The sequence below is a fragment of the Mesitornis unicolor genome, unplaced genomic scaffold (genome assembly GCF_000695765.1).
Source record: "Mesitornis unicolor isolate BGI_N332 unplaced genomic scaffold, ASM69576v1 scaffold8502, whole genome shotgun sequence".
In the NCBI taxonomy this organism is placed as follows: Eukaryota; Metazoa; Chordata; class Aves; order Mesitornithiformes; family Mesitornithidae; genus Mesitornis; species Mesitornis unicolor.
In genome coordinates this window covers 23,889-86,418 of record NW_010167110.1, presented here as the reverse complement: position 1 = coordinate 86,418, position 62,530 = coordinate 23,889, and the positions used below count along the sequence as shown (strand labels likewise).

General features: G+C 38.3%; 1 protein-coding gene across 1 annotated transcript; it reads left to right on the top strand.

The window, feature by feature from the left end:
* Positions 1 to 1,869: 1,869 nt before the first annotated feature.
* On the top strand, positions 1,870 to 44,514 carry LOC104536050 (putative interleukin-17 receptor E-like). Its single transcript, XM_010178571.1, has 16 exons — positions 1,870 to 1,971; positions 20,225 to 20,252; positions 25,847 to 25,996; positions 26,764 to 26,873; positions 28,376 to 28,490; positions 30,121 to 30,165; positions 30,983 to 31,122; positions 31,286 to 31,357; positions 33,627 to 33,681; positions 34,987 to 35,150; positions 37,448 to 37,492; positions 38,138 to 38,195; positions 38,530 to 38,675; positions 41,643 to 41,700; positions 43,482 to 43,536; positions 44,487 to 44,514. Exons 1-16 carry the CDS (start codon positions 1,870 to 1,872, stop codon positions 44,512 to 44,514), a joined length of 1,371 nt encoding a protein of 456 aa, XP_010176873.1.
* Positions 44,515 to 62,530: the final 18,016 nt, after the last annotated feature.

Genomic DNA, 62,530 nt, shown 5'->3' with positions numbered 1-62,530 from the left:
AGGGAAAACTCAGAACAGTACATGTATAAGATGTCCCCCAAAATACCACCTATAAGAAAACATATTTTTGCAGCTACCAACACAGTATTTTTAAGAAAGGTCAATACCATCCTTTTTAAACAAAGCTGAGAAGGAAGCCTCCTAAAAAATCTATGGAGCTGACTAGTAATGGAGATATGAAAGGACGCTTTTTGCTCAGTGTACGTAATAACACAGTAAAAAAATGAAGTGCTTGCTTACTTGCAGTGGAGTTCATTACAGGGGAACTTACTAAAGGGTGAGTTGGAGGAATTGTCTCAGATCTAAGTTTAAAACAAAAAATGCAAAAGAATAAGACCAGTATCTGAAACAGTAATCAAACAGTGTTCTACAGGGTTGCATAAACTGAAACTGAAATTGCGAAACTGCTTACTGTGGTGTGTGCTGAACTGGTTTACTTGCAGTAGACATACTGGTCAATGATAAACTGAGAAGAGTCAAAATGGCTTTTTGGTAGAGGGACATCATGCTTCCTATGATTCAGTCAACATCACTGTGCTATTGTGTAAATGATCCTTGATCTACTCACTGAATATTTTGTGGAGAACCCCCTATCTTACAAAAGGGTATAGTGAAAGTGATGAGGTAGATTCTTATCTTAGAAAAAATAGGGTAGATATGCTAGAAATTAGTAACATTGTAATTTTGGCAAAGGTGAGATGAGAATGGATATTCTCTATTTTTTTCTAAAGCAAGATAAAGGGGGGAACCCAATTGAACTATTTGAAAGCAGTTTTAAAATAAAGTAAATAAACGTAGTTTAATTGTGTAGTAGATACATTGGCAGAGCAGACATTGTCTTTTACCTGTTTATTTAAAAAAATATTGGTAAAGCCAGATCCTAGCAGATGGTGTTAATTGTGTGTTTCCTATTTTAACTGATGTTAAAACTGAAAGGTTTTGTAAGAGCACTGAGGGCTTGTGTTCCAGCACTGTCCTACTGAAAGATACCTCTCCTAGTTGTGAGTAATCCCTCTTTATGAAGGAAAAACTCCGTATTTCACCTATGGGAATGACACACATAGCCTTCATATGAAGCTGAGAGAGTGCTTTTTGGAATGCTTGTTCCTGGTGATGGGTAGTGGGACTACGCAATGTAGCACCAGAAATGCACTTCTGAGCATTTTGTTATGCTAACAGGTGTTGAGGGGTGGTGACTGACTCATGCCCTGCATTCAGAGCTGGTGGTGATCAGCTTTGGCAAAGCACGCGTGCTTCCCAGTGTGGTGAAAATCCCCAGACTGGAGATAGGCTACAGAACAAGAGGCTTCTCTTGATACAGTTAAATAATAAGTGCAATAAGTTCAAGGCACAGGTTTCTAGGGTAAAAGAATCTGGGTTTTCTGCTGATGAAAAAAAAAAGAAACCAGTCTTCCAAGAGTACCTACCCACCTCAGAAAAGCTCTTTTTTTAAAAATGCATTAGAAAACCAGAAAAATTAGTAGATGTAAGAATGCATTTGGATTTTGCTGAACCTGATTGGTACATCGCTCTAGAAACAAAAATCCTGTTTATGCATAGAATTTACAGAAAAGAAATTTGCTAAAACTGATCTAAAGCTGACATTATGAAATCCAGGAAGAAAAGGCTTCTACTGTGATTGTCAGGAATTTGTGTTTTCCATTTTTCACTACAGAACATAAGAAATGAGCTGAACATGTCTGATATTTCCCACAACTAGCAATTTTCTGTCTTTGGAAAGTTTTAGAGGGAGGAGCTCAGAGGTGCTGTGGGAGGGACTAAAATTCATATTAAAGTTTTGACATGAGAGGGAGAATTGTCAGAGTAGAAGGTTTCTTCTGAGGTTTTGTTTTTAATTTTCAGTCTAGGATGATATGTATTCATGTTCAGATTCTTCTAATAATTCTGCTTTGGAATTGTGATTGTCAGATTATTCCCAGGATTGAAGAATGTGGACTTACATGTTCTCAGGTAATCTCTTACTTGTTCCTGTTTGCTGTCTAGTAGTATAGTACTTGTATTCTGCCAAAATAAGTGTAAGAAAAGCAAGAATGTAAAAATGGAAAAATACTTCAGCTGTCATGAACATTCACTTTATATTCCTGTCATGAACGGGGGGGTGGGGGGTGGGGGTTCAGAAATTGCTAATTATGTTTGGAATATATGAAACACTGGCTTTCCTGTTAATAAATTAATTAAGTCTGAGAAAGAGTAAAACCTGCTTTTCATTTTGTGAAATGAATGTAACTGCAATATTAAATTTAATGACTTATGTATGTGCATAAAAATGGAGTGTGAACCATACCATCTCTTCATTAGCTTTGAATTTTGTATGTTTCCAAATATCCCCACAAGGGGGCGGTATGGAGATATTATGCTTTTGTCGGTATTCTGAAACTAAGAATAGGGTAAATTGAAAGATAAATTTTAAAATGGATAAAATAACAAGGAATCCGACTTTCAGTAAGGCATGATAACTGCACTTGCTACAGAGAAGTGGAATGGATGGCATGAAAGAATTTGACTGTCTGAACAGACTTCTGCTTGAACATGTCAGTGTTTAGGACAGGCAATGAGACATACTAAAGATTGTCTAAATGTGGTGGTATTGCCCAAATATTAAGTTAGTACGTGTTAAAGTAATTTATTATATATTTCATACATATATCCTAGAAAATATCAGGAATAAAGATGCTTATAAAATACTAGATTGAGGGAAAAACCTACCTCTATATTTAAAGTTGTTTAGTATTCCTGAGTTCAAATTCTGTAGTCTCTATCCACTTAGATAATGTTTTTAGAATAATACAATATAATCCTAAAATATTCATCTCTAGATGTACCTGAGCACTTTTCAATACTTTTAATGTACTTATTTTTATGAATGCAAAACCACACGCATTTTAAGTAATTTATTCTCCTTGGTCTGTTGCAATGAGAGTTTAAAATAGAAATTATTTACAGTTCTAATTTATCCCTCCACAGAGTGTGTGAGTGTCAGACTCAGCATGTAACAGAAATAGCAACCTTTTTTGATGGGATTCAGTCTAGGGGATGGGATTTTCTTCTGAGGACCTTAAAGGGTATCTTTCTCTGTCATATCTTAGACACGTGTGTTAGGATGACTGATTCACTGGATGCCTAAGATACAGACACAACCCTGAAGTTTGGTAGACTGGATCCCTTTCTTTGCCTTTAAGAGTTTGTTTTGGAACTTTTACAGTACTGAATAACTGATAACTGAGAAAGGTGTATTTTTCTTAAATTACAGGGGAAATGAATTGTTTCCAGTATAATGGAGTCAATCAATCATTTGTGATGTTAAAGATAGGATTTGGTTCACATTCTCTACATAATGTTTCTGCTAGTTATATTCAGTAGAATCTTGAATTCATTAATGACTTTTTGAGACAAAGATGTTTTCTCACTGGGAACAATAATGATCTCAACAGGATAAATTACTGCCAGCATAGCATTTTCAATATAGTGCAAAGCATTTTAGCTACATGAATTTTAGTCTCATGATGAGCTTGTTAGAGAAAACTCCTTCCTTTTCCTTTGGAAGTAATTTCAGTTTTCATACATAACCGACCACAGTTTGTGGCCTCAATCCCATTCCTACCTGAGTTACTTTAAAAGGGAGCAGTTTGTTCTCCATAATTTATAACTCAATGATCTTCATAGGGATGCTAGCCGGGGGTTACAATTTGTCTTTGTCTATGCGCATTGCATAAATGCTGTCTTCTGCTATAGCACATCAGGTCACAGAGGAAAGAATCATTTCCTTTTTTCTAGCAATTTGCTTAATGTGATAATGAGATATTGTAATTTTAAAACATTAGAAGTTTTCTGTAGCAGCTATTGCTACAAGTGAGAATTAAATTTTTTTTAATGAAGTTTTCCCATAGATTTGTATAGTGGATTTCTTTTGTGCAGAGTCAACCATGAGGTTGTGTGGTTCTTCACAAAGCAATAGAGGAATGAAAAGTAATTAATCTACATTTTCCTCCATTTTTCAAGCTATGGGTATTATCAGAACATTTTGAGAAGATTTAATAACTGAAACTGTTGAGTTTGACCAGCAGACTAGATTTTAAGGTGGCTATGCCCTTTGAATATTTGTAAGCAGTTTAGACCTTCTTGGGTACTCCTTATCAGAGTAAAGCATTGGTTTAATTAAGAGGGAAATAGTGAAATAACTGTTTTGAAGTTTGTGACCTACAAACCATTCACACTGAACTGTTTTGATTTCGGCTCTTATTAAAACTTTTGAATCGTAGCGTGAGTATTCAGCAAGACATCCTTGCATTGCCTTGTATAATGCAATATCCAGGGTATGTAGTGAGATAGAATGAGACATAATGGTTTTAAACTGGAAGAGGATAGATTTAGATTAGATATTAGGAAGAAATTCTTTACTGTGAGGGTGGTGAGACACTGAACAGGTTGCCCAGGGACGTTGTGGATGCCCCCTCCCTGCAAGTGTTCAAGGCCAGGTTGAATGGGGCTTTGGGGAACCTGGTCTAGTGGGAGGTGTCCCTGCCCATGGCAGGGGGGTTGGAACATATGATCTTTAAGGTCCTTTCCAACCCAAACCATTCTGTGAGTTTATGGTTCATTACTATACCACAAACTGTTCTTCTGTTCAGTACAGGAAAGGAAAAACTAAAAGAACATTGGATGTTTATGCAAGTATTACATGAAAATTTAAACAGCATGAAAATATACAATTGTGGGTTGAATGATGGCAAAGGAACAAACTTTTATTATGTATTATGATTTATTTCTCCTTCGTTACTTTAATGGCTTGGCTTTAGACCTCACATGATATTCTGGTATTCAAAGGTTAAATACAATGGTTTCCTTCTCCATGCCTTGCCCAATAGCAAACACAGTTATCAACCAAATTTCCCTGTAAAAGCATAGGGGAATCCCAGCCTGCAATTGAAATTGGGTTTGTGCCCTGCTCATTTTACAATCCACATTGTTTGCAGGCTGTACATAAAGAAACAGGCTTATGCCAAATTTGACTGTACAGCTGGTAAAGATCAAGAGCACTACATTAAAAAAAAAACTTTTCAGAAAAATATGAAATAGTATTTGTATTGTTTGCCATTAAATGTAGTAACGCTTCCAAAGTCCATGGATAAAGAAGGAAACCCTAAACTGATTGTGGGATTTCCCTTCAATTATAAAGGTTATTAGCAGCAAATTCTCAATATAGCTGCTGCCTGTTCATGCTATTCATAGTCAAATTATGTAGTGTTTATTTACTGGATACTTATGCTATGGATCAGACCATTCTGGCTGAATACTACACACTGCAAAACCAGTGATATCATACAGCCCATAGGCCACTATCTCAGCTGATGTGAATTGCCATTCTTTGTTCACTATTAAGGTAAGCAATTAGTATTTTAGAAGTGATCCCAAGCCTCTAAAAAAAGGGACATGATAATCTAGGTGACATAATTCAGTTGTTTAATCTGTAAAATCTGTTTGAAAAAACTAGTTTTAGACATGGTAAATGTCTAATGAGACTGATCAGAGACCTGGCTTCCTCAGAGTGAGTGAGGGAGAGAGATACAGTGTGAAGTCCCAACATAGGAAGATGATTCGCCACAGACTGTTTTGTGTATGCATCGATATAGTTGATGACTGGAGGAGATGCATAAAAATAGAAAACCTGTCCTCTGCTAATATTTGCAGAGATGTGGTACAATCCATGAGAGGATGCCCTAGCTAGAAAGCCTGGGTTTTGCATCCCTGCCTGCCGTTGACCCACTTGTGTGGCCCTATTTGAGTAATTTCCTTTCTCCAGTTTTCACAAGTACAAAATAATGCTGATCTTCCTGTGTGATATGTCTTAATTATGTGTTTTAATTAAGTGCTTTGAACACTATAATTAAGAGTTAAGTACTCATTAGTCAAAGCAGTCATACTTAAGGGGCTCAATCATGTTAAGTCACTGTATTAGATTGATATTAACCCATTTGCTTAGATATTGCTGCTTGCCTTCTCTGTTGGTAGTCAGGAGAGCTGCAGTTTAGCAAGTTCAGGTGACTTATCTCTTGAATACTATTTTACATTTGCATTTAGGATCAAAAGTAGCTTGGCAATGACACGAGACACTTGGCTTCCATGTTTCCTACTGTGTTCTATGCCAATGTTTTGGTGCCAACCCATTTCTTCACCCGCTGAGAAGAAAACAGCCAGTGACAGGTATGAGCAGGGACTTAGAAAACTCGCCAATGTTCCTCACTATTAGAGCATCTACCACCGCTTCTTTCAAGAGAGTTGGAAATGGAGAAAACTCTGCAATTCAGAACTTGCAAAAAATGCACTGGTAGCTCTTGTATTTTTTGTTTTGATTTTTTTTTTTTTTTAAATTTCTCACTTCTACCTTTTTCAAGAACTCTGCAAAAAAGGTGCAAGGTCTGGAAAGAGGTAAGCCACTGGAGTAGGAAGAGCAGAGGCTCTACAGACAGTCATGAAAACTGGGAACACAAAATAAACAGATGTTGGAACTGGACCTGACAAGGTGTCCTGAAACAGAAACACAAGGCACTGTATTTCACACAAGGCAGAGAGCTCAATATAAGTATGTGCAATCAATACCCATAGTAGCAGGTAGATACATATATACATATATATATAGTTTTGGGGTTTTTTTTTAGGGGATATATAAGCAAGCTCAGCAGAAGATGGGAGCAGCTGACCTTCATTATTGGCAGTGAATTTTAGCTCATAAATATCTCTCAGCCCTGGCCTTAGAGACGGAAAATATCTTTCTGTTCAATTTGGACCCGAAGCTCAGTGGTGAATATTGAGATTTGGGAGTACCTGCTTTCCACAGCTGCAGAATATTGCTGTCTGACTGACTGCTTTGCAGTTGGAAAGCTACTTGTAGTTTGATCAAATATAATTTTAATGAGACCATGTGGTGTGAGCTAGCTGGGTTTCTTGCAGTAAGGACTAGGATTAACTTAATTTGTATATTTGCTTTGTCATGTTTGTTTATACTGTCCCGTTCTTCCTCTCTTGCCAGAATGGCTGGGCATGGGAGAGAACCAGGGATGATAAAAAATGAGAAGGGCCAAAAAGAGGTTTTAAAAGACTTCTTTCTAAGGATAGCTTTGGATACTCCCCTGGCTTTTTGGGTCAGCATTGAGAAGCTAGGCCTCACTCCCAGATAGGTCAGTAATTTGAATCTAAGAAAGGAGTTTCCTCCTATCCTTGACTGAAAAATGTATAATTTCTGGGAGCCATGAATTCCTGTGCACCATGCTGTGGCTACCAGGCTATTCAAACCAGGAACCCACATTTGAAGTTCTTTGTGTTGCATTACCATCATCCCCACAAGAGATCCCTAACTTTTATGTATCAACGCGGGCATAGATGTTTTCATAGTAGTTTTCATACTCTCAGGAAAATATATTTCCTTGTAAAACATATTTTAAATTCTTTTGTTAACATTCAATGGCTGTTTTTTGAAAACCAGGAAATTATGTACCATCTTAGAAACACAAACCAGAAAATATGGCCTAAACAGCGCTGCATTTCTGAGGAAATTCCAGACCAGCTCTGAGCTGCTTGGCTAGCAATGATCACAGAACTGGTAAATTCATGTATACTCAGAAATGATACGGACACACCACAGCCCTGCCTTCACAAGTGGGCCAGAATTTTCTGAAGTCATGGATAAGCTGGAAAGTCATATTAACTAATGATGCTGAGCACTGGAATAGATGGCCTATGGAGCTTATAGAGATCTCTACACATGATAAGCAAATATCTGTCAGATATGTCTCAGATAATGATAATTCTTCCTAAGGCAGAAATGTAAAGCAGATGGTATCTTGAGTTCTTTTCTAACCCTAATATCTCTGCTTTCATGCATTGTTTTCTCTTTTGTGGGATCTGAAGATGTTTTGTCAAATTATATTTAGCTTCTTCCTTTGGAACAGTCAACAGAGGCAAAGACATATCTTGCTGTATCCATATCCTGCCTTTTCAGCACTCAAAATACGGGACTCACGATGAAAACTGTATGGAGCATACAATCTCATTCAGGAAGTGTCTGTGGAAAAATGAAGAGAGTTTTAGTTTTACTTTGCAAATTATCTATGGCTTTTTCCTCTAGCAAGAAAATGTTTCAAATTAGTTCCTTTAAATGTGTGAGGTAAATTTCAATAATTTCTGGAAAACTGAGTTTAGAGTTGCCTCCACTTGCCTGCATATTTTCAGAAAGTATGAATCATATAAACAACATTGTACAGTACTAGATATGCATTGATTGTCTTTTCTTGGAAAAACTTTGAGGAAATAGAATTTATTGTAGTTAATACATTTCAGTGTCTCTAGTTTTATTTTTCCCTTTCACCCCTACATACGCAAACTTCCTTGATCTTTTTCCCACTTCCTCATCTCCTTGGCCTGCCGTTCTTCCTTCCATGACTGCAATGACAAATTTCTCCATTAATTTTCAAATTTTTTTATCTTTGTATTAAAATTTTTCCCCATTTGTAGTTTTTTATTTTAAATTAATTTTTGAAATTCTCATTATAATATTGGGCTTCATTCTTAGTTTTGATCAGTAGTATGTGTTCTTTTCCTTTTTTTCCCTGATTTTCAATATATGTATATATGATATAATAGTATAATTTTTAGAGCATGCTCACATCTGCATTACCATTCAGTTGGCCTTTATAGCTTATTTTCTCTTCCACTTGGGGGGAAAAAAACACATACACTTTTTAGGCGACTGTGTGGCATAGGTGGTTTTCAGTGAGTAAAGGCTATCATTAAAAATGAGACATAGGGTGAAGCAACATATGAAGGTACTGAACACTGCTGGGTTTATTAAGCTGAGGCCATGCCCAGGATTTATTGCTGCCTCTAGGGACAACAGTGTCATCAGGAGTGTCAGGTGAAACAATGCTGCTGTTGTAAGGTTGGTGGGATCCTGCCTTTTCGGAAGCCCTTCTTTTGGACCTCTGCCTCCTTTAATTGGACGGTGCTAACTTTAGCAACTGCAGTATGTGGAATATGCACAAGATGAAGCCAAAATATATGCTTATTCCATAGATGTTTTTCTTTTCTCTCCACAAAAAACAACCCCAGAAAATTGAGTTAACAGTAAAAAGACAAGTAGGCTATGTAATGACTTTTCAAGTAATAATTTTTTATTTTTATTTTATATAATTTAGTTTTCTTTAGCATTTACAAGTTTATTCATAACTAGCTTCTATATCAGTTAACTCAAACTGTAAGTGTTTCAGCTTAAATGCACAGTATAGATGTTTTCAGGATGGCTTTTCTACATGGCAAATTTTGAATTATTTTTAATTTTTCATGACCTCACACTGCTAGCTCTTTCAGGGAAAGGTCATTTTGGCTTTTGTTGTTCTTGATAGGAGAGGAAAAGCATGTATGCAGGGATTCTCGGATAAGGTTTCTGATGTAGGATTAAGACTTCCAGATGCCACAATAATACAAATATTAATAGGAAATGAGCTTCTATCTTCCAAATTTTCAAGTTTACAGCTACAAAGAAAGCTTTTCACCCACGTGTACTAAGAATATTTTCCTTGTTTTGCTGTGGCTAGAGTGTTTCTGTAACTCAAGCAAACACAATTAAGGCTAGTCAGCCCTGACATGTGGCCTCCAGTCTTGAAACTGTTACAAAAAATTATTGCCAAGTGAGCTTTGTTGTTCTAAATATTAGTCTGACTTTGTGATCCATGCTGGCAGGGTTGGGATTAGCAAGTTCGTTTTTGTTTTTAAGCCCCTCTGCCCCTAGCATTTCAGGATAGAATCTGAACAATATTGACCCATTCTATGACCCACTTTTTTCCTATGGTTCCAGGTTATTAAATACAGATTAAATGGAGATCGTGAGAAAGTATTAGTGACTTGTCAAGGCAGTATGGGAAACCTGCATATTCAGCGTGGTGCTGCCTTGAGTTACACAAGGGAAAAAGTCAAACACCGGGTTAGACTGAATTCCACTCTCTAGAGCCTAGGCACCTGAGTTATGATTTTGATGTTCTCTCTTCAGTGTAGCTGAGACACAATTTTCCAAAGTTTTAGGTTTTTGGTTTTTTTTATGACTTCTTAAAATAAAATATAGATTGCCACTGAAGTAGGAAACAGATGTCCCATTTGAATATTGAAAACACTCAACTTTAAAAATTATGCTACATCTTACCTGTCCTTCCTTCAGACCATCATTCTTTCAGTTCCTCTCTGTACGGTATCAATGCTTTGACAGAAGGCCTGGGAAGCCCTCTGACTTACTGGACAGCATGGCAAGCAGACAACTTTGGGTTAGAACAGCTTCAGATTAAGGTTGTTAGTGTGATGTCTGTTACTATTAAATATCCTCCAGCCACCTGCTATGCTGGGGGACATGAGTGTCTCACAGGTGAGTGTGTGCTATCCCAGAAAGCTTTAGCAGGAGCCAGATGTCATTTCAGCTTCGTTCTAACACCAAACTACATGCATCCAGGGAGCTTTCAGACCAGAAGGGTGGTGCCTAATAAGCTTAGGTGCCTCCAGTGTTAGGTGACAATTAGTAGGGTATTATGGACCATGGTGTTTGGCTGAGATTATCACGGTTTCCTTAAATCATGTTTTAGGTACCTAAATCCTCTTTTAGATTTGACTGACTTAATCTTATTTTGTAAATTACTGAAGCCAAAATTAATGAAGCCAAACTTTGGCTTCATTTCACTACCAGTGGTAATGCAAAATCTGCACAGAGAAATTGCCTTACTTGGAAATGATGTGACACTTGTCTTATGGGGAAAGCTGAAGTTTGTATAGGCAAAAAGTTTTTCACCACTTGGATCTGATTCAAATTCATTCAAATTAGTGGAAAGACTGTAGTCCTCCACAATTTGTGAATGTGAGCAGGTTGGCATTTATCATTTATAAAAGCCACATCATACAGCGAAGCACTGTTCTGCTCCTGGGACTTACTCTAAACATAAGCAAAATGAGTGGTTGCTTACAGAAAAATGATGAGGGCTTTGCTGTGTATGCCAGAGTGCTGGAAAGCCAGGCCTGCAATGTATTCCTTTTTTTGCTGAGCAATAGTGTTAGGATGTGTGAGAAGACAGTAACTGGAATAGAAAAAGATCTTCAGGCCAAAAGAAAAATAAGAATTTTCAAAAGAAATTACTACTGCCTCCAGCAGCAGCAGGAGGAATAATTCTGTCCTGGAGGGTCTTTTTGCATAAGCTTTACTTCAATTCTTGCCTTTTTTTTTTTCTCTTTTTCTTTTTCTGTGTCTATCTCACTGCCCACTGGTTCCAGTCACCTCTGAGGCTGCAAGTCTCGGTGCTGTCTGTGCTGCTAAGGGATCTTGACTTAAGTTTTCTTGTAGCCTTTTCTGTGTACAGAGATACAGAGAACATTAGACCATCCTAACCTCAAAGCACAGGATATCCTTGGTTGTCTGGAGAGCTTATGGAATCTATGTCCTCCAGTCTGCCAAGAAATGGCCAACGTAATGACTTAATTGATCTGGTGTTGGTGATGGTACTGCTTCTAGCAGGAGGCTGGACTTGGTGACCTACAGAGACCCCTCCCATCCTAAATTTCTTTGATTCCATTTGATCATCCTCCATATGAGATCTTCAGTCAGTCATTGAATTAAGCATTAATGCTGTGTTAGAGAGACATCTCTGTCTCTTTGTTAGAGTAGAAGTGCTGATTTGGTAGATTAGTTGTCCTTTCAAGTAGCTGAGTGGTCTGAAATTTTTGACACTGGTGCTGGGATGGTGCTGATTTATACCAGCTAAGGATATGGTATTCAAAGTGCATTTTAATTTTACTTTGTCTATTGTATGCAATTCTGTTTTGTTAACAACTTGTATTGATGTTTCAGGAAACTTGACATCCAAATGATTGACAATTTTGGTTTTTTTATTTCTAAAAAAAAGAAAAAAAGCTAGAGCATACTGTTGTGTCAAGCAAATTCTGCTTCTTGTCCTGGAGCTGAAGCATACAATAGAACAGGCAGCTTTTATTTCAGACTGTCATAGCTCCCTTTGGTCCAATAAATTTAAAAACTGGTGGTTTCTGTGCAAGCTCTTTTTTAATCACAGCATTATTTTTACATACAATTCCCTTAAAAAAAATACAAAGGGGAAGTATTATTCCCAGTGAGAAGACTTCAAAGCAATATTGTTTTGACTGGACATTCACTTATAGGATAAATGCATATCACAGCAAAGATTTCCCGGAAGTATTATTACTGTGCTGCCAACTCTTCACTTGTTCTGCTCTGTAAAAGCAAGGATACAGCCATAAAGCCACAGTAATGGTTCAATGATGTTACATGCCACATGAAGTCCAGCTAAAATAAAGGACAGAACAGTTAACGTATGGGAACAGGATTCCTCTGCATCAATACAGTGCAGGAGGAAGTACATACTGACTTGAAGACATAAACCTCTATTATACCTGAATAGTAGCAGGTAATGAGAAGGACAAAAATTTAAGGGGCCTGAGGGTCTTGTGTTAGTTGTGTGCTCCTGCATTACTGAAGTACTGCTGGGCTGCAATGGAAGTGTTGGTCTTGCAACAAACAGCAGCTTGTGGAGGACGGGGTCCATACATTTGCACATAAATGTGAAATGGCAAATGGTGCTGGAAATCAAGACTGGTAAAAGGCCACTTTAGACCACTGTGAAGCCTTACTGAAGATTGTCCAGTAATCTTCAGTAAACCAAATAATCTCTTCTCTGTTTGTTCATTGTAAGGTCACTGTTTAGTTCAGAGCACATCAGCATGGCTTAACACAGGCAGTCGTTAGTGGCTCTCATCCAGGAAGTGCATGGCCTCATTAGCATTGTACTGAGCCTGAGCTTGGTATCCCACTTTGCAGTAGGACTCATCTTCTTGGGTTCAGCTCTGCACTAATGTGATGTGATCGCTTTTGTTCAGCTGGGAATGCACACAGAGAGGCTTGGAGCTGGATAATGCATAGGCATGACTCAGATGCTTAGTTTTTAGCATTCTGTAGAAAAATCCAGCAACATCCAGGCGATCTTGTAGGGGCAGTAGTTTAAAGTAATCCAAAATAATGCTTTACCAGAAGTTCATGTGGCTATTTCTTTTCTGAATGGATAACAGTACAAATACTTCCTTCTATGATTACTTAGCTGATCACATTGCACACTATTCACATGTATCTGATTACCACATAGTCAGTAAAAGTTGAAGAACAACCTTGAGGTGTGCCAAGAATTAAAAAGGATAATCAGTAAGATAGTTTTACCTTGACAATGAAAGTAATTACAAATGATGTCAAAACAAATACAGATGCTCCTTTTGAGAAAAGGTCTTTTGGGGACACTCAGTGTCTCAGCAGTGCTACCTACAAATTTTTAATAGTTCTAAATTTTCATATTATGTGTATTAATCATTATAATTCCTCTGGCTCTAAGTAAATATATAACCACAATTTTATTCAGTTGCCAAGTGTGTTCTGTAGGCCTATTATTTTTCCTCTTCACTGATTTCTAATAACATGCTTTTTTGAATAAATACTTGACCTTGATATTGTTAAGACTTTTTTTTGGTGGATCAGGAATAATTTTATCATGTTATCGTATTATCTCTGTGCTTTGTCTTACTGTAAATAATTCTGTTTCCTTACATTTGGTAAGATAAATACAGGAGTTACCTTTATAAGAATAGAATGACAAAAGTCCTGTGAGGTTCCAATCCCCACCAGCATTAATGACATGTAAAGTGCAAAGCCATTATCTCCTTTACCTATGAAAATAACTCTGGAAAATGCTAAAGTATACTCAGTTGTTTCCATTTGTAAAGTTCTCCCCAGATAGTTTCTGGGGATGAATGTCTCTATAAAAGAAATTACAGTCATTTGTTGATAGTCTGAGGAGCTTATGATGCAGGTCTGAATCCTCTCTGTTTCCATCCAAACTTCTTAAATTGTATAGATCCACAGCACTTTGACTGTGGCTTGTCCACTGCTTAAAGACCTTTTTCTTTATAGAGGTGATTAAAATCACATTAGCACTGCCAGGTTTTTAACTAGAGGCCTTGAGAACTCAGTTAGGACTTTTATGGCCAGCATCTGTAGAGTTTTCCCTCCATGAACTGTATGGGGTGAGCAGATGGACAAAAGAATGCTCCTGGTAGATTGCCCATATAAAAAGGGGCAAGTAGCTCCCTCTCTGTATTAGAGGATAACTACTTATTTGACATGGTTGTGATGCTTCCAATTGAGACAAAGAATATTACCACATTACAGAGAACCAAATAAACCCTAGTGGGAAACTGTCTTCAGAACCGACCATGGTTCTGGTCACCCTGTTTGGTAAGATGCATTAAAGTAGAAATAGCTGCTGAGAAGGTTGATGGTATGAAGGAAAACCTGTTTTATTAGACAGGTATAAAAGACCTTGGCTTTTATAGTCTCACAAAAAAGCTGAAAAACAGTGTATTTTTGGCTGTAGAGAAATGGAAAGTAAATTCCATTTTTTGAAAAAGTTTTTGAAAGGGATTCGGTGATGTGGCACCTGTGGTTGTCAGGGGACTAGACCCAGTGATCTGGAAGATCCTTTCTAATTGTGCACAGAATAAGATGGATTTGTGCAACACATCCCCTTTCAACTGGAAATCAAAAAGAGCATGACTAGATTAATCATAGTTATCAGCCTTTTGGCTGCAATTTGCATATTGGTTGTTGCAAGACCACACTGTATTAAGACAACACTTTTCCTGTGTTGTAAGACTATGTACAGTCTAATGCTTGCTTTTAATGGTGGTCAAAGAACAGAAATTACTGGAATAGAGGGAAACAACCTCTGCCCTCTTTGACAGCTGAACTTAAAGTAGAAATGTAGGTAGTAACTTTGCCACTGAGGATCTCTCAAAAAGGGGAAAAACTGACAACTGTACATTCACTGACTTTAACGGAGGTATCTTAATAAACAAATGTTAAGTGTCTAACAACCTGGTCTCAATTAAAGAACACATTTTAAGGCATTTTCAGGCATATTACTGTTCCTTATGTAACTGTGGAAGAGCTGCCACCAACTCTTCGATGAACGAGGTACAACAGAGCTAACAGGTAGACTGGGAATCCAAATTTGCCTGAGATTCTTTCCTCATGACAGAACTTTCAGGGAAGAATTTCCACACTTCTGCATTTGATCCAGTGCCTGGAGATATGAGAGGAAATGGGAAGCAGGCCTAATCTTCGTTTCTTTTCCTTGGCTATTTTAATTCATGACAATACTCTCTGTGTCCCCAAATCCAAGCCTTCCTCTGCTGATACCACTTTCTTCTCTACAGTTGTTAAGCAAAACAATGTGATATTACAATTGGCTTAGACTGAGGAGAAGTTGCTCTGTTAGCTAAAAAGTTGGCACCACACCTTCTATTCAGAATGCTTCATGTTGGTGGTGTCTGTTCAGATAACCTCTGGCTACAGTTGTGAAATACCACAAGTGGGGAAAACCCTAGAGAAATAGGAAAATCCCTAACTATTTGTGCATTGTGTAAGTCTATTTTGCTTAGGCTCTTTGCCAAAGCAGATATGAATCAAAGATGCTCTATGTATAGGAGTAAAATGTACTATCATGTTCAGGATCTTATTTTTGCAGTAAAAGGCACCCTCAGCATTTGTAAAAGGGGAAGAAAATTTCCATTCTGGTTTTAGTGTGTTATGTTTTTTTATTGCATTCATCACTGAAAATTCCTGAAAACAAAAGATAACAGCAAGTGGGAGAGGAACTTGATTAATTTATTTGAGTTCTTCTTTGAAACAAATGGTCTCTTTTGACTATTTTGCAAAATGCTTATAAAATAAAATAAAATACTACCCTCAGTCCTCCCTTGGTATTGTACAATAAAAAGAATCACTTATGAAAAAAAGGGAATTAAGCTGTGATGAAATGTTCGCTGTAACTGGCAAGTGTTTGTGCAAATGTTTGAATATTTATGTAAACCTTCCCAACAACTCTTCATCCAGAACGAAACCAAGTGCCCCTGAACGACAAAACATCTCTTTCTACCAGAACAAAAATCACTGACGGGTACCACATGCTTCTTTTTTTTCTCATGGAGAAGATGAGAAAATAAATGCAAGATGGTACTGGAAAGTACTCAGATGGTAGGGTTCATCTGAGCAATAGTGAAAAACAAGATTTAATTAGGATAGACTATAAGGTATAGGAGGATTTCTGCATTGTCCCACAGCCCCACAGAAGTGGATGGGCATTTTTTCATGTTTGTAACTTAAGAAAATTTATTTATGTATGAGTTGCATTTTTTCAGATGTTGTAACAAGGGTTACAAAGCACTTCTGGCCTTCTTCAAGTTCAAGGCTGAATCCTCTGAGTTTTGTGAGATGTTTGTTGTTTACTTCAATAGTATCTTAATTTTTTTCTAATGTATTTTTGCACCATCTGTAACCAGAAAGAACAGTTAGAGAAGCTAGTTTAAAGATGATTTTCTAAGAGATTTTGACTGACAATTGGGAACTCTCTCAAGCCACCTAATGAAAATATTTTCAATAGTCTGGCTGAAAAATGGGAAGTTAAAAATACAGAAGTAATTTATTAAATTATCAACCTCATAAGAGATTAGTTTTTTCCAATAAGCAGTGGCTCAGCAATTAGTTAATCCAACAGTTAGGTTTTCTCACCCAGAAACCTATCTCCCTAACTAGCCCACTCAATTTTTTGTAGTCATTTTGTATATTTATCTATTCCACTCCCTCAGGCCATGGAGAACCTCAAAGAGACTGAATTGAAATTGTCCTTCTTCATACTCCTGCAGGGTTTGATTAGAAATAATTCAAAATTAGGGTTTTGAAACAGTGGGCTTTAAAATTCCAGTGGAGTTTTATGTGAGCTGGCATGTTCTACTTTTATTGGTTTAGTGTTGCACTGAATTATTCGGAAAGCTGTAGTCTTCCTTCTATTGAGTGTGTATTGGGAGAGTCAGCTAACTACTAATGAAGCTTTTTTGGGGGAGGCAGAAATAATAAATGACAAATATTTCTGTGAACATGTTACAGCAGAAGTGAGTTCGAATCAGTTACAGTTTTCAATCCTTCAGGGGGATTTGAGGAATTTATGAAACCATTGAAATTTATGTACTCCAGTTTTAGAACAGTTATGTAAAGAAGTTTGATTTCCTTTATAGAATCATGAAACGTTTTGGGTTGGAAGGCACCTTTAAAGGTCATCTCGTCCAACCCTCATGCAATGAACAGGGACATCTTCAACCAGATTGGGTGGTTCAAAGCTCTGTCTAACCTGGCCTTGAATATTTCCATGGATGGGGCATTTACCACCTCTCTGGGTAACCTGTTCCAGTGTTTCATCACTCTTATCATAAAAAATGTGTTCCCATCTACAGACCTGTCTGTCCAATCTAAATCTACTTTCTTTTAGTTTAAAACCATTACCCCTTGTCTTATCACAACAGGCCCTACTTATTTGAGTGTTGATGTAGTATTGTGAAGCAGCCAAGGTAGTATCTTTAACAATGCCACAAGTAAATTTTATAATCTTCAATCTATGAAAGTCTATGGTCATCTCTGCCTTATTTTACAAAGTGGTTTAAAATACCACCTTTTCTGCATCTGAACTTGCATGAGTCGCAGTGACAGTTGTAAAAGATGACAACTTACCTCCAGAAGTGCTTATTAGAAAAAAAGGTGCCAAAAAGACAAAGAAATGAGAACTAATACAGTTTAGATACTGGTCACTGTTTTTCTAAAGACTGTATTGGGTTTTCTGTGCGGGGTTTTTGGTTGTGTCTTTGGTAACGGGGGAAGGGATGTGGAGATGGCCCTTTAAGAAGCTACCTGAAAAGCTCCCCGTTTTCTTTTGTCAGACCCACCTCTGACCAGGGCCAAGCCAATCAGTGCCCCTCCTAATTCATGTATTTAAGGAGGGTGCAGGGCATGCCTCTCTCTCTCTCTGGCACTGGCCCTGACCAGCGCGGCCCCGGGTGCGAGTGACGCAGCCCCAGCCTTGCCTGGCTGGGCTTGGCTGTCCCCGACCACAACTTAAGCTTAAGCCCCACTGCAGCTTCATCCTCCCCCCAAAAAAGAGAGAGAGCTGGGATCTCCAGAACCATCAGAAGAGACCTGCAGCAGAGAAAGGAGTGGGGCCCAAGGAGAACAACTTTGAAGAACACCAAGGTCAGTTTGAAGGAAAGAAAAGAGGAGGAGGACGCAGAACTCAGGTTTCCCCTTTGCAACCCGTGGCGAGAGTCGGGTCGACTGGTTGTGTGCGAGGGAACTGTGACCATGGGCAGACCTAGATTGGAGTTTGGTGGACTTGGGCTGAAGCAGTTTTGTGTGTGAGGGAAACTGCAGCTGTGGGCAGACCCATATTGGACTTTTGAGGACTTTTTTCCCCTGTGGAAAGGGGGCCACGTGGAAGCAGAGAGAGAGACATTGGGCTGAGTTGTTTTTTTTTCCCTGCTCTTGAGAAGCACGTGATGTGGTGGGAAGACCAACTGCAAACCCCCATTCTCATCCCCCTGCACCTCAAGGCAAAGGGGGAGGGGGAAGGTGAACGAACCGGGAACAAAAGCTGAGCCCGGGAAGAAGGGAGGAGTGGGGGGAAGGTGTTTTGATTTTAAGATCTGGTTGTATATCCCATTGTTTTACTCTGATGTTGGTAACAAAATTATTTATTTATTTTTTTATTCCTTATGATGAGTCTGTCTTTTGCCTGTGACCTGTTTAAGTGGTGAGAAGCCCTCCCAGTTCTTATTTTGACTAGCCCTTTTTTGGGGAATCGTGGTGCTCAGTTATGCACTGGGCCTAAACCACGACAAGGCCTTCTTTAATAACAAGCTTATCTAGCTAAATACTTAAAAACAGTGACAAAAGACAGAAACACACGTGTCAGGTACTGTAGGCAGCTGCTGTGGGGTAGCTGACATGATGTCATTTCTGACCTGCAGCAATAGCATGATTTGGCTCTACAGCTGTGTTTATGAGGAGGATGGATTTACCTGTGGACAAAATCCTCATGGAAGACCAAGCAATAGTTATTTTATGGTCTGCTAATGCTCACCCAGGCTGCAGCTTGTGTTCATCTACAACTTGAAAACTTTCCAGTGTCCACTGAGGGACTTCTGCTAGCTCTAAATCTTGATTAGAGTTTAGAATTGCCAACAGATTGTTGGCTTATTGACAAGATCTTAAAATGTTTTAAAAGGACTGAGAGCTGCCAGTCTGTTGGAGACCAGAAGGGACAAGGTGGTGCCTGCTCCTTTTGTGGGTGTGACAAAAATGTCTCTGTGAATGAGACACTGATTTTAAAGAAAAACAGAGAGGAACATATATGCTGTATAAAAGAAATACTGGTGTAATTGCTATGTCAGAAACTTGAATGCTAGAACAGCAGAAAACAGTATTTCCTGGCTAAGTAATAGGCTTTCTTTAGAATGTCATGCATAGTATTCAGAATAAGATTTGTTATTTTCATACTCTTCAGAATGTTAGTGTGTGGTTAAGTGTTTATTTTACTGGGAAAATGGATGTAGTCTGTCTGAAAGATAGCTGGAAACTTATTGAAATCTCAGTGACAGGTTCACTTCTCCTCTTACAGAAACACTTTCCCACTTCAACACGGTAAGTACTGTGCCTGAGTAATTTCATTTTCAGGATTCTGAGGCAGATAGTTCTCACAAAGAGAAAGACAAGTCTTGTTTCTAAATGTCATTTGCAACTACTGTAATACTGCCTTCCATTGGCTTAGTGGGATCTTCTAAAATCATATAATATTCAGAAGTGTTCTAGATATCTTCCATTAAAAAATCGCTTGGTTTGTCTGCCCTGGTGTGAAGCCATCCATTGTAACAAACTATAAATAAGCTATTGGCTGGTGTGAGTGGCAGTAGCTTGTAAAATGATGGGAGTATTTGATGGAAGTTTTATACTGGATACTTGTTATAACAATTACACCTCAGTAGAAATATATGAAAATAAGGATAATGCTTATCTTGTGTCCCCATACATATCAGGCTGTCATATGCACTGATACGCATTTTCACAGTATTTGGAAATATTTTTTTATCTTGAAGGTGATTTCTGTGGTGGATTGTGAATATGTTTACTTGTTTAAGGCTTTTCTATTTGTGTTCAATGATTAAGTAATATTTATTTTATTGTTTCCTTCATCTTTTATAATATTTTTGTTTCTGTTTGCAGGGAATTCATTGTAAAAGCAAACCTTCCAGTGAGTATCCATCATTCACATTTTTACTACATTTGTTTTTGGAAGATAAAGCTAATTTATCGCAGATAATAAATCCACTTTCCTGATGACATCAAGTCACTGTCACAACAGGGTATTTACCACCAGTTGTACAAAACACTGAAAATTGGTAGGCTCTGATAAATAATAGGCTAATAATGGTTGCGGATTGTTGCTTTATAATTTTCCTTACCATAGATGGTCATTGGGAGAATTTGCTTAGTAATTTTGCCTGTTTTTATTGCTTCTACTTATTATTATTTCCCACAGTAATAATACAGGCTCTTCAACTACCTGAACTCTGAAGCCTCCATCAATCACTCCTCCAGAGCACACAGACACTTGTCAGGGAAGTAGGAGGCAGCTGCTCTGCAGGTGGTCCCCTCTTAGAGGACAGGCCTAGTTGGAGGCCCAGCTTGGAGCTGTGCTCGCCGTCATGGTGCCTTTCCTGGATCCATGTGGCAGAGTCCACAGGCAGGGAAAAGCTGCAGCACTGAGCTGCAAGCATGTGAGATGTTAATGCTATGGCATAGGGCATGAGCATGGCATTTACGGGACAAGTGTTGAGGTGGAGAGAAAGAACACGTCTGTGGAAGGGATGTAGTTAGAAGTCCCACTGGCGAGCAGAGTGAACCATTGGTGGCTGGCTCAAGGACTGCAAATGAATCTTTTTAGGATTAGACAGCTGAGCTGCTAGTTACCCAAACTGGATGGAAGTAGCTGTAGAAGAGGAGAGAAACAGGGGCACTGACCTTTGCTCCACCTAGCTGAAGCATGTCTTCATGCCCTCAGGCAACACAGGCTGGGGAAACCAAAGCTTTCAACCCTGGTCTCAAAGGGAAGGGTACCTGCAATACTGTTGGTTATGAGTTAAAATCTGTACTGGGTATTGCACAAATGCAGATCTAGCTAGCGGAGACTCACTACAGGTATCACGAGGCGGTGATTCATTCCACTCGTCTTAGGACAAGGTGATTCATATGCAGGGAGGGAGGCAAGAGGGGTTCTTCCTCCCTGTTGACTGCCAGAGGTACATAGATGATGCACATAAGCTTAAACTATAGATGTTTAGCTCTTAGCTAGGTACAAACTTTGAGCACTGAAGAGTTTGTAAACTAAATATCCTTGTCTTTCAGGATGATGTACATGAAACAGAGCTGGTTGTAATTTTTCAGTGCTGCCTGAAAATGACTTATCAGCTATCTTTAATGCAAGTAACATGTAGGATGATTCAGCTTTATAGGGGTGATGAAAAAACATTGTTTTTAGTCTTCAGCCTAATTGACTTGTGCAACAGTGGGTGTATACTGATTTCCATACTTACTTTTCTATAGTCAATTTTTAAAATTATTTTTTATTTGAGGTAAAATTACCTTCAAAGACCTTAACTGTATAATAGAGCATCTTTGCAGTAGTCATTCCTTTCAGCTGCAACAAAAAGCTGACTTTATTTCCTAGAATTTGCAGCTCTTAGCTCAGTAGTATTTGGCAATGTAGCTTTGACTTTGCCCTTCTCTCTCCTGCTCTTCTAGACTATTTCTAGTACATGAAGACTACTATTTGAAATTCGCTGTAATATATCCACACATTGATATAGAATCATAGAATGGTTTCGGTTGGAAAAGACCTTTAAGATCATTGAGTCCAACCATTGATCCAGCTCTACTAAGTCTGCCGCTACAACATGTCTCTAAGCATGAAATCTACTCATCTTTTAAACATTTCCAGGATTGGTGACTCCTTCTTCTCCCTGAGCAGCCTGTTCCAGTGCTTGACAACTCTTTCAGTAAAGAAATTCTTCATAATATCCAACCTAAATCTCCCCTGGTGCAACTTGAGACCATTACCCCTTGTCCTATCACTCGCTATGAGGGAGAAGAGACCAACCAACCCCTTACTACAACCTCTTTTCAAGTAGTTGTAGAGAGCAATAAGGTGTCCCCTCAGCTTCCTTTTCTCCAGACTAGACAACCCCAGCTCTCTCAGCTGCTTCTCATAAGATTTGTGCTCTAAACCCTTCACCAACTTTGTTGCACTTCTCTGGACACCTCCAGCATCTCAATGTCCTTTTTGTAGTGAGGGGCCCAAAACTGATGCGGCCTCAGCAGTGCTGAGTACAGGGGCACAATCACTTCTCTGCTCCTGCTGGCCACACTATTGCTGATGCAGGCCAGGATGCCATCGGCCTTCTTGGCCCCCTGTGCACGCTGCTGGCTCCTTTTCAGCTGGTTGTCAATCAAAACCCCCAGGCCCTTCTCCTCCAGGCAGCTTTCCAGCCACACCTCCCCAAGCCTGTAGCGTTGCATGAGGTTGTTGAGTATATCAATATATCAATGACTTTAAAAAAGCCTTACATTCTCAGAAAATGTATTTGGCAGAGTATATCACTGTGTTGTCCATTATCCTTGAAAGTTTGAAATACTTTTTGAATATACAGCTATGAAACTCTTCTAACTTACTGTGCATTGAAATCTGTTGTGAAAAAGAGGCTGCTAGCCTGAAATTTAATCAATTTCATAATTGGTACAAGTACTTAGAAGTAGCAAATTTGGTATTTATTAACTGAAGTGGTTATCTTAGGAAAGCATATCTAGTTTGTTTATGAAGTTTGTTGAATCATCCTAATGCACAGATGCAGTAGATACTGTGGTAAATCATATGCAAATATGTTTGAAATGTTACTGTAATTTCTACTCAAGGAAGCATGCTCCAGTGAAGCAACTGTAGTGTGGTTTAGATATTCTCACAGATTTAGCATTATCAGTATCCTAAGTACTTAGATTCTTACAATTCATGTAGGGAAGAAATATCAGGCAAAAAAAAGCCAGTTAAGATTTTCTATTGGGTGTTGGTCTGGGCCTGTTATTAATGGATTTTCTCTGCATCTTTTTTTTTTTTAATTGTCCTCCAATTTCATCTTCTTGCCTGAGGCTTCATATTATCCATCTAATAATTTCTATTGTGTATTCATTGCTTACCTCTGGCTTCTATTATCCAGGTGTACATAAGGTATGTTTTGCTGTTGTGACAGTTCTAGATTGATTGCTGCATCATCAGATAAGAAAATAATCTGCTGTGGTTGGGCTGATGGCAAAAGTACAAGGAAAGTGTCTACATGCTGAATAATAAGCCTTGGCTTCTTTATGGCTGAGCTTATATGTGTCCATAATCAAGGAAGCTTTTATTACAGCAACAATCCCTCTCTCATGTAGGGGTAATTACAGTTATAATTAATAAACCTAAAATTTAGGCAAGATTTACTCAGCAGATGGTTTGTGTAGCAAGATGTATCTTTGTGTCTTCTGGGGTGTAGATCAAACTACTTGTGAGAAAAGGAAAAGTGTGTGTTCCAGAGGAAACTTAAGAGGGGGGATTAAAAGATGATAAGGTAACAGTTTACTGGAGAATTAGTCAGAAATGAGTCTTATATTGTGATGATTTATAGAATGAAAATTATTTTCTGTCAGCTCTTCCTTGTATCATATATTTATTGTGATCCAAAACTAATATCCTCATGCATGATGCCAATTTAAATTATTATTAATGGGTTTTGCAGCATCTTTTGCAATTCTCAAAATGTATTATAAAATTAATGGAAAAAATCCAAAAAGGAAGAGTAATTTAATTTTATCTAGTGTATTACTTATTTGTTCGCAGCTTGAAGGTAGAAACTGTGTTTAAGGTAGACAATGTCCCTTCTTATGGACAGATGGTAATCCCTAAAACTGTCTGTGCCTTAGTCTGATACTGACCTAATGACAGTGATGCACCTAGGTATGGCTTAGGATTCTCCTGAGATAGTTCCAAGCCTGTGACATCTGATACCATGCCTCATTCAATTGAGTTGCAACAATCTTTCCTAAAAATAAGTAGGGTCAAATAATATGGTTAAATTCATCCAGATAGAATACTTTGTGAAGAACAGTCAACATTGATAATGTATATAATATATATAATCATTTCTACACAGACATGGGAATAGACAAGATTAGACCTGGGTCAAGAAATTTACACCAAACACCAAGTAATTAAGGGGAAACAGTATCTCCTGGATACCATTTGGTATCCACAACTGCATGTCATATGGTTCAGTCAAGAAAATATCTTTTTGAGCAAAGAGACAGAGCTAAAACTAATCATCACTTATCACATTATTAGTAATAATTATCAGGTAGTGCTGCAATGTAATAATCTCCCAATTAGCTGTGAGTGGATTGATTGGATGTTGTACAATAACTCTCCATCCAGAGATACTTTCAGGATTACTGCACCACCCAATCTTGGAACATGGAATATAGTGTTCACATCTGGCTGCTGTGCACTGTACTTCTCATGGCTGCCCCTCCTCTGTGGAAACATTTTTACAAATTCTTCATAAGTCAATGTACTTGAAGCCTGATTTGTGTACTTGGAACAATCTGTGGTTTTCCTTTGGTTTGCACAAATTGTCTTCTCTCATTGTTAATATTATCTTGGATAATTGAGAGTTAACTCTACTATCAGTTGAGGTGAAATGCCCTTGTTTCTTCATTCTTCTCCATTTAATTAATATCAGCATATCCTATTGCTTCCAAAAGATACTTAATGTCACAAAACCAGGATAATGGTGTGGAGATTCAGGTGTGAAGCATTTGTCTTTTCTGACTTGTGATTTGTATCATGCAAGACTTATTTCTCCTGATACCAAGTGTGAGGGCACCTTAAAGCCTGACAGATTCAAGGCAGGGTACTGTACCAACATGAATTCATAAATAAATAACTTATTTCCGTGCAGGGCAGTCTCAGAAGTAGAAAGAGATTAAATACAGCTAACTGATGAGATTTAGGGCCTTAAGACTGTTTCTTTCTTTTGCATTAGCCTATAGAAAGCAGCTGTGCAAAATGATGTCCAAAGGGTGTGGTAAGACTAAATTTGCATAAGAAAATAAGATGAGACATAGTAGCTGTGTTCCATGCCTACTCTTTACACCTTGAAGAAGGCCTGGATAATATTTATTCTGGTTTTGCCTTTCTAGTCTAAAGGAAAAGGAAAAAGAAAATCCTGTAGGGGTGAAGGATTTTTCCATGACTAGGAATGCAATGGTGCCCTCTTGTGTGAAAATGAGATTTTTAACAGCAGTTGAGACCATCAGCCAATCCTAAAATTAAAATACTACCTATAAGAGTGCTCACAATATACAGCTAATGGTCTGAAAAGAAGTTTAAATAAACTATCAGTCTAGCCACGATCTAGCAGGTCTGATTATTAAAAACACTATTAGTGTAGGTGTGCTCTGCTAGCCTTAACTGTTAAAAGTGTGATTCCTTTGTCTTGTGGGTTAACACTTCCCTAAGCCAGGAAATTCATTATTAAAGCCCATCTGTAATGTGCATCTTTCCAACCCTCCTGCATTGCTAGTGAGCCAACTAGCTATGCTGGCCATGTGAAAGTCTTAGGTATAGTCCTTGCTTTGCTGAAGTCAATGGTGACTTTCTACTTATTTCAGTAGATCTGGAGCTTCATCTTTGATGCATTTTCTTCCCCAGATATCCTCTGCTCAATGAGATTTCTCTGTCTTTGTATTTTGCATTTGTAGGTGACATTTTTAACAGCTTCTGCCATGATGCTCCTGCATCTTTATCTTCTATGGTACTGAAAGGCATGAAGATCTCAACAGTGATGATGTGTGTCCAAGGAAGCCCATGCTCCCTTCATTTAAACATTAAAGGCACTGTGAGTCTCGATGGTAGGAAGCAGATTTGCTACTGAATAATTTCTGTTTACTTTTTGTTTTTACCTGTTCAACCGCATTTTTTTCCATATTGCAATGTTTGTGTCCAAGCTGTTTTCATGTAGTTGTATCAGAAAGACATTTTTTTTTTGTGAAACCATTTTACTACAAACCAGGATAAAGCCCTTGCCTTTCTCAAGGGAGTGAGAGCTAAGATAATGAATTCCAGACAAGTGAATTTTTACTTACAATGTAATACACTTAACTTGTCCCCTCCCAGTGCCCCAAGCATACTTGCTCTGACATGTGTGCATGCACACAAACACACTGATTCTGTCTGCCTGGGTATCTCAGAGATGAGCGACTGCCCCAACAAAAGGAGAAATAATTGATGTGCCCGAAGTTACAATTCTGCATGAAAATAAAATGAAAGAACTCAAACTTTTGGGCATAGTCTGTTTTTACTTACACTCTGCCATTCATGTGCTTATTGTGTTACCATTTAGATTTTTCCTGGTGTGCTCCACTCAGAGTTTATGTTAAAAGTTTCCATAAGAATTTGCATAATTAAAGCTTTAATTTATAGCAATCTGTATTAAATCCTTGCCCGTATCCCCATGTGTGTATTATATATAATGCCAAAATTTTTAAAACAAAGATAAAATACATGTACCTTTCACTTAGAAGGGAAACTTACAATATGGTATATTTTAATTTATTTTTTTGTTTTTCTTAAAGATACTTGAATTATATTTTTGAAATCTATTCCTAACTAATTTCAGAAAATATCCGTGGGCTGGAAATATGTTCTCTTTCACTGGACACACAGCAATCTCAGTGCACGAATGTGAGATTTGCTAGGAAAAAAAGCAAGATGCTTACTGGAAAAAAGGTAGACTCCTTTTTTTGGGTTGTTTTTCATTTAAATGTTTATGAATCTTTGGAAAATGTATTTCATATCTTCCTTGTTTTCTTCTCTTACTGATTTATTGAAAACTGCAATGAAATGTATGCTTCAGCATTGTCAAATGAAGCTCCATAACAAAATGTCCTTTTATAAACTGTAAATTAAATTCTCCACCATTTTCGTACTTCTTCCACTTGCCTTTTTGGATGAGAAGCTGCCTCTGCAAAGCCTACTTTCCATGTCAATCTTTCTAGCTTTTTTTCTGTGCCCATCAAATTGTGGGGAAGCTTTTGTAACCACAGTTGCTAGAAAACAGAATGCCACAGGGATTTTAAGTGCATATATATGGTTTATTTAAGTCCAACCATGCCAATGGAATTTACACATCTAGAAGACAACCAAGTGCCTAAGCAATTGTGCACATCTGTCCTAAACTCATGGTAATAACTGCAACAGCAGAGTACGATTTTTTCTAACCTACACCCAGAAGTATTTGTTATTGAAATTTTCAACTGAGAAAAAAAAAAAAAGAACCATTCTTGACGAACTGTTTAAAAGAGATTATTTATTGCTTTCAATCTGTGGTGGATAACTATACAAAATACCATACAAAATGTGTTACTTCATGGTGCTTTGTAAATGTTTTATTGATTGCACATGTGAAACAAAGTTCTTCTCCCAAACTGCAATTGCCATTTACACTCTGTTTCACTTGGTAATCAAACGTCCCTGTGGGCAATGCAAGGCTAGCAATGGACAAGTGGTAGCTTTTAGAGTAAGGTAAGTTTTATGGGGAAGACTCAACAAATGTATTTATTGACATTTTCTTAGTTTCAGCTCAGTAACTAGAATGGTGACATAAGATGCCTTTTACCCTCCAAATGCCTTGTACCATACAGAAGTATATCCAACATGAAAACGTATACGGAATTTAATAGTTACTGATATCAGTGAGGGAATGACCTGCTATAATTGGACCTCAACCCCAGCCCTAAACCATGACAGTCTCATAAAGTACTTTCTCCCTCTCACACTTACTGAAATGAATAAATTTGCTGAAGTTTCCATTAAATGTTTAAACAAACATTTTTTCATATTCTGCAAGTGTTTGTGCTTGTAAAATGCCAACAAACTGGGACTTTCGGTAGTATGAAAGACATTTTGCCTTTGAAGTTAAATAAGCGGTGGGTACCTGTATTTCTATGCTTTTAGGTGTATTTGATAGCTTTTAGATACTTGAATTTCTGAAAGTGAAAAAGATAGTAACATCCTGGATTAGAAATAATGATACTGTCTGAAATCCTTTCATTAAGAAGTATCTGCTTATTTTACATTCTTAATGCTACACTGTCTGAGACTGCTTAATGCTCCTTGTAAATATAAACAAATCTAAACAAAGAATATTGCTTGCTTAACTCTGATAACTGGTGGTTTTCATGTATTCTGAAAGTCATGCACAAACTTAATTTTATAAATGTTTTAAACAGGTACAGGTACAATTCAATTGCATTGAAGTCAATGTAGCACAACACATCTATGTGACCATGAAAACAGTACCAAATTACTGTGAAGTCAAGCTGAGTCAGGAATACTATGTTGAAGGTAGGAAAACATCTTAAACCAGATGTTTTTCAAGAAATATATTTTCAAAGTAAGAACAACAACAAAACCAATAAAAAAACCCCAACAACAAACCCAAATGCAAAGCCCGATCACATTCTGGAATACACAGATCTAACTGCTGGTAGATCACGTGTGCCAGGACCAGTCTTACTCTACGTTTTGATGATTCATTTTGTGCATATAAATGTCTGACTTGCTATAAAAAATCAGGGACCAGAGTTTTTATCTAAAAGTACATGGAAAACTGCATTACACTATGCATTTGTCCTAATTGGCCTTCTTGTGATTGACATGTGCTCTTTCTCTGCCCGTGGGTTTAGTCCTGTGTGCTCTCTGTGTGTAAGGTGGAGCCTCTGCTTCTCTTCACAGTTAGACCACAGGTGGTTTCAGGGATTGAGGAAAGGTTTATAAGAAAGTGTAAAGAAATGTCTTTTTACTTTCATTGACTAGCTGCTCTATTGCCTGGTTTCATGTAATTGAATAAGATAAGGTGAGGTTTTTCCATGTATTTGGGGTAAAGTGCCTACCATATGCATATAAAAATAGATTCACCACTGTGATCCAGCCAGGATATAGTGTGGACAGTGGAGACAAATGCATCAAATGGTGGTGAAAAAAATGAGAAGAGATCCCTTCTTTAGTCCGATTCCCAGGCTTGTCCTGCCTTCCCAGCTCCAGAGCCTCTAGGAGGGCAGCTCTTACCCTTGCCCCGTAGTATGGCATCATCCCTTGCATGCAGTGTCGGACACGTTGTGGCTGTTTCACACTTTTGTAGGAGTAAAGCCTTTTTTGTAGTTAAAATGCCTTTCATTTTCTTGATAAATCCCAATTCACTATTGAAGTAGATATGTACTTTGTGAATAAAGAAGGGGGAAAATAAGGTTTTATGAAGTCCAGTTTTAAAACAGTTTACAAAAGTGAGTAAACAAATGAAAATAGGAAATACTGCTCTGGGGAAAAGAACTGTACGGGGAAATGAGAGCAAAGTGCTGCTTTAATACTGAGTTAAGCAAGGAGAGATGAAAACAGTAGGCAGCATATTACAAGCTGATTTAGTGTTCTTAAGATTTAAGTTTTGGAGATACAAATATTAGATATTAGTTCTGAAAGTGTTGCCTGGCCTCTAATTCTGGTAAGCTCCGTGGGAGCTAAATAGGGTGTTTCATTGTAAGCCTAGTGTAGAGTCGGAGTAGCAAAAAATACACAGTTTACCAGGAATAAGCCTGATAAACAACAGGAGTAGCTTCCAAGGAAAAAAATAACTGAAATTATTATTATTATTTTTATTATTGTTACTTAAATTATTGTTTGGTACTAGGTAAAGAAGTGCAGTCTCACATCGTGGAGTGTCACCTTAAACTGCTGATGAGGTTTTCCAGTAGAAAACCCACAGTGGTGAGATAGCTCCTTAGGGCAAGTTGTGATGGAATCTCTGTGTGCAGTAAGGGTACCTTTTTGGCTGTTTATCTAGAAGTGGATATAAGTCTGCCTTTAAAAGGTGTATTAGAGGCAGGTTTCCTGTTGGGAAGCTATTGGATAATTTGGCAGATTATTTATACATTTACATAAAAAAGCAGCACTAAAGAAAACTCTGGATTCTATTTTGCAGATTGCAGAAACAGTGATGTGGGAAAATATATTCCTGTTTGTTCAGGTGAGCTGATCTACTATATAACTTAAAGCTGTGAAATATTTCTGGTGACATATACAGTGATATGTTTTTATAGCTGAATAGCAGGGGAAAAAAAAAGATGATTTAGAGCTACCACTACTTATAATTAATTACCATTCAGTTGATAGATAACGTCCTGGAAAATGTGTTTCTTTATATTGACTTGGAAATGCTAGATAGCAGATAAAGATATTGACAAAGCATTTAATCCTAAACTTTTGGAAATAGGTTTGTGTCCTTTTCATGCACTTTGGATTGCTGGTTTTATTTTTTTTCTATAGACAGACATCATAAATAGATTGAAATTAATTTGCCAAACTGCTATCCTGATTTTGGCATACCCATGAGTATAAAAACATACTATATTTGTCTAAAATAGTTGCACATATTCCTAAGTAATGAAATTGCAACTATAGGATGATCAGCTTTTGTAGCAGTATGTGTGTATATTTCAAGTATCTGTAAAAGAACTACATAAGATTTCAAGTAGTAAGGTTGAGGTAGAATCAGTAGGTGTCCTGGCCTCTCAGTACTGTCAGTGCTAGCTTAAACTGAACAATATTGAAATTTATTCAATGAAAATTATTGTATCTCATAAAATAAGAATACCTTCAGGAATATAGGGATATAAAAAGAATGAATTCAAACATCCCAGGTAAGAATCTACAGATGTTGAATTTCATGTCCATCAAGTTATGAAATACATTCTGTACATTATATAAAGAAATAACAAAATCGGAAATTTAAAAGTAATGAAGAAGCAGATGTGAAAATGTCATGCTTGAATTTTCTTTTTCAGCTGGAAAGTTTGATTATACTGTAGACAGGGCAAGGAAAATTATATCAGTGAATGTATCCAGCTTTCGCCATGATCAAGATTATTACGTTCGCCTGTGTCACAAATGGTTTACCTGTGAAGATGTAGGGGCATTTGCTGTGGTGAGTTAAAGCTCAAAAGAGTTTGTTGAACTGGTGGAGGGTGACTTGTAGGTGGAAATGCTCATTGAGCTCATAGTTATAGGAAATGGCCTTCTCTATCTTTATTTAGCTTTATTAAAATGCATTTACTGTCCCAGATTCATGACTATTTTTCTCATTTCAGATAAAAGGGAAGAAATCTTTAAAATCAGTTTCTCTGAAATATTCTCAGCTACTCCCTTGTCTTTGCATTGAGGTAATACAGTCTGGAATTTGGCGTATATTTGTGTTTCTCATAAAGAAATTTTAGGGATTTGTGCTAAGAAATGAGGAAAAATCTGTGCAAACAGGCTCTAGACCTAAGTTTTTGACTAAAGCTTGTCTGACCTTATGATTATGTAAATGTAAAAGAGATTTTTTAGGAAACACTAATTAAAGTATGGAGATAAGAAAATGTGATACAGTTTAAGTTCTGGAGTGTATTGTGGAAGATTAATTTGACTGATTTTTGTAAGCAATGAAAAGACAAAAAATTTAATCTGACTTAATTTCAGCATAACATTTGATATAATATTGCAAGGCAATCTAGAAGAGGCACTGGGGAAGCAGGGTGTGAGAACAAGATATGTATGGTAGATAATACTGTATTATTAGCTGAGAGCTAACTCGGCTGGTCCTTTTTTGCTAGTAGGAAAGTTACTTAAGGACCACACTTAGTTCTTATATAAATATTTCCATCAATGCCATAGACACAAAATGTGGGAATGTGTTAATGAGATTTGCTGATAATACAGTTGCGAGGTGTAATCAAAATGGAAGAGGGTCAGGATAACTGGAAGAGACTAGAGACCTTCATACATGAAATAACTAAAGGAGGATGAAGTGTAATGTATAAAGTGCAAGTTCGTGCAGTTGCACTAATAAAAAGAATTCTTGCTGTAAGATGGGAGTCCACATTTAGAAATAATAGTGGAGAAAAAAAGATCCGGGTCTAATATGATTAAACTACCATGCTTACATCATGTATACATGAACCAAGGTCTAGATTATTCCAAGATAACAGGCAAGGAGCTTCTTTCAAATACTGTAGGCAGTTCTTGTATCCATATTCAAGAAACATGAATTCAAATGAAAGCTGTACATAAAAAAAATCTAGAATGGCCGGGGAATGGACAGACTGTCTTATAAAGGAGATTCAAAGAATATGTTTTAGTTAGCCTAGTAAAACACATGCAAAGCTAATATATGCTTGCTGTCTAAATACACATCAGAAGGGTCACTTATCACAGAATGTTAGGAGTTGGAAGGCACCTCGAAAGATCATCCAGTCCAACCCCCCTGCCAGAGCAGGATCACCTAGACTAGGTTACACAGGAACGCGTCCAGGCAGGTTTTGAATGTCTCCAGAGAAGGAGACTCCACAACTTCTCTGGGCAGCCTGGTCCAGTGCTTTGTCACCCTCACAGTAAAAAAGTTTTTCCTTATGTTTACATGGAATAAAGGAATAAAAGGTCACCAAACCAATTTAAAATTAACTCAGTAAGATATAAAGATGCTATGTGACCTAGTTTCTCTGTGAATTTTGGGGTAGGTTTTACCTTGCGGATTAAGATACATAAATGCAGATGTCCAGATGAAGATATCTACATTTGACTTAGACATCCAAAGTCTTATAGTCAATGGAGATCTAGTTAATGCAGTCAGTTACTCAACTGGCCAAATGTAGACCACTGGTTTGGGATATGCTGGTTAGCACTGTAGACTCCATTGGCGGTACTGGATAGATCTTCATATAGCTACTGTAATAGTAATTTGGGCACTCCAGTCACATTGAGATGTGTACATAGTAGGCACCTAAAAATCACATACCTTAATATGTGAGTTGAACCACAAGGTCTCTTCCAAGCCCAGGGATACCTCTGAAAGGTATGAGGTCACTGGAAAGATATTATTCCACTCAGCATATACACAGAGTATTCCACACTACAATTGCCGAGCAAACAGATGGGAACTGAGTAGTAGAAATATTTGCACATTAATCTAAATAATTAGAGTACAGTAACAGCCATGCACATATACTTGCAGATTGGATTAAGTTTTAGTCCTCAGATTTTTAAGGATACATCCTTTCACATAACAGAGGTCAGGAGATCTGATATTATGATTCTTGGATGTCTTTTGATAGCCCTAAAAAGTAATGACACTGTAAGAAACTTAACAAAAGTCAAACTGGAAGACTTTCTAAATGAAATAAAACTAAATATGTGACCCAGATATAATAGGAATATAGTGCTAGAAGGGATGACCTTAGTTCAGCAGCTCCAGTCCCCCTAATAATGAAAAATAAAAAAGATACCTAGTGTTAAACATCCTTTTTAAAAAAAGCAAACAACCTATTTCCAAAGCTTTCTAATAAACACAGAATTTTTAACTTTGGTGGAAAGATTTTCTGCACATTCCATCTGAAATGTTAAAAACTGGGGTATCTGAGAATCTCTAGCTAATGGCCACTTTTTGGGTTGTAGAGTTGGCTGGCAATTCCAGACGCACGGAGGATACAACTTTGTCCCTTTGAAAATGGCAAGTATTGTGTGATTACTCTTTATGTGAGTGATTTTCATCAGCTCCAGTTGTATGTCACAGTTTGAAATTCACCTAAGGTGAAAACCATGCATTGTCATATTGGTTTATTATACTTCACATACAAATATTTTTAAATCTTTCTTTTTCCTGATATCTCTGCTGGAATACCTAAAGTAGCTTGGTTCTTTTTTTTTTGTTTATCACTGATGTAATAAAATTGAGATTATAGAGTTAGTTCTGTGGTAAGAGGTAATTAACAGTTGTGTATCGGAAAGAAGCTCTTCTAAGTAATAACTCTTTTGGATTAATGTGAGAGAATTAAAAAAAGAAAAATGATTGTCTATTGTATACTAAACAATGTAATTATATGAGACTGGAGATGAATGAGCATCTTTATTATGAAATAAATAAGTACAAGCCACAAAGGAGTAAAACAGAAGGAAACTCAGGCAATAAGTCAAAGTCTTATTTTGAATGACTCAGTTGGAATTTCATGCTGGAAATTCTCTCAACCACATGCAGCTAAATGGAAAAGAAAGTCAGTACAAAGTGACTAATTGGATCAATCAAATAAATATGACAGCTTTTATTTTATAATAGCTCCTACTTAAGATATCCCCAACTATATGTTGACTAGGTCTTAAATAACTATGTGCCCAGTATACATAGAAATATTTATTATAACGCTGTAGAAAAATTATTTATTGTGAATTATTTGCACAGCTTTGTTTACTATTTGAATTCTTGATATTTAGCTAAAGGCTTCAATTTATCTCCTTACATATACATCATGTCTTCTTGCATATACATATTTATCTTCTTACATATACATATACGTAAGTCCTATACAAGACACACAGAGTCTGTCTGCAATACCATAATCTCTAGTCACTAATGTATGAATGAATTTGGATTTACCATGTACAGTTAACTGAAGGTCCTTGGTGAGGAATTTACTTGCTTTACACTCCCCTTGTGATTGATGGGCAGAGAACACACTTCCAGTGCAGCCTCTTTAAGAGCTGGGGTGATTTCCTGGTGATGCCCATCTATCATCATAGTGGGAGACTAGTAAGACGAACCTCTCAGGTTGAGTACCTCTGGTAAATGCCAACACTTTGGTGGCATAAACTCAAGATTTACGTTTACAGTGTGAAACACTGCAGTTCTGATTGGTGAAAATGACAAGGAAATGGAAAAGTGATGCTTTTGATTTTAAGCACATGTATAGGCACCAGATTTATGAACAATTTTGATTCATTTTTAGGCATCTTGAATAATGCTTCCTCTCTTTGTGCACAGATACGAAGGCGCTATGGGATAACCTTGTTTACAACTCAGTGACACAAACTCTAGCTTGGGAGCCAGCCTGTCCTGTGCTTGTCACAGTTAACCTATGCAGGTTAATGACGTCTAATGACCACTGTGAAGATATACAAAACTCCTCCAAAAATTCTCCTGAGAAAGTAAGAGCTATGCAGATTTATTCGAATTGTGAGGTTGAAGGGCATGACCAAAGGCATAATGTGAAGAGCTAGACTTTGGAATAGGAGCAGTTTCAAATTCCTCTCTTCTCTGATACTTAAAGCTATCCATAATCACAGTCTGTTCTTGTACACTAGCCACATGGTTTATTCAAAGGGCTCACTGACTCACTATTAAGAAATAAAAAGTGGAGATGACTGTGAAGCTAGTAATGTTTGCAAAATTCTTGGGGTAAATAGGGCCTGCTTTTCATTTGTAGTAAAGGCATGATTCATTCACTCTGACTTTGCTGTCTACAAGATAGATGTTCAAGTCTATGCTATCTGTGTCAGATTCCCTTTCAAGTAAGAGAGTGAAACAGACACATTGAGAGGACAACCCTTCTTGACCAAAGACAAGCGTATAAGAAAGGCTGGAGGGATTTCTCTCTGAAAGTACCTCTTTCTTTTCACTGACTATCACAAAAGTTTATTGTGATTAGATCAGATTTGTATATTTAACATTTAGACACCTAAAATGTAAGTGAGATAAAGCTAAATCTCTTTAGAACTTACTAGAGATATAACAGTACTTTGGTAGTATACAATTGTTTTGGTACTCCATGGAAATCTCTTTGAAATGCTACCTGGTCCAATATATTGAAATTGTGGGTGTTGAAATACTGAGTTCCTCAGTTCTTCCAGGACTTTTGTTTTAAAGTTGAAAAGGGATTTCATTGAATGTATCTTGAATACTTCAGTCTGAAGTCTCATGGAGCTGAATGCACTGAATTTATGAGGTTGATTGGAATTCTGGCTTTTCTCTTGAAAAGTAGTTTTCAAAGAATTGTGGAGAGAAGCCAGTAAACTTTAGATAACAGCTGAAAAGGCAAACAAAATAAAGTACAAATTCTTAAGTTTGGAAACTTTATGAGTATTATTTTGATGATGTGATTTGCAGGAGGCTGGCTCAAGTCTGTTTAATACTTTCTTGATTAGGAACTCCTGTCTAAGTGTTTGGTGATTGTTCAGATTCACCATTTTATGGGTTTCAGCAAAGATTTGATCTTGCAAAACCAAATGTATTTAATTTTATACATGTGAGTGTTCCCTGTGGGATTCATCATCTGGTGACAACAAGCACAACTCATTGTTTGAAGGAAAGAAAAAAAAAGAACAAAAAAGATAAAAACAGGAGAGGGGAAAAAAGAGAGAGAGAAAAAAGAAAGAAACCTAAAATTAGATCTGGCTGGTAATGGTCACATCTATTGTTTTCCTGTATTTATTAATATTCATGGGCACAATGAATTTTCTCATTTTTTTCTAATTCATTCTAAAAGGTTTGATATTGAATTTGTTCAATTTCTTGTACTGTAACCCTGAAGAACATCTGTGTAATGTGCTGGAGACTACTGCAGAGATTCCTCACACAGTGCCAGCTCCCCTAGTAAACTCATGCAATGCTGCACGCTAATACCATGCACATGTACTGACTTAGGCCCAAAAGCCACGTAACTCTTGTAATTAGGGTGGGGCTTTCTCTGTCGATGACAACGCTGTCTCCATATCTGAGTGGACTCTTACAGAACTATCTTTTGTGACCCTATTGTAGACATACCCAAGGACATCCATTGTGTTCTTCTCAAAAAGGTTACAAGAAAGAGGTATTACTTTGGTCATGATGCCAAGTGTTGTGTGTAGGATCCATTGTGCTCAGTCAGTTGAGCAATGGTGTTTAAGAAAGGCCACTTACATGGGTAGTAATTGTTTTTATACATGACAAGGCTTTTTATGGTGAAGCCCTTGGCAGGTAAACATTTGTTAATCAAGAAAGCAACATTTTGTAGCTCACTTAAGTGAATGTCCAAAATTCAGTGTATGTTTAAGTCTTTTCTGGAATGGGAGTATGGAAAATTGAAAAATTTCTGAGCTGAAGGTGAAACACCACCTTTGGGTGTATGTTTAAATGTTCTGCTGAGTTGTTGAATGGTAAATAAGGGACTGAAACAAGATGACTGTGTATTCAGAATTTTGCACATAAGCCACCATAGAATCAATTAATTTAGTTGTAATGGGTGAGACTGACTATAAAAAATGCTACATGATACAGATAAAAAGAAGCAAATTATTCAGTAACTCAAAGTAGCAGTTGTTTCTGTTCTTACTATATTATGTGATTAACTTCATGGGGTGCTTATAAAGCAAACAGAACAGTTCATTTCTCAGCAATCAAACCATGATTTATTTTGTGAGACTACTTAATGAAACTAGCTAATGCTGAGTGCTCTCTTTTCAAGCAGGTTAAATATTCTCGTGTGGACACTCACCCAAGACTTTGCATGAAGGTAAAGGGATTTCTTTGTAAAACACCTGCTAAGTGCCTTTTTTCTGTCAACTCTAAAAAAATGAGTTGCTAAAGTTCTTTAGGATAAATATTTTGTTCAATAGCTCTGATGAATGAAGTAAATGGGAAAGATTAGATTAAAAGGAGGTTCTTTGGAAGTGCAGCAATGAAAGATAGGACACAGGTCAGATGGTGCCCTCTGTTTTCTCTTCTTAAGAAAAGCAGGGAAAAAATGTGTTAGGTCTATGCAAACTCTGAAGCATGCACTAAACTTAACATAGAAAGTTTTCCATATTAAATACTTGGTAATAAAAATGATTGATACACTACCCTTACTGGCGTACCTTTTATGATTCTAGTTGAGAAAGGAATGCCACAGAAGGTTAACATAGGCATATTATTGTTTTCTTTTATATTACTTTTAAGTCAGTGAAACTACATGTTTCTGTAAAATAAGAATGTGCATAAATACCTGAAGAACTGTGGGGCCTGATTTAAATCAAGGCTTGGAAGATACCGTAGACCAGGAAAGCTGTGAATTCACCTTCTGCAACTTTCTGGAATGGACTGAGTATCTCTAGTTGTATCTGCAGCCACAGATTGAAGTTGAAAAATCAATTTTCCTAATAGATTTTTCTGCTTTCAGTTTACAACCAAGCAAGGCTCTTGGGTTAAGTGTCCATTTGCTCATGGAGACTTTCCAGGTAAATATATTTTTTTAATTACATAATATTAAATAGTGAAAAATATTTAAATCAGTGACTAGATATAAGCCTTGTCTAGTAAGCAAGATGTGTTCACATGACTGTAGCTTGTAAGTTATGGCAAAGAGATTTGTCAGCTTGCTACTTCTATATATCCCCAGTAGATCGAGTGTTTATCAGTATAAAAGGTAACTTATGGGAATCAAAATAATTACTTGCATATCATTTGACGGCACTTAATTAATTTAAAAAGCTTTTGTTTTAAATGTAACAACTTAGAATATAATATGTGGTCCTTGTACATCTAAAAGTAAGTCTTTTCCCCTAATACCAGCTTGGAAAATGAGAACTGCTGCAGTTGCAGAACGAATGCAAGTTTCCTTCACATCCCAAACCAAGGCACGGTTCTCAGTGCTTGTGTGTAACAGGACGCAGCTGGCCTTGTGTGAATCTGTTGGGATGCACTATTCAGTCTCTGCGGTTTGTATATATTATTTCCTAAACATTGTAAGACTTTTAAACATATCTAACTGCATTCATTTGTTATTCCATTTATTGCTCGGCAGCTTGAAAGCATTAAAAAAACCCATGCATGTACATATTGGAACAATTACTGGAACATTTTTGAAGCGTGTAGCTCTAATTCTGATCTTATACTGAAGCAAGAAATAAATAAGGATACTGAAGTCAAATGACATCAAGTTACATCAAAGGAAGTGACTACCGAGTGGAACCTTAATATTCTTTTAACATTGTTTTTGTGGTGTAGTATTTCTGTTATGTATATAGCAAATGTTAGTGTTAGTATTTCATATATGGGTCACTGATACAGCTGACCTGGCAAACCTCACATCATGAAATGCAAGACTTGAGGCATAAATCAGTGATGATCTTGAGCCACTCTAAGTCTCACAGCTGCCTAAACAAACTCAACACACACAAAAAGGTAAGTTTTCAGCCAAATTAGCTTTTTGAGATGGCTGACTGTATGACTACACAACTGCTTCTTCCAGCAAAGTTGGAAAGAGAGGGAAAAGATCATGGGAGGTTGAGATTTCTGTTTCAGTCAGCAGCTAGTCAGGAAATGGGAGCCTTATTCCTCTCTACAGGCAACTAAGCCTGTATCTCATACATTTTCACCGCAGCACTGTGACCTGCCCTTGTCGTTCAACCCTGCGTACCAGAGTTACCTTGGCCTGACTGGACAGGCTGCCCAGGGAGGTGGCTGAGTCACCATCCCTGAAGGTATTTAAAAGATGGGTAGATGTTGTGCTTAGGGACATGGTGTAGTGGTGGACTTTGGGCTGGTTTGGTGTTTGGATTCGATGATCTTGAAGGTCTTTTCCAACTAAAACCATTCTATTACTCTATGATTCTAAAATAATGGAGAAAGGCGTGGGAGAAAATGGCTATCCGTATCAACACAGACTACAGAGGGCATTGGTGGCCTTATCAAGAGTCTTCCCTAATGGGGCAAAGTGTCTGGGGAAATGCTGTATTACCAGCAGAGATGGAGACCTAGGTATGGAAGTGTGTGTTTCATGAAGGTTACTGATAATTTACAAATGCTGTTTTCTTCCCTCCAGTACAAAGCTGTTATGTCCTCTGCTACTGTGACAGAATGAGAGCCCACATAAAATACATACATTTTCTGTCTCAACACCATGAACAATATACACCAAGTTTTCATCAAGACTTAGCTCTGTGTTCGCAGAAACCAATGTTCATTCGCTACCTACCAATTCTTGTTCACTTATGCTCAGAAAAGAACATATTCACCTTACTTGTCCCAAATTATGTTAGGACTTTGCCATACTAAAGAAGTAGCTAGTAGTAGAGTAACTAACGTTATCTTGAGGACAAACCATAAACAATCAAATGTTAAGTGTCAGAGCAGTCATTTAGGACAATTTTACCCTAAGGCTGAACTTGTTCTGAGTTTACGATGTGATGGGAAATCCAGAAGAATTGTAAAGAAAGGGCCATTCCTTCAACTCACGGACACCAGCAGAAAGAAGTGAAGATGCTCAGTGGCTAATGTGGTATGAGCAGCACCAGGGAGGGTGTCCTGCCTTACGATGGTTCATAAAATGCAGTAACATTAGCTCTCTTCTTGTGCTGCCCAAAATGCGCTCATCAAAATTACACCAGCTGCCTATGGTCACTGAGATCTAGGGATATCTCTGAAAATAAATAACCTTCCCTATATACTTTATTAATTTTCTGATGCAGTAAAACATATACCATTATTGGCAAATGAACCAAAGAGCTGGAGAGACACAATAAATTTTCATTGTCCCAGGGCATGGAAAATAATATTTTTTTTTCTTTTCATTAGGGATATTCTGTATCAATCGCTATGTCACGAGAAATGTGTGGGTCAACAATTTGCATTCAGGTATGTGTCTTGATTTTGCCATGTACTCTGTACAAAATAATCAAAAAAACCCAACAAAAAACCCCGAAATGGAAACCAGAAGGTACTCTCACAGCTTCCTCCTCCCAGCCAAATCTGATACTGTGTGAATGCAGTTGGCAAAGAACATTATTTATAGCTTGACATGCTGCCACTGCCTCTTGTTGTGATGACATTAATTAACAGAGAAGTTGCATTCCATGATCTTGCTCCTTTGTGGCAGATAAAGGGATGTCATCAGGAAATTGTTAATCCTGTCTTTATATGTTCTTTTGTAATAAAAAGTTCCAAGGTATCAAAAGATCCAAGTAAACCATAGATTAATTTTTTAAAAGTTGGCATTAGCTGGAAAAGGTTAGGTATACAGCAAACAGCACGGTAAGTGCATAGTATCCTAGAATTAGCACTCCTGAAAGTAGAGCTGGGCAAATTATTTCTGGTATTGTTGCACACTGTTTCCATAGCTGAACTTAATTAAGATGACCTTAATAGAAAATGAGCATTAAGCTGATGGGTTTATTACTCTCTGGAGTTAATGTTCTCAGCAGACACTGGGACAAGAGATTGACAGCGATTGCTGTGAGACTCCAGCAGCTGCCCTGGAAGGGCCTTGTCAGCTTCACTTTCTGCTGCTAGAAAGATAGGGGCAACACGAAAGTGAAATTGGCAAGAGCCTTCTGGCTAAAGAAAGTTACTCTTTTCCTAGTGAAAAATCACTTTTGGTGGCAAAACTGATGTTTTCCTGCATAAATTTTTTATTTTGTAAATTAGACATTATCTATCAGAATAGAGTTCTCCACAAAAAAAGAAAAAAAGAAAAAAAAATTGGCTTTATCATTTAGAAATGTAAGAGTAATTGCAACCCACTAAACATACAGCAGACCAGCAGTCTCCACATGCATTTATTTAGAAACAGACTTAAAAATGCAGCCACTTGAATAAACTAATAAAGCAAACTCATTTTGTCAACACAAGGGTTTAGCTACAGTTCCGTTGAAAGGGAAATAAAACTCAATTCTTTATTCTAAAAGGGCTGGAGGACAGATGTAGATTATTCAGTTCCACTGCAGATCTGTGATATCCACTGTGGTAAGTATGAATGACAACAAAAGAAGAATTACGTCTTGATGGTATAGAAGAGACCATCTCAGGTGAACTTTGTTTTTATTGGGGATTGAAGATGGGATTCACCTGGTTGAATGTGGGTGTCTGCATATGAGCTAGATATGCTCACCCTCCTTTATAGACCATGGACTCATGTACCTCAACTACTTGTGTGGCTGGCTTTTTTTTCCGCTTCCTGGATGAATTTTCCATCCTGTGCCAAGTTCTGTGTGCCACACCTGTATTTACCTGGCTGTTGGCACATGAAGTAACAAGTTAAAAACAACCCTTGGCAAGCAGGCATACAGTGCTATTGTTGTAGTGCTGCCGCACAGCCTTACTGTTAATTCTCTACCTCTGCAAATGGGACAGTAGTACTACCCTCTGCTGCAGAGATACGGTGAGGTTATTATTATGATTGGATGTATACTTAGATACGCTCATGGAGTCAGAATATTCTGAAATCTCCAGGCCCTGAAGGTAAGGCATTGTAGATGTTAGTGAGTTCAGAGTGAACTGAGGCTGTGGGGTTTACAGTGAAGAGCACAGGAGGGGATTGACTGGTTTAGAACTAAAAAGACTGAGAGGAATCAAACCGGGAGGAGACTCAATCTGAGCATTACCAAAACACCTCCCCAAACACAACGAAACAAACAACCTCCCCTCCCAGTTAATTGTAAATGTAGTGATTCCTAGGACAGATTTTCTCTGTTGTCTAAAAATACATGTCAGTTAACGATAGCTTCAGATTTGGAAGTGTGATACTAAAAAGGAGGGGGCTTGAATTTGTAGTCTAAATGTAGTTTTCTGTGCAAGCACTTCCGTAATTCTAGTTCAATTTTCTTCTCCACTTAAAAACTCATAACGAGCCCATTCAAGGTGAATCAATTAAATAGAGTGTTGTGATTCATGTAGTCTAGATGAATTTTCCTTATTCATGTTTTCCTTTTAAGAAATGTGAAGGGTGTGATAAAAGCATGTAAAATAATTAAAGGCTCCGGAGGTGGCAGAGTGGGAATTCCCCTCTACCTTATAGTAGGAAAGAATGGGTCTGCATATTGAATGAAAGTGGTGGAATACTGAAAACTGACTAAAGATCTTTTGGGGCATAGTATTTGATTTAAATGTGGAACTTTTTGTCACAAGTTTTTATTCTGCTCAAGAATTTGTGGAGATTCAGAAAAAATATGAGAAACTGTGTGCATATCAAGAATATCTGAACTGTAATACATGATCATTATGTTTGTTGTATAGAGGATATTAACCTTATGCTTCATCAATTCTGCCATACATAATGTGCTTCACATTTGTTACTCAAAATCAAGATTCCAGTGATGACAGTACCTATTATAAAAAACCCAGTGTAGCTAACCATCAAGAAGACTACTCTCTTTCCAGCTGCAAGAAGAATTTTCTGGCACATAGAATGCATTATACTGCCATGCTTTGCATTTTTTCTGTCAGCCATTGTGCTTTGGAATTAGAATGGCTTAGCCTTATTTGCTCTACAGAGGATGGAAATGGGAAAATATTCTTATTTTTTTGCATTTAATAGCATTGACTTAGAGATCAAACTTTATGTTCTTAAAAAAAATTTTTTTGGCCACTTTTCTGGATTCCATTTAATGTAGCCAAACATTTTCAGACATTATTTCACCTATTTAAAAAGGTACAGAAACAATAAGCCAAATCAGTTGATGTGAGAATAAATATGCAAATCATAACGAAAACAAAATGGCAACCTACATTTGAACTTTTTTCTTCAGGTTTTCGTGGTCAGATATACAGTGATGGAAACCCAGCAAAGGCCATGACACACAGGTATCGATCCAATGTATAGTTTAAAACATCTTTGAGAGCTGATAGAGTTGTTAATACTGGAAACATACCATTGGCCTCTCTAAAGAACAGAAGCAATGCCTGAGTGAATTTTGTCCTAGCCAGCAGGGATATCAGGTTCCTTTCTCTCCTGTTTCCTTGTCCTCACTGAAGACATCTCTTGCTCTCTCTCTGTTGCACCACACTGCAGTCTGGCGTGAGAGGCAGCTGCCTTGCTGCCGAAGAGAGAAGACAAACGCAGGCAAATAACCACTGGAAGTGAGAAGTTTGTGTAGTAACAAGACAACCTTCAAAAGCCCTAGAACAATCTTAGATTTGCTGAGCATGACACTCACAGTTTTATCACCTGCCCCATGCTTTCTCTCTGACATTTGCAGGCACATCAGTCCTTGCTGTGCTCTCACTCATAAGATGTGTCTGCTCAGCTGTTCCAGTCCTGCTTTTCATTCCCACAGCCCTACCTATTCCTAGGTTGTAAGCAAATCAGTAATTAATGCAGCCCATGGATGTATGATTTGGTAGACCCTGAGCTCTTAAATATTCTCTTCCTTTAAAGATACCCTTTCAGAGGCAACCTAGAACAGTGGGAGCAACCTAAAGCCCAGAGAGAGTAGAGATGCTCTGAAGAGCCCTTGTCTGAAGATGGGAAAATGATGCAGCCTTGCAGAAGTTACGCAAGTCATGTGGTTGAGAAGAGGCTACCATCTTTTCTTTGAGCAGTCTTTGGCTTTTCCATTGTCAGAAGATATTATTCAGAATAAAGTTTCTTGGTTTTGCTATTTTGTTCATATGAATGGTGTTTGGACTGTGACAGTCAATTCCACAAGTTATAGACAAATAGATTCGTTATTTAACTCCAACTATGTATGAATGCAATGAACTCTCACACTTCAGAGAAAAAAAGCCAATCTTCTTTTCTGTTTTTCCCCTAGAATGAAGAGTGTGCATTCCTTGCATTGAATTTATCAACACATTTTCAAGGTCCTTAGTATCTTCTCAACATCAGGTTGTATTTTGGGGAAACTTGCAAGCCCTGTCTAACTGGTTATCTCTCATGTTAGTAGTTTCTGCTAATTCCTGTGAGATTATTCTTGTGAGTAAAGAATTTAGCAAGTTAACCCTATTTGAACATGTCCAAAAGAAGCTGGATTATGATTCCTCATTTCCCAGTATTTCAAAACAAAAAATGTCTTAGATTATTACAGAATTGGGTTCACATTTTCTTTCTAAATTAATATTTTTATATGCAATATGCTATAAATGTGTACTTTCATAGTACCTTGTGTACCTACAGAACAAGTATTTCAGATTTTCTTATTTGTAACCTTCTTTTCAAAACCATATGCAAAAGTTTCTGAGAAATGAAGAAATGAAGAATTTTTCTTGGCTTTATTATCTTATCCTTCTTTGTAATTTCTTCTGTTTTTTTTTTTTAATGCCATTCTGATGATCTCACCGTGACAAACCATATTTCTTAACTATATCTAACAACTTCTTTCTGTGTTTGCACTTTGAGATAACTTTCTTGTTTGTCTGAGGAGGCACATGTCTTTGGTTTGATAGCTGTTTAAAACTGTCATGTGGAAATCCAGTTTAGTGGGAAGAATTGAAGTATATTTTTTCAATCATACCAGTATTTATACTCAACTGTTGGGATTTATATTACACCCTATAGTGATTATCAAACATTTGGCCTTTATTTCACTGAATATGGTGTCAAACATCCCTACTTCCTGTTGTGTAACAAGGAAATAAAGTCAACTAAAAGATGATTAATGGCAAATCCTAAAACCATGTGGAATTGCTCATGTTGGATCAGGAATATGGGTGGGGAGTGAGGGTCTGGAAGAAGAAGTTGATCAATAAAAAATATTTTCCATCTGAACGTGTTTTTTTGTTTCAAGGCTTTCAAAGAGCAATTTACAGAAGACAAATATGGTGTAAGAAGCATATCTGCTGTGTTGAGAAACAAAGTTTTTTATGTGTCCTGAAGAGGACAAATTCTGCTTGGCATCTTTGATATCAAAGCTTCATTGTGACACTGCACATCTGTTAGATATATTACTATTCCAAGCAGTGCCACAGCTCCAAAAGAGGCAGCAAAGCAGCTTTCCTAAAACATTTAGTTACTTGCTTTGGCTGTGAAATAGAAACACCGATCTATACAGACATCTGCTTTTGCTTTAATATCCTCCAGACTGCAGCCAGAAACAAGACATTCAGCCATTCCACTGAGAAAGTACCATAACGTCACTCTCTTCACTTTCCTCCAGTGAAAAAGTCTTTTCTGTAGGAAAGGCTGATTTGTACAGTGTGCTTTTTATTACAGTGAAGTCCTGTGATAAACTTTCTGAATATGTCCTTAGACTGAAAATGAATTACACAGGTGTGGCAGGATCTGAAAACCTAAGTGTAGCTAAGACAAAACACCACCTCCAATGACAAGTTCATGTGAGGTCCTGAAGCACCAATGGCTGTACTGAAGCTGGATGCTTTCAATGATAAGATCCTGTTTCAGCTGCACAGACACTAAATCTCTTGGAGTGTATCTTCTCTTGTTGGCTGCAGCGATGGAAGTACCAAAGAGAATGTGATCAGCCGTGGTCCTGATCACTTTGGTGCTGTTTTACAGGAAAGCTTGATTGGTGAATATAGCAGACATGTCACTTAAATTAACTGTCTGAAAGTAAAGTGTTCATTCAATGGTAGTCATGTAGGCTCCCATGATGGCCACTGCAGAGAGACGGGTACTTCCCAAGCTCATTTATTTCTACTTGGATACTTGTTCTAGAGGGAGCCTAGACAACTTTGCCTAAATGCTTACCTTTAAGACTTTCCTGCTTATGGCAATGTTTGCAAATAATCCATATATTATTTCCATCCTTTGACTCAGATCTGCCTGTTTGCATTTGTGTATTGAGAAAATTGCTGGTAGCTTTTCTGATTGACTCCTAAGCTGATCTTTAAAAGTTCAGTTTCTAATACACTACTTCAGTTAAAAGTTGTCTCTTTTGCCTACAAGATTCCTGCTCTACCTGAGACCAGTTCTTTCCGCTCTCTCAAATAGTGATTGGACCACCCTATACATGTAACGGACTGGAAAGAGTTCCCCTCAGGTGGTGCCTTTTCTAGAGAAGTTAGAGTTCTGCATTACTAAGCTACCAGACACTACTATCCTTGTGACATTACAGCTGCAAAAACAAAGGTGTTTTTAAAATTTATTTATTTTTCACAAGGCATTTTAAACATTGGTAGGTCAATCCTGAAAGAAGAAGGTATGAGAATCTTTCCCAACTCTAAAAGTCATTTCACTCTGCTGACCACTGAAATGTTTTCTTTTTCTCAATAGTTTTGCAATGTTGACCAACGCAGAAGTAAACGTGCTGTAATAACAGTCAAATGTAACAATTCCCTATGTGATTGCCTATAGACTTGGCTAATTCTGTAAAGCCTCCATTTTTTTTTTAAGGAAATTCTCTTCTTGCTTTCTGTGGGCCCAGTCCAATCACCCTATTTTGAGACAACGCGCAGTTACTTGGTTTTCATTTCATATGTACATTCTTACTATTATCACAGAGCATCAATGTCCGAATTCTTCCAAAATATTAGCATATATCACAATATCATTGAGGTATTGCAAAAACATTGACAGATGCTTTGTAGTAATCTCTTCAGTAGACTTTCAGTTGTGTCTAGTGCATTGCACAAACCTGAAACTAACATTTAAAGCTACCACATAAATTAAAGCAGTTTTCCTCCACTTATTTAGGGACTTATTTTCCCTTGCCACACCCACACTGAGTCTGGTGTGAGAAACCAGAATGATACTGCTGCAGTATTTTGCGTGTCTTTATTTGCAGTAGCGGATACATTTCCTTGATAGCAAGTTATAGTTGAGTGGCACACTTGAATTGCCACATCCTAATGAGTAGCTGTGTATTCACTCAGCCATACTAACAGCCACAGCAGATCTAGTCCAGTGCTCTGCAGGCTATGTTCCTGACTCATCTCTTTTCTGGACTTTTGATAAACTACTTCAAAGGAATAAATGGGAAGAGGAATAATGACTACTTTTTTAGGGTTAGTTTACTTCTGATTTCACTCCCTGAACAAAGTTGGGCATATGTGAGCCAGCAGAGGGGAAGCACCTCAGCTATTGGAGAGTGGAAACAGAGCTGCTCCTGTAAATTCCTTAGATAGCAGATAGACTTAACTGCAATGTAACACTGCAATCTGCTCATGTACCTGTGCTTAACAAACTGAAGAAAATGTATTTGCTTCAGTTTACTGTGAAAAGTTGCAATGAACAGATGCCCCTTGCACATATCCTGTAAGAGCCAGCCCTTAAAAATGGTGACTTTATCTCATCTCTCCTCTAATTTTTTTTTATTGTACACAGAAATATTTTTCCTGGACTAAGAAAGCAATTTCTCTCTCTTATCCAGAAAGTTCTTTACTGCAAACATGTAATGCTGCTGTGCTTAGTGCAGTATGGAACAAGTCCAGTAGCAACAGTGGGAGCTATTGCTCCCATCCTTATTCTGGTTTTCTACCACTTCAAGCCATTATCAGTATCACTGATTCACATTTTGCAGGAATAGGCCATTTTATGTGGCTCTAATGGCCACTTTTAAAAACCTTAAACTAAATGAGCTAGGGTCAGTTCCTGTATTGGATTCAGAAGAACTCTAGAAATTATGATTTCTTAAGAACCATCAGTGTCAAGAGGGAACTCATCTACTCTCCATCGTACATTGGACTAAATGACACCTTAATATATAGCTGATAAAATAAAAACAGGACATCTTATCTACTGAAAAGCAGATGATTATTTCTCTAGACCGCATCTTTCAAAGGGTGGAATTTGTAAGATACATTTCCTGCCATTGACTTCATTCTGACTAATGAAACCTAAACCATCCTCTTTTAAAGCTGTGTAAGTTTCTAACTTCTAAAGGTCCAGTTTTCAAAATCAGCTTTGGTTGGGATCATGTTTCCCATTGCTGTCTACACATGAGTGCTGTAAGGTTTTGGACCTTTTCATATCATAGCCAATATAATTAAAAAACTCTTGCTTTTGAGCCAATAGCCGCTGTTCCCATATATCTCACAGTTTCCAATGCATGCTTAGTGGCTGAACACCCACTGCAGTGGTTTCCAAGCTTTGCTCTCATAGATAATATGCATTCTGAAGCTGGGCTTGTGCTTGGCCAACAGTTTTTGCATGAGAGGTTCTCCGATGGGATGTGTCTGGAAGAAGAAAGGATGAAAGGCAAAAGAAGGCCTAGAGATAGGATGACTAGATAAAAGTTGGGGAGAATGTACTTTGAGCAATCTATGGGCACAGGTAGAGAGAAGCACTCATCAGGAAACAGTGTATATGACGCCTGTAGAAGAAAGCCCATAAAGGGTGAAGAATGAAGTGGACATGTGGAAGTGGAGGCAGAGATGACTGGAGGTGGGGCAGGGGAGATGGACTGGAGGGGACAAAGAGTGTGAGGCAGGACAGGCAAGGGGGAGGTGAAGCCAACCAGCCCAAGTGTGATTTCACATTGCTGGCTTAGATCTACTCCTCACTCAGAACCTTCAGGTAAAATGGGAACACGAGTGGAGAGTAACCGGGCATGTACTGCTATACATCCAGTGCATACACTTGCCCTACCTGGTTGCATCTCACCTCCATCCCTGTCCTATGTTATCTTGTCCCCTCCTTCATGGAGCACCATGTCATGATGAGTGAGAGGCAAACAGACCCAGAACCTTCTTGCATGACAAGGAGTCCTCTTCAGTGTGCCTATGGGCTCACCTATAGGACTTCACAGTTTGTCAGGTCCTCAACAAGTCATCTTACGCCTCAGCTGCTGTGTGCAGGGGACAAGTTAGAAGGGGTGTGAAAACAGCATATCTTTTTTTTTCTTTCTTTTTCAATAATAACAGTCCTAAGAGTGGGGAGAGAAAGCAAAGATGTGATTCAAATGAGTGGAGAAACACAGAGTTACACAACAGCCACATATTTTTAATAGTCCTTTCATGACCATTTCCCCCTTAAATGTACAGGAACTTGACAGAGTTGTTTAAGTTTTTTGCATTACTATCAGTTTCCTTTTATTTTTAGAGGCAGAACTTTCACTTTCTTTAGTAACTTAATAACTTAAATCTGCTTTGGCTGTTTGGAGGTTGAACTAGATGATCTACAGAGGTACCTTCCAAAGCTTACCAGTCTGCAATTCTGTGATTTGATAATATTATAATTAATCTCTTCTTCTCTTGCAGTGTTGGACTTCCACGGCAGTCAGCTTCCTCTCTGATGTCTCTTCCTCTTCTGCTCTCTATTCACATTCCTTGTGAAATCGCAAATATCTTCCTACATCTGTAGTTTCTACTCACTTATTTTTTTATCTGCAGCCAGCTGAGTGCTTTCAGATTGGGCTGTTGCCAGCTCACCCTAGATGACATGGTTCTTTGTATATCTGCAGATACCAGTATCATAATGATCCTTAAATGTTCTGCTTATTGCATTGTTGTGTTCTTGTATCTACCCTACCCAGATTACTACACCGGTAAACCTTGCAACCATGAATGTCTGATTATCTCAGAATATTTCCAGCCCATGCACGTTTTTTCTGTCTATGCTCTAAGATGGCTGTGTATCTGAGTCCAGGAAGTCACTTAACTGTGTTTCTGTGGGAATATGCCTAAACTAATAAGATTTACTGAAAGGCAGGGTAGATAATTTTGACCACAGAACTAATGTGGTTTCCAGATTGAGGATAACTGGCTCTGGCCAAGTCAGAGCCGACACAGCACTCTGGTATCTGTCCTCACCTAGCTATATAAAGAAAACTTCAGCCTTTTTTCCTGGATATATGTTCTGTAGTGTTATTTGAGCTGTGTTTCCCAAATTCGTTCTTTCTGTCTTGGCTTATTTCAGGTATGAGACTTAGTTAAGCCAAATGAGCTACCTCATCTGGGGTCCCTTCCTTCAGAGACTGTGAGGTTTTCTTTATGATTCAAGGTGAGGTATCCTTCCTTTGTTCCTTTAAGTTTCTGTGAGTTAATGATGAGCAGAAAACTGTCATAAATATTGAGCCTGACTCAACTCCTTTGGCCTATTTTCAGGCAGCTGACTTCTGTGGTGTTTTGTGACCCTCAAGTTTCTTTCTAGAGGCACATTTGTAGCTCTTTAAGGATATGTTATAGATCACCTTTATTTGTAAGCTCCAAGGTGATCAGACTTCATCTGCTTCTACTGCCCAAAGAATATCCACCCAACTAGCCAGCTGTTGCTGGCCCACTCACCACTTCCAAAAAGAAGTGCTGCAACAGGGCATCCCAATTTGTCAGTAAAAACTACAGTCAAATCCAACCAGCAATTTTCTTTTGCCTGACTTTATGTCTTTCAACTGTTGCTGCAAAACCTTCAGATGCCATCTTATTGCCTTGTTTTTTAATTTTGTTTGCTAATTTTCATTCCTGGGAGCTGCTCCACTGCAGTTCCATCTGGCCTCCACGTGAAAATAGACTCACAAGTTCTTGAATTGGATACCTTAGGGGCATATTTAGGCCTTTGTGGCGTGCCCAAAGATCAGCAAAGGCCAGGGGCAAATCAAGAACTTATGCCTTCACAGCTGAAGCATGTGTTAGTTCCTTGCTGATGAGCAATATTCTGGCTTTTCCTCTGTGAACAGAACTCTTGAAGTTCAGAGTGAGAGCTTTGCTCCTCTACTTTTCTCTAGTTCAGAAATAACTTTGGAAATCTGTTCTTGCACAAATTAAGATATTAATGAGTTTATCTCTTCCTCTCTTGTCTTCCTCTTTTTCCTTGTGTCCCATGAGGTGGAATGCCTCTGAGGAGACAGCCTTTTCAGTCACAGCCAGCTGGAACTAACTTAAAGGAATACTTTGGAAAGACAAACACCAACAGGATGGTGAGGTAAATGTGTTCCAGTTGCTAAAGAGGTCTTATCAGGCACTTAAAAGTGATACAAGTGTCTGAAAAGGCATTGTGAAATGACCCTCAGTCTTAGGGGAATACAAAACACTCTAGGGTGAAACTTTATTGTTCCAGTTTACTTCAGGGGGCTGATCATCCACATTATGTACATATTAGTTCACTCCAGGGTTTTTATTTAGAGCAAACCAACTTTTCCCATCTGAGACAAAGCATGGGCACAACTTAGGCTCCAGGGTATTTTTCCTCCCTTTGGAGGATGAGGGTGGATACAGGAAGTCTGCCCTCAAAAGAACCTTGGAACAGTATATATACAACCTAGTCTGCACCAGTTGATATTGCAGACTAAGGTTTGCTCCATGGAAAAGACCACAAAGATCCATAAATGTACTTGTAAGGGCTGCTTATCACTTGTTATTATCTGCTTGGTGCAGAGACATTTGGTGCCATGGGAAATAGCTGTACAAAATTTGCTGCCATTGCATCACTGCCTTGGATGAAAGAGAACTCTGAAATTCCTGAATGGATGCTCTGCTGTACTCGAGCTTAGTGTTGCTCTGTCGACATTACAAGAGAAAAGTAGTGTCTGTGTTTGAAGAATGTAAGCCACCACCTATGTTTCTGGTATTTTGTAAGATGCAAACTCTACAGGCTAATTTGGTTTAGATTTTCACAAGGTTTCGTTCTCTTTCTCCACTAAATACTCTGATATTTTGATTACAGCTCACAGAAGTGAAGAACCATTGCATCAAGTCTTTCCTGGACATATGTTTGTGTAACACTCAGCATACCGAGTAGCAGCATTCCCTTATCTATATCTTAAGGTCTGCAAAGAAACTAGTTTAAAATGTAATAGACAATTTTATGGAATTCTGAAACGCTCCAGCAAAGTGGGAGGGTCACTTAAAGAATGTTCATTGTAATATATTTCACAACCACAATTCCCATCCCATGTCTAAGCTGACAGTCGTGAATTTTTGGGAAGGGTGTGTGTGTGTTCATGTGTGTGAAGCGTGAGACAAAGGGAGACAAAGAATCAACATTGTGAGAAACGTTTTCTTGCATATTATCTGCCCTGTGAACCACTGCTTGACAGCAACAATCTCTATGGCTGCCAGAAACAACTCACTTAGCATTGCTCACTTAGTATTGTCACGAAGAAAACAGACTTTGCCCTGTCCAAGGAAAGTATGCCTCTGATCTGTAAGTCATCTGTAGTAATTAGTAGTAAATCTCAGTCAAATGTGGATTCCATTTGTCTTTTGTACTATTTTTTGTTTGGCAATATACGCACACTACTGAGTTTCATTTCCCAGAAGCATAAAAGCTCTTAATTCTCCTGTGAAGTCCAGTGATTCATTCCCAGATAAGTGAAAAGCAAGTTTTTAGACTATGAGAAGTATGGAACAGCTTTTTAATTGTGGGTAATTATAAGGCAATTATATAATATAATTTTGTCCAGAGAGTACAAATTATATATATGGTATAGAAGCATAAGAAATCAAAGTCTGTTCCTCACTAGGCAAGTTTTGATGGGGTCTGGATCAGGACCTTATGAGCTTTCATGCTTTTGCTGTCATCCTTGCTAGTTCCCCTAAAGGCTTGACTTTAGGTTTCCATTGATATCAGGCAGGGCAGGATGCAATCCTGATATTTTGTGGGCGTAGCTACTTTTTCAGTTGCCAGTACTGTGTCCTGTGACACAGGTGCTCCTCCTTCAATCATGTTGTATTACGTAATGAGACAAGCTACTTCCCTTTATGCCATCTCCAAATCAAGACCATCCTGGGGGAGGATTATGAGGCTGGACCTAGAGGCACACATTCCTTTTTTGCCACACAATGCTGCATCTTCTATCGTGCTCTTGGAGCCCAGCTGGTTGGCATCTAGGAAACCAGGGCTGAGGAGCTGGAAGAAGCAAAAAGCACTCTCTGGGGAATGTAGAAAATCACAGACAGAGGTAGGAAAAGTTAAAGGTTTTCCCCTATTAATCTCATCCTTACCTGTTGCAGATCACTCCAAAACCAATCTTGATAAGTTAGTCAGGATTTCAATGCAGAGCTTCTCTACACCATTACCTGTTTCACGTTTCCATCCGGTCACAGCAGGCTTCCCTGGCTTTGTATAAGGACATGTAGGGTTTGTACTGAGTTAATTCAAAAGTTCATCCTGCTTGTACTCTGTCTTCAACAGGTACGTCTGCAGATAGTCAGGACAAGCATAGGGTAATATTCTCCAACTTCAATGCCCATTTCTTAAGAACTTGATGGATGATTTCTTTGTGTGTGTTTAGTATCTCTGGAAGGGTTTTTTCTTCTACAAATTTACCTAAGTCTTTTTTTGAACTCATGTAGACTTCTTGCATTTGCTATTTTTCATGGCAAGGGACTCTGCAGTTTAAGCAGGTGATGTGTGAAGTATGTGTCTTTTCTTTAAACCTGTCACCAGCCACTATGTTGTCCACCCAGCTCTAGCTGTCCTCTAGCTCTCTGCCGAAAGGGACAATGAAGGGTTTCTCTGTACATACACTCCTTATGCTTTATTGACCTCTATGTTATCTCCTTCTGATCTTTATGTCAGTTTGGAGAATTCAGGTCTATTTGATTGTTTTTTATATGGAAATCACATGAACTGCATATAGTATTTGAAATATGAGTGCTTAATGAATTTACACAGTGGTGTAGAGATGTTCTGTCCTGTTCTCTGTTCCCTGCCTAATAATGCTGAGAACTACATGCCTGTTTTTAACCAGTACTACCATGTACTGAACTGTTGACCAGATGAAACTGTTAGAAATCCAAGATCTCATTCCTTAGTGCTTATGGCTAAATCAGAGTTTAGCACTATATTACAAAAAAATTAAAATAAAATAAAATGCAGCTTTATGCTCTGTGCAGACCCTGCTACTTGTAGACTGTACAGAAGAGAGAGGCTTTGCTACTTTAACTAAGCATAATCAGAAGGAAAAAAGAAGACAACTGCTTGCATTTCCCTTGTACTTGGCAGTTTTTTGTAACACATCCATGCATGTTAATATGCCCCTATGTCAATCTGCAGGGAAGACCCAGAGGAAGTTCATTCGTTACCTGGATGTTTGTATGGTAAGTAGATTGTCATATATAGTGGCACCCATGCGCTGTATGCACGGTTATAACTCTGTGTTCTTTATATAGCCAGGTTTTAAAGGAAACTAGTCCTGATCCTCCAGTCCAAATCAATTCTATCTAGAGCAGGCTGTACATGACTATATAATATATATTGACTATAATGTTTTTCTGCAAGATAGGTTGCTTTAGAAAAGTTTGGCAACCTATTCATTATGGTAGTTTGTTGTTTTTTGTTTGGGTTTTTGTTTGTTTGTTTGGTGTTTTTTTTTTTCCCCACCAGTCTACCGAGTTACTGTGAGCCAGCACAGGATACTTTCTGCATGTAGGTAACGTTTCATGGTAGGGTTGGTGACAATGGTGGTGATGTCAGTGGTGTTTTCTGTAGCTGTGAAATTAGGATTGCTTTTTCCCACACACGTTATTTATCAGCATTGAGTATCACCTAACATTTTATCACCATCTGCTCACTGTTGTGAAACCCATTTGTAATTTTTCATATTAAGCTTGAATACCTAGGATCATTGGCAAATGCTTTATATCAGTACCTAGATAAGTTATGAGTATGTTGAACAGTTGAGAAACCAATAAGCACTCCCTCTACAGAAGTAAAAATTTACATAAATTTTTTTCTCAAATTGCTGGATACCCTTTCCATGCCCTCTATCTCATCCTAGGTTTTTTTGTCACTAGAAGATATCATTGTCTTCAGATAGATTGCTTAACAGCACAACTGGGACCAAAAATGAAAACTGTAGAATGGCATTGCCATGGAGTGCTCCAAAGGGAAGTGCTCTGAAGTGAATACACAGATCCTTGTGTTTATTTCTTAATTTATGCAAAGTACTGTTTGCTTTGGATTAGTCATTCTCCTTCACCTTCTCAGCTGTGATTTTTATCAAGTGCTTCTTAACAGCTGCGTAGGCTTAACATTTATTTGATTAATTGTGAAAAACTGAACACAGAATTCAAACTGTAATGACTGGTAAGGAGAGAATAGACTGCCTGTTGGGTCTAGGGTCAAGTCTTGCTGCATTTGGGAATCTGATAGGGTGAATTTCAACTTGTGTTGAAATGTACTTCCACAAGTGTGTGGTTCCTCTGAAAATGCATGACAAAATTCTCCATGCAATATTTTTTCATTCATTTGTTTATTAATTCCTTGACATCTGTCAATCTCTGATTTTCAAGACAGATCATATGGAAAACTCTCTGGGTACCATTGCTCTGTGTGTTTTCACAGCCCAGTGGGACTCCTCAGCAGCAACTCAGCCTCTATTTCCCCTTAAAAGGAAATCTCTTGATGCACTTGTGAAGGTTACAGTATGATGGTTTGTAAGTTACCTTATCCAGTAGCTTATTAATTAGGATGTGAAGCCAGGTGATTGTTAATACCATGTGTGTCTGAGCTCTGGTATTGGCTTTTTGTACTGCCCCATCTCCAGAATTTGAGAATTGCACAAATCACCTTTTGGATCTGACAGGAAATAGGACCGGAAAGAGGGACTGCCATCCATGTATGCAGTAATAAATGCAAAGCAGGGGCTTGAGGTACAGTGAGGACAATAAACAAGGCAGGAAATTCCCTCCAGGGGCTGATGAGACTGAACCTCGCAAACTTGTTATGACTAACACCCCAACTCTGACCTGCCTTTGCCTGGCATCTCAGAAACTCATGGGAAGGAATGGGATTCCCTCAGTCAGAGCCCAAGAGGTTGTCCCTGAATATACAGCTGTGCTGTGGTACCTGTAAAGGCAGAACTGAAGCCTCGGTGGGAGTGACCCTCAGGCAGGTGGGGAGTGCAACATTTTTGCCAAATGTGCTGAAAATACTGAAAAATCTGGGGCCAGGCCCAGCTTGCAGACTGAAAGAACCTACTATGTGCTAGGAAAATGTCTTCAGAGCATTTATTTGGAAAAGAGTATAGATAATAGGTACATGAAATGCTCTACCTTCCTGTTCTAACATGCATTTCATAAAGCAAGCACATATATATGCAATGTTGATTAACACACGAGGTTCAGGGAGCAGGCCCAGGTGAGGCTCTATTTGGGCTGTTGCTCATTCCAAGGCTGAGCTGTTCATCTTGACGTGGAGGGACTACTCTAGGGGTGACTTCCCTGCTGCGTCACTGGAAAAGGAATGTAGGTTCATAAAAGCAAATGAAAGCTAATTACAGATTAATTAGTTATATTGTGGTGCTTCATGATACCATTTACTGGGAATTATTTTTCTCATGAAAACCAGTGGTGGCTTTGCTGTGATGGCTGTGGGGCTTGGTTGCAGTGTCCATTGATGTGACTCCTCTGATTTCTCTAGGGTTACTTCACATATAGGTTTCAGAGGAAAAATGGGCACATGGTTGTGAATCATCATAACAGTTTTTGCTAAGCTTGAAATTCACAGTTCCCTAATATTTTTCAATCAAGGAAGCTAAGTAAATTTTTCAAATCACTTTTGTTTCATATATTTTTTTCAGACTCTCATTTCCTACCCACTTCTATCTACTGTAAATCACCCTCAGCACTTTCCTTTTCATGATGCTTCTGTTTCAGCTCCAGGGTTCCTGAAACATTCTTCCAATCTGAACATGAAACCACAATCAGAACATGAAACCACAGTCAGAACAGAAAGTACTGCCATTTTTACCTCACAGCTTTTTAACTAATTTTTGACTAATTTTACTTCAGTTATAGATAAAGTAACTTCAGACCCTGTGGAAGGTCTTTCCACTTTTCAAAGACAAGAACAGGGAAGTGAATGCAAGTTTACAAATGCTTTTTTTCCCCTATAAAAACCTCAACTCCACTTAGGTGCAAGGGGAACAAAAGGGGAATAATGCTAAAATTATATATAAAAGAGAGGAATGTGCATGAGAGGAATGTGCAACTTATGACTAATGCAGTAACTTCTGAAAGAAAATATAAAGGATATATCTGCTGCCAAATTATCCCTTCTTGTGAGGTAGTGACTGATGTATGAACTGCAGAGCCAAGTCTTCAGGCACCACACATGCACATACTAAGAGGTAATTTTGAAGGAGGGGGAGTTGCTTGCTTGTGAATCCTGACTTTGAAAGTGACTTGGCTTTATTGTCTTGTCTTTCCTTATTACAGAGGTATTAGTTTATATTAATATTTCTCTGATTATTGCCCAAAGAATCATCTCCTGCTCTGTTCGTAGCATCCCTGGATCCAGCCACCCAAATTAAAGATTGCACCTCTGCATGCTCTATAGCCCTTCTCTTAGCTTCCAGTGGGACAAAAAAAACCAACCAATAAACATATCATTTTATTGCACGCTCTTTTTTCCTACTTTATTTTGCCAGAAATATTCAAATGTTTATTTTGCCCTACATGTTCCTTGTGGTGAGATACTGGCTTCAGAAGTACTTACTGCATTTTCTTTTTATCAGTTATCTATTTGACTTTAGTGATTTGTTATCTGTTTTACTTTAGTCATTTGCAACCTCCAACTGTTTATGTGGAAAGACATAATTTGTCATTGGGTAGGAAGAGGGACATAGTATCAGTGTTTGTCTTTCAGGTGAATTTTAATTTATTCAAGGTTGTCTTTCAGAATTGTTTCACTATCAGGTAGGAATCTATAAGTTGTAATCAGTCATTTTTTCTTATCTCATTGTCTCTTTCCAAATTTATTTTATTTCTAGTCTTCCCTGAAAATTGTTCCAGTCCTTAAACTGTGTTAACTTCAGGCTGAAATCATGGACTGATTTTTAACTGGAGCTTCACCACCAATAACCATTTCAATGTAAATTCTCATTTCAGAATTCAACTTATAGCTTCAACTGATTGAGTAAGAGGATGCTTTGGAGTGACTCCAGGTGCTCTTTCAAGCAGACAATATGAGGAAGAAAATAATGCCAGAGATTTCAAAGGGAGAATTCATATAATCAATGCCTGTGCCATGGTGGCTGTGCCACTGCAGGGAACAGCCTATTCCTGTGTCCAGGTATTTATGTTACTTCCTTGGCTCCAAAGGCTGCACACTATGTCGGGAAGCTGAACCTTGGCACAGAAATGGCAATAACCAAGGTTATGATCTGACACAAAATCCATTTCAAAACCTCTTATCCTTGGCCGTGTTCCAGTTGCAACGTGGCTTCATTTCATTTTCAGAGAAGAGCAACTGAAAGAAAGTAAACCAGCTAATTCTAAAAGCCTAACCTGCCCCCAGTTTCCTATAGGGAAACTAGGCAAATATATACAGTAATCTGTGTAAGTTTGTTCAAAGTTGGGAATTTCCACTTGACAAGCACTTCTGAAAACTGGTGCAATAATCAAGAATGATGAATCCTGCGAACAACAACAAGGAATGACAGTTTCCAGTAAGGAAACTGTCATGGTAAGACCAAGACAGCCAGTGCTGGGAACCCCTGACAGAAGTAGAGAGCAGGGAGAACCACTGCAACACAGCAAATACCATTGGTGTCAATCATCTTTTATGTGGGTGTGAGAGGAAGTATGACTTCCTCTTCTCTGCTGGTTATGGGTTATTTTGGATAAGAAAATGCCTTGGAATTTGCATAGATAACACAGGGCAGACTCTGGCCTTTGCAGGCTGAGATCTTTCTGTGCTCCTCAAGGGCCTGCTGCTGCTCAGGCTGTGTTCATCTGGATGGTCTTAACTGGTTTGTTGTAGAAGTGCAAAAAATCACTGCACCTAAGGAGGGCACAGGTCAGTTTAAAGGTCTAAGTGACCGTTTTTTTGTCATGCTAACCAATCCTGTTCTCAGCCAGTTAGCAGCTACTCAAATTGCAAGGTCAATGTAATTAAATTAAAAACCATTAAAACCCTCTACAGATTTTATTTTTCTTAATACTATCCCATGAAGGGAGCAAGATAAGGAACCTCCAGAGAAGGACAAGGATATAGTATTCCAATTCTCTAGATATTTGGGACATCTGGAAGGAGAGGAGGAGGCTTTAAGTGTAGCATCGTCTAGCCTATACCTTACTGTTGGAAGAGACCCCTTCCAGTAGGATGCTTTCTGCAGGAGCTAGGTAGAAGGCTTTGCAGTGGCTGGGCTGATGGTTACCCACTGCATTTTACGCTGCTGGGATTTTGAATTGGAAATTTGGGATTTGCCAGCGGATCATGGAGTTGCTGCTCCTAAGCTGCAGTTGGGAGATGCTGCAATAGTTCTGCTTTCCATAGAGCTCCAGGGGTCTCAGAGATTTGGGCGGCTGAGGACAGCCCTGCTGAATGCACTCCAAGCCATGGGGTTTATCACCTCTCCTCTCCACGTGGGTGTTGCGGGATTGAACCAGCATTTTCACTTTTAATGAAGCATATTAAGTATGAAACATGAGAAAGACATCGATCCCAGACTGGATGTGCTCTGTTTTCTGTAGATGTTTGCTCTTTTGTGGGCTGACTTAAGCCAGATTGTTGGATGATGACATACCGATCTGAATTACGGAAATACTTAACAGGAATTTATTGCTGATATGTAGTAAGCCACAGAAGTGTAAGCAAATCAAAGGTGATAAGAAATAGCTACTTCCTCTTTTGGATGAACTTTTCAGCTTTCACATGTATGCTGAACTAATTATGCACTTTAAACTTTAAAACATTATTCCTTGGCTAATGGACTGTCTAATGACTTTTTGGGAAAAAGATTACCTGTGAGCACATTAATCTTAGACCTATCAAAAACATCAGTGACAAATTTATGCTAAAAAGAAAACAGTTGCATTTTTATTTCAGCTTTTGAATCATGACAGAGTTGATCAGAGTTATAATACAAATTTTAGATTTGGTATAGAAAGGGAAAAATAGGATTTTTTCCCAACTGAAAACTCATTTGGGGTGTGCTTTCTGATCAGTTGTTCTGGTCAGGAGTAATCTCTGAGAACAAAGATTTACAGTAGGCCTTTTCATAAAGGACTGTGCCCCTTAATGTAATTTGTTATATAGAATTAAATAGGAAGGAATAAATGTATTGTGAGCTTCTTTTTCAAGCAGCAGCAGACCCAGGTCAGCATCAGAAGAAACTTTACCATTTCAGTGGCACCAGGAAATACAAACAGAGGATAAGTGTGTATTCATATAATTTACCAGGCTCTGTATCTAAGTACAACATGCTGGCATTGTGGTACAGCTGGAATAGCCCCTGAAGTGAGGAAACACATGCCTCTCTGGAAAGGCTTCTGTAAAGTGAACATGGGTTTATAAAGCAGGGATAGGCAGGCACAGAGTTGGGGACCCGAGTGTGGATATCACCACACTGTCACCTGTGGGGACCTTCCCTTCCGGCAACACCAGCCATGTGCTGTCCAAAGGGCTTTTAAGGGATGGCCTCAGGCAGCTTCTTGTTGGCACATTATAACTGTGCTCTGTGCTTGTCTCTTTTCCTGCAGCTAATTCCAGTAAGGAGGTGACTCCTGCAGGTGGTATTTTCTCACCAAATGGCAAGGCTATTTACCGAAAATCTTCCTTCTGCTCTCTCAGGAGCATAGTATCTCCACTTCCTTGTTTACTTTTACTCCCTTCCCTTCCATGGAGTAAGGGGAAAGATGAGGAAAACTATTTTCATTCTGAAAACTCTGAATTGAAGGAAAACCTGAGACATCTTAAGCCATCCTAGCCAGTAACTGTGATTTAGTTTAAATAGTAAGAGTGGAAGATATGTGGACTTAGGGGTGATAAAACTGAATTACGGAAACACAGTCTTGTGGGATTGGTAAAATGTTTGCGTGTATAGGAATTATAGGGATAAGGAAGAGTTGAAGACAAGTTTTTTGACAACCTGTTTGTTATCTATGCAATAAAATGAACAAGTATTACAGCCTGGTATTATTAGTATTTCAGCAGGTATTATCAGCCATATGTCTCTCATGTTTGGTTTCATGTAGCTTGTGGTTATTCCCACCCCAAGCAGAACTACATCTTAGTCAGTCTCTTTACTTTCTTACTAGCTTTTAAAAAATGCCTAGATTCAACTCCTTATCAGTAGCACAAGGATGATCTAAATGACAAGCTTATTTGGGTGCCTCCTCATTTTACTTTACTCATTAGTTTTGCAACATTACTTCTTCCTAGAAATCGATGTACCTCCGTGTTACAAATTACTAACACGAGCTTTCCCAAGCTTGTTTTCGGTTGTATCACCAAGTTAGTGCAACTCTTGGAACTTCTTTTGGTGTGTTTCTGGTGGTTGTCTGCTATGGCACATTGACTGAAAAGAAGACCTCAAAGTTGAAACACGCAGTGTAGCAAGAGTGTCCAATGCATGGCCAGTGGCTATGGCCTTGCTGCACAGCTCCTCGTTGTCTCTACAGCCCTGTGGCTCTGTAGTTAACAATCGTATGACTTTGTTGATGAGTGTGGCAGATCTGGCAGCAGATACAGGATTTACTATGAGGGATTACACATGAGATCAAGCACTGAGGCAGCTACTGATAGGTGGGAGGCAGTGGCTGTGGTGCTGAGTGAAGCTGACAGTAGGAGGACCCAGGATTAATAGGCATTTTGGATGATGTGTAAGAGAGAGTGAGGCACTGGTACGGTGGGGATTTTGGAGGTAGGCTGCAGGTGCAGATGCTGGGTATTAAAGCAGTCTGGGGAGATAGGGGCTTCTTGCTGGATATGATTGTCTATGTGTGCCTGGCCTGGGAGGCAGGGTCCCTGTACCACCACCTCCCAGCCCAGGGAACTGGACTAGGTGCTGCTGGGCATGAAAATAAAGAAAAACTCTTCATTTAATTGACAGGAGGTGCTATCACACAGATCTGAAATGATTTCACATTTATTACATTGTTAATTGCAATTGCTTTAAACCACAGTCCTCTGTGAGGAGTCACCAGTCAGTCAGGCTAGGTTGTAAACATGAAAGTGCATTAAAAAAGAGTGATTCCTCAGGGTGTTCCTCAGTAGACTACAAACTTGTACCCGCAA

Bases quoted from the DNA above. Each gene is read 5' to 3' on its own strand.
- LOC104536050 (XM_010178571.1), top strand. From the start codon at position 1,870: ATGATATGTATTCATGTTCAGATTCTTCTAATAATTCTGCTTTGGAAT. The intron at 33,682-34,986 runs GCAAGTATTGTG...CTTTGTGCACAG, and splicing joins ACTTTGTCCCTTTGAAAATG to ATACGAAGGCGCTATGGGAT. The intron at 41,701-43,481 runs GTAAGTATGAAT...TTTTTTCTTCAG, and splicing joins GATCTGTGATATCCACTGTG to GTTTTCGTGGTCAGATATAC.